The sequence below is a fragment of the Tachyglossus aculeatus genome, chromosome 21, assembly GCF_015852505.1.
Source record: "Tachyglossus aculeatus isolate mTacAcu1 chromosome 21, mTacAcu1.pri, whole genome shotgun sequence".
In the NCBI taxonomy this organism is placed as follows: Eukaryota; Metazoa; Chordata; class Mammalia; order Monotremata; family Tachyglossidae; genus Tachyglossus; species Tachyglossus aculeatus.
In genome coordinates this window covers 13,854,519-13,907,705 of record NC_052086.1, presented here as the reverse complement: position 1 = coordinate 13,907,705, position 53,187 = coordinate 13,854,519, and the positions used below count along the sequence as shown (strand labels likewise).

The 53,187-nt window shown below is 50.8% G+C and overlaps 3 protein-coding genes across 6 annotated transcripts; 2 read left to right on the top strand and 1 right to left on the bottom strand.

Annotated features, from left to right (window-relative positions):
* The first annotated feature begins 519 nt into the window (after positions 1 to 519).
* On the top strand, positions 520 to 22,671 carry TBC1D10B (TBC1 domain family member 10B). Of its 2 annotated transcripts, XM_038763608.1 has the most exons (10): positions 520 to 942; positions 982 to 1,613; positions 3,924 to 4,023; positions 7,361 to 7,468; positions 7,669 to 7,775; positions 18,047 to 18,161; positions 18,393 to 18,458; positions 18,554 to 18,743; positions 20,842 to 20,996; positions 21,110 to 21,730. In XM_038763608.1, the coding sequence occupies exons 1-10, from the start codon at positions 526 to 528 to the stop codon at positions 21,728 to 21,730; spliced, it is 2,511 nt and encodes an 836-aa protein (XP_038619536.1). In that variant the 5' UTR covers positions 520 to 525. The 2 variants fall into 2 exon arrangements, with proteins under 2 accessions (XP_038619536.1, XP_038619535.1); XM_038763607.1 differs by having other exon boundaries at positions 520 to 1,613; positions 21,110 to 22,671.
* Positions 22,672 to 22,844: 173 nt separating this feature from the next.
* Positions 22,845 to 30,753, bottom strand: LOC119942774 (sesquipedalian-1-like). 2 transcript variants are annotated; one of them, XM_038763714.1, is made up of 2 exons: positions 30,696 to 30,753; positions 22,845 to 23,845 (listed from the first exon to the last, which is right to left on the bottom strand). In XM_038763714.1, the coding sequence occupies exon 2, from the start codon at positions 23,828 to 23,830 to the stop codon at positions 23,249 to 23,251; it is 582 nt and encodes a 193-aa protein (XP_038619642.1). In that variant the 5' UTR covers positions 23,831 to 23,845; positions 30,696 to 30,753; the 3' UTR covers positions 22,845 to 23,248. The 2 variants fall into 2 exon arrangements, 1 of the variants encoding a protein (XP_038619642.1); XR_005455399.1 differs by lacking the exon at positions 22,845 to 23,845 and adding an exon at positions 27,112 to 27,193 and having other exon boundaries at positions 30,696 to 30,741.
* Positions 30,754 to 39,810: 9,057 nt separating this feature from the next.
* On the top strand, positions 39,811 to 47,652 carry CD2BP2 (CD2 cytoplasmic tail binding protein 2). Of its 2 annotated transcripts, none has more exons than XM_038763198.1 (7): positions 39,811 to 39,946; positions 45,989 to 46,087; positions 46,186 to 46,321; positions 46,473 to 46,630; positions 46,745 to 47,168; positions 47,292 to 47,389; positions 47,500 to 47,652. In XM_038763198.1, exons 2-7 carry the CDS (start codon positions 46,010 to 46,012, stop codon positions 47,608 to 47,610), a joined length of 1,005 nt encoding a protein of 334 aa, XP_038619126.1. In that variant the 5' UTR covers positions 39,811 to 39,946; positions 45,989 to 46,009; the 3' UTR covers positions 47,611 to 47,652. The 2 variants fall into 2 exon arrangements, with proteins under 2 accessions (XP_038619126.1, XP_038619127.1); XM_038763199.1 differs by having other exon boundaries at positions 45,802 to 46,087.
* Positions 47,653 to 53,187: the final 5,535 nt, after the last annotated feature.

The following is a 53,187-nucleotide window of genomic DNA, read 5'->3' as shown; positions in this document are numbered from 1 at the left end:
GGCGGCGTGCGCCTGCGCGCAAGCGCGCGGACCGGGAAGGGTGTGAGGTGGGGAGGGGAAGGTTGCCCAAATAGCCGCGCGTGCGCGGTGGCGCAAAGACGGCCTTTGATTGACAGGTGGGAGACCTCTCTGATTGGCTCCGGGCCCCACCCTTCGCCGCCACCACCTTCCAGCCCGCCAATTGGTCGGCGGCCGTCACGTCCTCTCTTTTGATTGGCCGTAGCGTCGCGAAGAGGGCGGGGCGGCGTGCGCCTGCGCGCAAGCGCGCGGACCGGGAAGGGTGTGAGGTGGGGAGGGGAAGGTTGCCCAAATAGCCGCGCGTGCGCGGTGGCGCCAAGACGGCCGCTGATTGACAGGGCGGGGGGGGGGGGCGGGTGTGAAAGGGCTTGAGGGAGGCCCGTCGCCCCTCAGGCCAAGGCGGTCGCCCCTTTTGGGGTCCGGGCGACCTCGGCCCCCCAGAGGGTGGCCGTCCCGTCGGGAGGGAGGGGGGGATGTGAGGGGGCTGCTGGCAGGGGGGCCCGCGCCATGGAGACGGGCCTGGTGGCCCCCCCACGCCGCCATGGGGCCTCAGCGGCCCCCTCGCCACCCCCTCGAGGCCCCCGGGCCGGGCCCGTGCTGGTGGTGGCCCCCGGGCCCCCGGTGACCACCGCCACCTCCGCCCCGGTGGCCCTGGTGGCCCCCGGCGAGGCCAGGCCCGCCTGGCCCGCCTCAGCCCCGGCCTTGTCACCTGAGGCGACGCCCGCCAGGACAGGGCCGCCACCAGCCACGGGGACGCCCAGCACAGTGGTGGTCCTCACCCTGGAGTCGGTGACGTCGACCGGCGGCGGCGCCCGCGTGGCGGCCTCGAGGACGGACCAGGCCCCGGGGTCGGGAGACGTCCGGGCCTCCACGAGAACGGTCCTCCCCGGCGGCGAGGCGACGTCAAGCGCGGCCATGGCGGAGGTTGGCGGCGAGGCGACGTCAAGCGCGGCCACGGCGGAGGTTGGCGGCGAGGCGACGTCAAGCGCGGCCATGGCGGAGGTTGGCGGCGAGGCGACGTCAAGCGCGGCCATGGCGGAGGTTGGCGGCGAGGCGACGTCAAGCACGGCCATGGCAGAGGTTGGCGGCGAGGCGACGTCAAGCACGGCCGCGGCGGAGGTTGGCGGCGAGGCGACGTCAAGCGCGGCCACGGCGGAGGTTGGCGTCGCCCCCGCCGCCCGGCCCGGCCTGTCCCCTCAGCCCTCCAGAGCCGTTCCCGGCGTCAAAGTGACCACCAAGCCGCCCGTCGCCCCCAAGCCGGCTTCGGGACCGGCGCTGGGCGGCCTCCGAGGCCCGGAAGAGCCCGGCCCGGCGGCCCCGGTGGCCGTGGTGACGGTGACGCCGGCCCCGGAGCCGGCCGAAGCGGTCCAGGACTTGGGCTCCACGTCCAGCTTGGGGCCCGGGATCCCCGGCCCGCGAGGGCAGGCCCCGGATAGCCTGAGCTACTTGGACTCCGTGAGTCTCATGTCGGGGACCCTGGAGTCTCTGGTGGACGACGCCAGCTCCATGGGTTCCGACTCGGAGATCAACGGGCTAGCCCTCCGCAAGACGGACAAATACGGATTCCTTGGGGGCAGCCAGTATTCGGGCAGCTTGTGAGTACCGGGAGAGAGCCGGGAACGCCCGGATCCCATCGTCGCCCGGCGGGACGCTTGGGCCCGTGTAGCCGAGAGGACGGACGGTGCCTCTGACCGGTTCCGCGACGCCGTTAGATAATAATAATAATAATAATAGTGCCATTTATTAAGCGCTTACTATGTGCAGAGCACTGTTCTAAGCACTGGGGGGATACAAGGTGATCAGGTTGTCCCACGTGGGGCTCACAGTCTTAATCCCATTTTACAGGTGAGGGAACTGAGGCACAGAGAAGTTAAGTGGCTTGCCCAAGGCCCCGCAGCTGACAAGTGGCGGAGCCGGGATTCGAACCTATGACCTCCGACTCCAAAGCCCGGGCTCTTTCCACTGAGCCGCGCTGCTTCTCGTCCTCGCTTGGGAAATAGAGGAGAGGGGGATGCCTGGGTCTGACTGGGAGCAGAGCGAGGAAATAGAACATCCGCTCTGTGTGGGAAGGACCTGGGGTCTTCTCCATCTCCTTGTCCGCCCTCTTTCCCACTTCCCTTTCCCTCCCTTCCCAGGGTCTGAGTCACTCCCGAGGTTTTGGGGGGTGATGGACTCTGACTCCCTCTTTCCTCCAAGCGGAGCGTAGTCCTCCTCCAGCCCCTCTGGAATAATAATGATGGCATTTATTAAGCGCCTACTGTGTGCAAAGCACTGCTCTAAGCGCTGGGGAGGTTACAAGGTGATCAGGTTGTCCCACGTGGGGCTCACAGTCTCCATCCCCGTTTGACAGACGAGGGAACTGAGGCACAGAAAAGTGAAGTGGCGTGCCCGAAGTCACACAGCTGACAAGTGGTGGAGTCGGGATAATAATGGTGGTGTTTATTAAGTGCTTACTCTGTGCAAAGCACTGTTCTAAGCGCTGGGGAGGTTACAAGGTGATCAGGTTGTCCCACATGGGGCTCACGGTCTCCATCCCCGTGTGACAGACGAGGGAACTGAGGCACAGAAAAGTGAAGTGACTTGCCCGAAGTCACACAGCTGACAAGTGGCGGAGTCGGGATAATAATGATGGCGTTTATTAAGCGCTTACTATGTGCAAAGCACTGTTCTAAGCGCTGGGGAGGTTACAGAGTGATCAGGTTGTCCCACGTGGGGCTCACGGTCTCCATCCCCGTTTTACAGATGAGGTCACAGAGGCCCAGAGAAGTGAAGTGACTTGCCCGAAGTCACACAGCTGACAAGTGGCGGAGTCGGGATAATAATGATGGTGTTTATTAAGTGCTTACTATGTGCAAAGCACTGTTCTAAGCGCTGGGGAGGTTACAGGGTGATCAGGTTGTCCCACGTGGGGCTTACGGTCTTCATCCCCATTTTACAGATGAGGTCACTGAGGCCCAGAGAAGTGAAGTGACTTGCCCGAAGTCACACAGCTGACAAGTGGTGGAGTCGGGATAATAATGATGGCGTTTATTAAGCGCTTACTATGTGCAAAGCACTGTTCTAAGCGCTGGGGAGGTTATAGGGCGATCAGGTTGTCCCACGTGGGGCTCACAGTCTTCATCCCCGTTTTACAGATGAGGTAACTGAGGCCCAGAGAAGTGAAGTGACTTGCCCGAAGTCACACAGCTGACAAGTGGTGGAGTCGGGATAATAATGATGGTGTTTAGTAAGCGCTTACTATGTGCAAAGCACTGTTCTAAGCTCTGGGGAGGTTACAAAGTGATCAGGTTGTCCCACGTGGGGCTCACGGTCTTCATCCCCGTTTTACAGACAAGGGAACTGAGGCACAGAAAAGTGAAGTGACTTGCCCGAAGTCACACAGCTGGCAAGTGACGGGGTGGGGATTTGAACCCGTGACCTCTGACTCCAGAGCCCGGGCTCTTTCCACTGAGCCGCGCCGCTTCTCATGTCCTTCAGACCGAGACGATTCCCGGGCCACCCCTCACCTCGGGGACCCGCTGTGCCCTTCTAGATTAGTCAGTCGGTACGAGGACCAAAGGTCCCCGACCATGAAAGTGATGGAGCTTGAAGGGGTCGCGAGGGGAAGGAGGAACCTCGGAGAGAAGATGAGTCAAAACTGTGTAGTGAGCGTGTGCCGTGTGTGCGCAGAGCATCATCATCATCATCAATCGTATTTATTGAGCGCTTACTATGTGCAGAGCACTGCGCTAAGCACTTGGGAGAGGATATTTCTGAGTAATAAAGCCAGTCCTTGCCCTCTGGGAGCTGACGGTACAAGGGAAGTCTGCGGATTTAGGATCCTCAGGGGGAACTAGCATGACTGAGGCGGGAGCGGGAGGAGGGACCGACTGAACCCTTCATTTTTTTCCTTCTTCCTCCCCCAGGGAGAACTCCATCCCCGTCGACGTCGCTCGTCAGCGAGAGCTGAAATGGCTGGAGATGTTCAATAACTGGGATAAGTGGTTGTCTCGGCGCTTCCAGAAGGTACGCGGGGCTGCCGGGAAGGCTTTGCTCTATTTGTGCATAATAATAATAATAATGACGGCATTTATTAAGCGCTTACTATGTGCAAAGCACCGTTCTAAGCGCTGGGGAGGTTACAAGGTGATCAGGTTGTCCCTCGGGGGGCTCACAGTCTTCATCCCCATTTTACAGATGAGGGAACCGAGGCCCGGAGAAGTGAAGTGACTTGCCCAAAGTCACCCAGCTGACAATTGGCGGAGCCGGGATTTGAACCCATGACCTCTGACTCCAAAGCCCATGCTCTTTCCATTGAGCCAGGCTGCTTCTCTATTCTATTTATAGACTAGAGAATGCATATCTATTCTATTTTATTTTGTTAGTATGGTTGGTTTTGGTCTCTGGCTCCCCCTTTTAGACTGTGAGCCCGCTGTCGGGTAGGGACCGTCTCTAGACGTTGCCAACTTGGACTTCCCAAGCGCTTAGTACAGCGCTCTGCACACAGTAAGCGCTCAATAAATACGATTGATTGATTGATTGATTGATTTGCTCCGTCCTCTGAGAGCGGATCACTTGGCCCCGGAGGCCTCGCAGCGCCAAGGATTCAGGGCAGAGGCCAGGGAAAGAACGGGATGACTAGAGAGGCCAGAGGGGAGTCCCATTGGGGTAGGCCTTTGGAGTTGTAGAGTAGAAGGAAAATTCGGAGAGGGACGGCCCCTTACGGGATCAATCAATCAATCAATCAATGGTATTTATTGAGCGCTTACTGTGTGCAGAGCACTGGACTAAGCGCTTGGGAAGTCCAAGGTGGCAACATCTAGAGACGGTCCCTACCCAACAGTGGGCTCACAGTCTAGAAGGGGGAGATAGAACAAAACCAAACATGTTAACAAAATAAAACAAATAGAATAGATATGTTCAAGTAAAATAAATAAATAAATAGAGTAATAAATATGTACAAACGTATATACATATATACAGGTGCTGTGGGGAAGGGAAGGAGGGATCATTCTAGGGTGGGTCAGTCCGTCGTACTTATCGCTTACTGTGCGCGAAACACCGTACTGAGTGCTCAGGGGAGGACAGGCTAACGTTATTATTCTATAATAATACTAACATAATATAATAATACAAACATTATTGGATATATGTTTGTATGTATTTATTACTCTATTTGTACATATTCTATTTATTTTACTTTGTTAATATGTTTTGTTTTGTTGTCTGTCTCCCCCTTCCAGACTGTGAGCCCACTGTTGGGTAGGGACCGTCTCTAGATGCTGCCAACTTGGACTTCCCTAGCGCTTAGTACAGTGCTCTGCACACAGTAAGCGCTCAGTAAATACAGTTGAACGCTTGGGAAGTCCAAGTTGGCAACATCTAGAGACGGTCCCTACCCAATAGCGGGCTCACAGTCTAGAAGGGGGAGACAGAGAACAAAACAAAGCATATTAACAAAATAAAATAAATAGAATAGATATGTACAAGTAAAATAAATAAATGCATGAATGAATATTTTATTTTGTTAATACGTTTTATTTTATTTTATTAGTCTATTTTTTTAAATTTATTTTATTTGTGCATATTTATTCTATTTATTTTGTTAATATGTTTTGTTTTCTGTCTCCCCCTTCTAGACTGTGAGTTGGGTAGGGACTGTCTCTATACGTTGCCAACTTGTACTTCCCAAGCGCTTAGTACAGTGCTCTGCACACAGTAAGCGCTCAATAAATACAATTGAATGAATGAGTGAATGAATATTTATTTTATTTTGTTAATATGTTTTGTTTTGTTTTGTCTCCCCCTTCTAGACTGTGAGCCCGCTGTTGGGTAGGGACCGTCTCTATATGTTGCCAACTTGGACTTCCCAAGCGCTTAGTACCGTGCTCTGCACACAGTAAGCGCTCAATAAATACGATTGAATGAATAGTAATAATAATGGTATTTGTTAAGCGCTTACTATCTGCAAAGCACTGCTGAGGAGGTTACAAAGTGATCAGGTTGTCTCACGGGGGGCTCACAGTATTAATCCCCATTTCTACAGATGAGGTAACTGAGGCCCAGAGAAGTTAAGTGACTTGCCCAAAGTCACACAGCTGACAGTTGGCGGAGTCAGGATTTGAACCCATGACCTCTGACTCCAAAGCCCGGGCTCTTTCCATTGAGCCACGCTGCTTCGTTCCCTCATCTGTAAAATATGGATTAAGACTGTGAGCCCCCCCGTGGGACAACCTGATCACCTTGTATCCCCCCAGCGCTTTGAACAGTGTTTTGCACATAGTAAGCGCTTAACAAATACCATCATTATTATTATTATTATTATTATTCTCTGGGCCTCAGTTCCCTCATCCATAGAATGACAATTGAGACTGTGAGCCCCACCGGGGCTGTGTCCAACCTGACTTGGTTGTATCCCCCCCCCAGTGCTAGTATTAGAGAAGCAGCGCGGCTCAGTGGAAAGAGCCCGGGCTTTGGAGTCAGAGGTCATGGGTTCAAATCCCGGCTCCGCCACATGTCAGCTGTGTGACTTCGGGCAAGTCACTTCACTTCTCTGGGCCTCCGTTCCCTCATCTGTAAAACAGGGATGAAGACTTTGAGCCCCCCGTGGGACAACCTGATCACCTTGTATCCCCCCAGCGCTTTGAACAGTACTTTGCACATAGTAAGCGCTTAACAAATACCATCATTATTATTATTACTATTATTATTATTATTATTATTCTCTGGGCCTCAGTTACCTCATCCATAAAATGGCGGTTGAAACTGTGAGCCCCCCTGGGGCTGTATCCAACCTGACGTGGTTGTATCCCCGCCAGCGCCAGTATTAGAGAAGCAGCGTGGCTCAGTGGAAAGAGCCCGGGCTTTGGAGTTGGGGGTCATGGGTTCAAATCCCGGCTCCGCCACTTGTCATCTGGGTGACTTGGGCAAGTCACTTCACTTCTCTGGGCCTCCGTTCCCTCATCTGTAAAACAGGGATGAAGACTGTGAGCTCCCCTTGGGACAACCTGATCACCTTGTAACCTCCCCGGCGCTTAGAACAGTGCTTTGCACATAGTAAGCGCGTAACAAATGCCATCATTGTTATTATTACCGTGCCTGGCACATAGTGAGCGCTTCAGAAATACCACGATCATTATTGTTGTGTGAAGTGACTCGCCCGAGGTCACGCAGCAGGCAGGCGGCCGAGTCGGGATTAGCACCCTCCGCCCCACGGCTTCCCGACCATCCAAGCGGTGGCGGGAATCCGGGGGCCGAGCAGGATCAGCCGAGGGGCCGGCGCTGCGACTGGAGACCGACCCGGGCGGGAGACGGGGTCGTCCCCGTCGCAGCCGAGCTTAACGGACACCGTCCCTCCCCGCAGGTGAAACTGCGTTGCCGGAAGGGGATCCCCTCGTCCCTAAGAGCCAAGGCCTGGCAGCTCCTGTCCAACAGCCAAGAACTTCTGGAACAGAATTTGGGGAAATTTGAGGTACGGACGCCGGCCAACTCCGCGTCAGCGCCGCAGTTTCCCCTCCCCGGGTCACCTCCGTCTCAAGCGCCGTTGGAGCGGATCGAGTCTCCGTGTTCCCGAATCCGTCCCTGGGAAGTGTGGGACGCTCTCGGCAGGAGGGAGGAGAGGTGGACCCCCAAAGGGGTCCCCAAACGTCCCACCCGTCCTCTTTCCCTTAGGAACTAGAGCGAGCCGCCGGGGATCCCAAGTGGCTGGATGTGATTGAGAAGGATCTCCATCGTCAGTTCCCCTTTCACGAAATGTTCGCTGCTCGCGGCGGCCATGGGTGAGTCCGTTAGTGGCCGGAGGCCTGTCCTGTTCATTCATTCATTCAGTCAGTCGTATTTATTGAGCGCTTACTGTGTGCAGAGCACTGGACTAAGCGCTTGGGAAGTCCTGGGGGGGGCGGCTGGCCGGGTGGCGGAAGGAAACTAGATAACTACAGGTAAGGGAAAAGAACCGAGTACGAGGATATGGACGTAATCCCTGCGGGGGGACGGCTTTCCGAAGGAGGTGTGATTTTCATCGGGCTTGGGAAGTGGGGAGAAGGCCGGGCTGTCGGAGATCTGAAGGAGGTGTGATGTTCGTCGGGCTTGGGAAACGGGGAGAAGGCCGGTCTGTCAGAGGTCTGAAGGAGGTGTGATGTTCGTCGGGCTTGGAAAATGGGGAGAAGGCCGGTCCGTTGGAGGGTTAGGGGGATGGAGTTCCGGGAAGGAGCGAGGGTATGGATGAGGGGTCAAGCAGCGTGCTCTTAGAGTGCCAGGAGAGTGTGAATAGGTTGGTATTAATAATAATGATGATGATGATGATGGCATTTATTAAGCGCTTACTATGTGCAGAGCACTGTTCTCAGCGCTGGGGAGGTGACAAGGTCATCAGGTTGCCCCACTGGGGGCTCACAGTCTTCACCCTCATTTTCCAGATGAGGGAACTGAGGCCCAGAGAAGTGAAGCGACTTGCCCAAAGTCACACAGCCGACAATTGGCGGAGCTGGGATTTGAACCCACGGCCTCTGACTCCAAAGCCCGGGCTCTTTCCACTGAGCCACGCTGCTTATTAGAGGAGCAGAGGGTGTGGGCTGGGTTGTAATTGGACAGGAGTGAGGAAAAGTAAGGCGGAGAGATGGAGTGCCTTGAATCTGGCGGTCAGGAGTGTCTGACTGATCAATCAATCGTATTTATTGAGCGCTTACTGTGTGCAGAGCACTGTACTAAGCGCTTGGGAAGAACAAGTTGGCAACATATAGAGACGGTGCCTACCCAGCAGTGGGCTCACAGTCTAGAAGTCTGATGCAGAGGAAGATGGGCAGTCGGTTGATTGATGGGGTTTTTTTTTTGAGCGTTTACTGCGTGCGGAGCACTGTACTAAAGTCCTTGGGAGAGTGTAATAGAGTTGGTAGACATGTTCCCTGCCCGCCCGAGTTTACGGTCTAGAGAAGCCATTGGAGGCCTCTGAGGGGCGGGGAGACGTCCCCGAAGGATGATATTTTGGAAAAGTGATTTGGGCGGCCAAGTCAAGTAGGATCGGGAAAGGGAGAGGCTGGAGGATGGGGGGTCAGTGAGGAGGCTGACGCAGTCGTCGAGGCCGGATGTGTCAGGTGCTTTTAGACTGTGAGCCCACTGTTGGGTAGGGACTGTCTCTATATGTTGCCAACTTGGACTTCCCAAGCGCTTAGTACAGTGCTCTGCACACAGTAAGCGCTCAATAAATACGATTGAACCCGTGTGATGTCTCCCCCTCCCCATCCCCCCCGCCTTACCTCCTTCCCCTCCCCACAGCACCTGTATATATGTTTGTACGGATTTATTACTCTATTTTATCTGGACATATTTATTCTATTCATTTTATTTGGTTAATATGTTTGGTTTTGTTCTCTGTCTCCCCCTTCTAGAGTGTGAGCCCGCTGTTGGGTAGGGACCGTCTCTCTATGTTGCCAACTTGGACTTCCCAAGGGCTTAGTCCAGTGCTCTGCACACAGTAAGCGCTCAATAAATACGATTGAATAAATACGATTGAATGAATGAACAAAACCAAACATACTAACAAAATAAAATAAATAGAATAGATATGTACAAGTAAAATAAATAAATAAGTAGAGTAATAAATATGTACAAACATATATACATATATACAGGTGCTGTGGGGAAGGGAAGGAGGTAAGATGAGGGGATGGAGAGGGGGACGAGGGGGAGAGGAAGGAAGGGGCTCAGTGTGGGAAGGCCTCCTGGAGGAGGGGAGCTCTCAGCAGGGCCTTGAAGGGAGGAAGAGAGCTAGCTTAGTGGATGGGCAGAGGGATTGGGGGCATTCCAGGCCCGGGGGATGACGTGGGCCGGGGGTCGATGGCGGGACGGGCGAGAACGAGGCACGGTGAGGAGATCAGCGGTGGAGGAGCGGAGGGTGTGGACTGGGCTGGAGAAGGACAGAAGGGAGGTGAGGGAGGAGGGGGCGAGGGGATGGATGGACAGCCTGGAAGCCCAGGGGGAGGAGTTTCTGCCTGATGCGCAGATTGATTGGTAGCCACTGGAGATTTTTGAGGAGGGGAGTAACATGCCCAGAGCGTTTCTGGACAAAGACAATCCGGGCAGCGGCGTGAAGTCTGGATTGAAGTGGGGAGAGACATAAGGATGGGAGATCAGAGAGAAGGTTGATGCAGTAGTCCAGACGGGATAGGATGAGAGCTTGAACGAGCAGGGTAGCGGTTGGGATGGAGAGGAAAGGGCGGATCTTGGCGATGTTGCGGAGCTGAGACCGGCAGGTTTTGGTGACGTTTCGGATGTGAGGGGTGAACGAGAGAGCGGAGTCGAGGATGACACCAAGGTTGCGGGCTTGTGAGACGGGAAGGATGGTAGTGCCATCAACAGAGATGGGAAAGTCAGGGAGAGGGCAGGATTTGGGAGGGAAAACAAGGAGTTCAGTCTTGTACATGTTGAGTTTTAGGTGGCGGGCAGACATCCAGATGGAGATGTCCTGAAGGCAGGAGGAGATGCGAGCCTGGAGGGAGGGAGAGAGAGCAGGGGCGGAGATGTAGATCTGGGTGTCACCAGCGTAGAGATGAGAGTTGAAGCTGTGGGAGCAAATGAGGTCACCGAGGGAGTGAGTGTAGATCGAGAACAGAAGGGGACCAAGCACTGAACCTTGGAGCGCTTACTGTGTGCAGAGCACTGTACTAAGCGCTTGGGAAGTCCAAGTTGGCAACATAGAGAGACGGTCCCTACCCAACAGCGGCTGTATATCTACTTTTCTTGTTCTCTGCTTACTCTCAAGGACCTGATCTGCTTTTGTGGGCTTAGTTCCCATCTCTCGCTGGATGACCTCCCCTCATTCATTCATTCAATCGTATTTATTGAGCGCTGACTGTGTGCAGAGCACTGTACTAAGCGCTTGGGAAGTCCAAGTTGGCAACATATAGAGACGGTCCCTACCCAACAGCGGCTGTATATCTACTTTTCTTGTTCTCTACTTACTCTCAAGGACCTAATCTGCTTTTGTGGGCTTAGTTCCCATCTCTCTCTGGATGACCTCCCCTCATTCATTCATTCAGTCGTATTTATTGAGCACTGACTGTGTGCAGAGCACTGGATTAAGCTCTTGGGAAGTCCAAGTTGGCTTCAATCCTAGTATGGATTGAAGTGGGGAGAGACAGGAGGATGGGAGATCGGAGAGGAGGCTGATACAGTAATCCAGATGGGATAGGATGAGAGCTTGAACGAGCAGCAACCGCCTCCGTCCGCGCTTTGGTCACATCGTGGTCCGGCTGTTGAAGTTGGCCCCGTCCTGTGGTTGCCCTGCTCCCGCCCCTCATTCATTCAGTCGTATTTATTGAGCGCTTACTGTGTGCAGAGCACTGGACTAAGCGCTTGGGAAGTCCAAGTCGGCAACATCTAGAGCCGGTCCCTACCCAACAGCGGGCTCACGGTCTAGAAGGGGGAGACAGAGAACAAAACAAAACATATTAACAGAATAAAATGAATAAAATAAATATGTACCGCGGGGATCATCTGTTTGATCCCCGCCGACTTCCCTCTTGCCTCCCCCTCAAAGCTGTCCACCAACTCTCCCCGTCTTGTACATCAGCGTGGCTCAGTGGAAAGAGCCCGGGCTTTGGAGTCAGAGGTCATGGGTTCAAATGGCGGCTCCGCCGATTGTCAGCTGAGTGACTTTGAGCAAGTCACTTCACTTCTCTGGGCCTCAGTTCCCTCATCTGTAAAATGTAGATTCATTCATTCATTCATTCATTCATTCAATCGTATTTATTGAGCGCTTACTGTGTGCAGAGCACTGGACTAAGCGCTTGGGAAGTACAAGGTGGCAACATATAGAGACGGTCCCTACCCAACAGTGGGCTCACAGTCTAGAAGATAGATGAAGACTGTGAGCCCCCCGTGGGACAACCTGATCACCTTGTAACCTCCCCAGCGCTTAGAACAGTGCTTTGCACATAGTAGGTGCTTAATAAATGCCATCATCATCATCATCATCATTTCTCCCTGCGGCTACGGAGCTGGTAGACCTCATTCCTCCCGAGATGATGATCTCGTGAGAAGCAGCGTGGCTCAGTGGAAAGGGCATGGGCTTTGGAGTCGGAGGTCATGGGTTCAAATCCCGGCCCTGCCAATTGTCAGCTGTGTGACCTTGGGCAAGTCACTTCACTTCTCTGGGCCTCAATTCCCTCATCTGTAAAATGGGGAGGAAGACTGTGAGCCCCCCGTGGGGCAACCTGATCACCTTGTATCCTCCCCAGCGCTTAGAATGGTGCTTTGCACATAGTAAGCGCTTAATAAATGCCATCATCATTATTATTATTATTATTATTGTTATGATCATAACTATGGTATTTGTGCAGTGCTTACTGTGTTAGCAGGCACCGTTCTAAGCCCTGGAGTAGATAATAATAATAATAATAATGATGGTATTTGTTAAGCACTTACTATGTGCAAAGCACTGTTCTAAGCGCTGGGGAGGTTACAAGGTGATCAGGTTGTCCCACGGGGGGCTCACAGTTTCAATCCCCCTTTTTACAGATGAGGGAACTGTGATGGTATTTGTTAAGCGCTTACTATGTGCAAAGCCCTGTTCTAAGCGCTGGGGAGGTTACAAGGTGATCAGGTTGTCCCACGGGGGGGCTCACAGTTTCAATCCCCCTTTTTACAGATGAGGGAACTGTGATGGTATTTGTTAAGCGCTTACTATGTGCAAAGCACTGTTCTAAGTGCTGGGGAGGTTACAAGGTGATCAGGTTGTCCCACGGCGGGCTCACAGTTTTAATCCCCATCTTACAGATGAGGGAACTGAGGCACAGAGAAGTGAAGTGGCTTGCCCAAAGTCACTGCAAGGTGATTGAGTTGGACGCAATCCGTGTTCCACGTAGGCCTCCCGATCTTAACCCCCATTTTACCTGTGAGGGAACTGAGGCCCAGAGAAGTGGAGCGACTCGCCCAAGGTCCCACAGCAGACGAGTCTAGAAGTCCATATACAGCACCTGTATATATGTTCGTACAGATTGATCACTCTATCGATTTTACTCGTAGGTATTGACTATTCTGTTTCTTTTATTTTGTTAATATGTTTTGTTTTGTTGTCCGTCTCCCCCTTCTAGACTGTGAGCCCACTGTTGGGTAGGGACCGTCTCTAGATGTTGCCAACTTGGACTTCCCAAGCGCTTGGTGCAGTACTCTGCACACAGTAAGCGCTCAGTAAATACGATTTAATGAATGAATGAATCCCACCCTGCCCTACCTCCTTCCCCTCCCCACAGCACCTGTATATACGTATATATGTTTGTACGTACTTATTACTCTATTTTATTTGTCCATATTTATTCTATTTATTTCATTTTGTTAATATGTTTTGTTTTGTTGTCCGTCTCCCCCTTCTAGACTGTGAGCCCGGTGCTGGGTAGGGACCGTCGCTAGATGTTGCCAACTTGGACTTCCCAAGCGCTTAGTCCAGTGCTCTGCACACAGTAAGCGCTCAATAAATACGATTGAATGAATGAATGAATCCCCCCCGCCCTACCTCCTTCCCCTCCCCTCAGCACCTGTATATATGTGTATATGTTTGTACATACTTATTACTCGGTTTACTTATTTTATTTGTACATATTTATTCCATTTATTTTATTTTGTTAATATGTTTTGTTTTGTCGTCCGTCTCCCCCTTCTAGACTGTGAGCCCGCTGTTGGGTTGGGACCGTCTCCAGATGTTGCCAACTTATACTTCCCAAGCGCTTAGTACAGTGCTCTGCAATCAATCAATCGTATTTATTGAGCGCTTACTGTGTGCAGAGCACTGGACTAAGCGCTTGGGAAGTACAAGTTGGCAACAGATAGAGACGGTCCCTACTCAGCAGTGGGCTCACAGTCTAGAAGAGTGGGCTCTGAACATAGTAAGCGCTCAATAAATACGATTGAATGAATGAATGAGCTCTGCACATAGTAAGCGCTCAATAAATACGATTGAATGAATGAATGAATGAAGTGACTTGCCCAAAGTCACTGCAAGGTGATTGAGTTGAACGCAATCCCTGTTCCACATAGGCCTCCCGATCTTAACCCCCATTTTACCTGTGAGGGAACTGAGGGCCAGAGAAGTGGAGCGACTCGCCCAAGGCCCCACAGCAGACGAGCGGTGGAGCCGGGACTAGAACCCAGAAGCAGCGTGGCTCCGTGGAAAGAGCCCGGGCTTTGGAGTCAAAGGTCATGGGTTCAAATCCCGGCTCCGCCGACTGTCAGCTGGGTGACTTCGGGCAAGTGGCTTCACTTCCCTGGGCCTCAGTTCCCCCATCTGGAAAATAGGGACGAAGACTGTGAGCCTCACGTGGGACAACTTGATCACCTTGTAACCTCCCCAGCGCTTAGAACAGTGCTTTGCACATCATAAGCGCTTAATAAATGCCTTCATTAATTAATTAATTAATTGATTGATTAGCCCAGGTCCCTTCTCCCTCTCCGGCCTGGGCTCTATCCTGTAGGCTGCACTGCTTCTATTAGGGCAGGCCGGCCCTAAACTGACAGTCTCCCTAATCTTCACTCTGACTTTCCCCGCGTCTGTCGTACCTCCTCCCCCACCACAGATCCCCCAAACCCCAATCCTCCCCATCTCCAAAGCCCTTCTAAACAAAAATCGCACCTTCCTGTCAATTTCCCGAGACCATCCCCAATCCTCCCCATCTCCAAAGCCCTTCTAAAAAAAAATCGCACCTCCCTTTCGATTTTCCGAGACCGTGACTTTCATCAAGAGCCCCTTTTAGACCGTGAGCCCACTGTTGGGTAGGGACTGTCTCTATATGTTGCCAATTTGTACTTCCCAAGAGCTTAGTACAGTGCTCTGCACACAGTAAGCGCTCAATAAATACGATTGATGATGATGATGGTCAACTCGCCAGCCCCTTCGAGCGCTCCCCAGTGTGTTTGGCTCCATCCTCTAGCACCTTGGGGGTACGTAGGGGAAGCAGCGTGGTTCAGTGGGCTTTGGAGTCCGAGGTCATGGGTTCGAATGCCAGCCCCGCCACTTGTCAGCGGGGTGGCTTTGGGCCAGTCACTTCACTTGTCTGGGCCTCAGTCACCTCACCTGTCAAATGGGGATGAAGACTGGGAGCCCCCCGTGGGGCAAGCTGATCACCTCGTAACCTCCGCAGTGTTTAGAACAGTGTATCAATCAATCGTATTGATTGGGCGCTGACTGTGTGCAGAGCACTGGACTAAGCGCTGGGGAAGTCCAAGTTGGCAACATCCAGAGACGGTCCCTAATCAATCAGTCAATCAATCGTATTTATTGAGCGCTTACTGTGTGCAGAGCGCTGTACTAAGCGCTTGGGAAGTCCAAGTTGGCAACATCTAGAGACGGTCCCTACCCAGCAGTGGGCTCACAGTCTAAAAGGGGGAGACAGAGAACGAAACCAAACATACTAACAAAATAAAATAAATAGAATAGATATGTACAAGTAAAATAAATGAATAGAGTAATAAATATGTACAAACATGTATACAGGTGCTGTGGGGAAGGGAAGGAGGTAAGATGAGGGGGAAGCGCTTAATAAATGCCATCATCATCATTATTATTATTATCATTATTATCCACTCCAAGGCTTAGAGTGGTGCCTGCCAACTCAGTAAGCGCTGCACAAATACCATAGTTATGATAATAATAATAGCATTTATTATTTATTTATTTATTTATTATTACATATGGATATCCAGGTAACAATAATAGTAGTAACTGTGGTGTCTGTTAAGCTCTTACCCTGTGCTCTGCACACAGTAAGCGCTCAATAAATACGATTGAATGAATGAATATGTGCCAAGCTCTAGTCTAAGCGCTGGGGTACGTACAGGATAATCGGGCTGGACACAGTCCCTGTCCCACGCGGGGCTCCCAGTCGTCATCCCCATTTTCCAGGTGAGGGAACTAAGGGAAGTGGAGTGACTTGCCCAAGGTCACACAGCAGACGGGATCAGGACCCAGAGCCTGATGACTTGATACCTGTCCACATTCATTCATTCATTCAGTTGTATCGAGCGCTTACTGTGTGCAGAGCACCGTGCTAAGCGCTTGGGAAGTCCAAGTTGGCAACATGTAGAGACTGTGCTAAGCGCTTGGGAAGGCCAAGTTGGCAACGTGTAGAGACTGTGCTGAGCGCTTGGGAAGGCCAAGTTGGCAATCAATCAATCAATCACATATTTATTGAGCGCTTACTATGTGCAGAGCACTGTGCTAAGCGCTTGGGAAGTCCAAGTCGGTAACATCTAGAGTTGGTCCCTGCCCAACAGTGGGCTCACAGTCTCGAGGGGGGAGACAGACGACAAAACAAAACATATTAACAAAATAAAATAAATAGAATAGTAAATATGTACAAGTAAAATAAATAGAGTAATAAATCTGTACAAACATTCATTCATTCTATCGTATTTATTAAGCGCTTACTGTGTGCAGAGCACTGTGCTAAGCGCTTGGGAAGTCCAAGTTGGCAACATGTAGAGGCTGTGCTGAGCGCTTGGGAAGCCCAAGTTGGCAACATGTAGAGGCTGTGCTAAGCGCTTGGGAAGTCCAAGTTGGCAACATGTAGAGACTGTGCTAAGCGCTTGGGAAGTCCAAGTTGGCAACATGTAGAGGCTGTGCTAAGCGCTTGGGAAGTCCAAGTTGGCAACATGTAGAGACTGTGCTAAGCGCTTGGGAAGTCCAAGTTGGCAACATGTAGAGGCTGTGCTAAGCGCTTGGGAAGTCCGAGTCGGCAACATATAGAGATGGTCCCTGCCCAATAGTGGGCTCACAGTCTAGATGGGGGAGACAGATGACAAAACAAAACATATTAACAAAGTAAAATAAATAGAATAGTAAATATGTACAAGTAAAATAGAGTAATAACTCTGTACAAACATTCATCCATTCAATCGTATTTATTAAGCGCTTACTGTGTGCAGAGGACTGTGCTAAGCTCTTGGGAAGTCCAAGTTGGCAACATGTAGAGACTGTGCTAAGCGCTTGGGAAGTCCAAGTTGGCAACATGTAGAGACTGTGCTGAGCGCTTGGGAAGTCCAAGTTGGCAACATGTAGAGACTGTACTAAGCGCCTGGGAAGTCCAAGTTGGCAACATGTAGAGACTGTGCTAAGCGCTTGGGAAGTCCAAGTTGGCAACATGTAGAGACTGTGCTAAGCGCTTGGGAAGTCCAAGTTGGCAACATGTAGAGACTGTGCTAAGCGCTTGGGAAGTCCAAGTTGGCAACATGTAGAGACTGTACTAAGCGCTTGGGAAGTCCAAGTTGGCAACATGTAGAGACTGTACTAAGCGCCTGGGAAGTCCAAGTTGGCAACATATAGAGACGGTCCCTACCCGACAACGGGCTCACAGTCCACATGTTTTGTTTCGTCGTCTGTCTCCCCCTTCTAGACTGTGAGCCCACTGTTGGGTAGGGACCGTCTCTATATGTTGCCGACTTGGACTTCCCAAGCGCTTAGTGCAGTGCTCTGCACACAGTCAGCGCCCAATCAATACAACTGAATGAATAAATACGATTGAATGAATGAATGAATGAATGAATGAGCCCGCTGTTGGGTAGGGCTCCTATCTATTCTATTTATACATATCTGTTCTATTTATTTTATTTTGTTAATATGCTTTTTGTTATTTTGTTACTTTGTTAGTATGTTTGGTTTTGTTCTCTGTCTCCCCCTTTTAGACTGTGAGCCCACTGTTGGGTAGGGACCGTCTCTCTATGTTGCCAACTTGGACTTCCCAAGGGCTCAGTCCAGTGCTCCGCACACAGTAAGCGCTCAATCAATACGATTGATTGACTGATTGATCAGGGACCGTCTCTAGATGTTGCCAACTTGGACTTCCCAAGCGCTCAGTCCACCGTCGGCGCCCACTCAATACGATTGAACGAAGGATTGGGTGAGATCCGCTCGGCCGACACTTTGCTCGTACATCTCGGGACCGCCCTCCCCGTCGTCGACCGTCTGCATCATCATCATCATCAATCGTATTTATTGAGCGCTTACTGTACTAAGCGCTTGGGAAGTCCAAGTTGGCCCTGATTGTCTTCCCGCCTTGGAATTCAGGCAGCAGGACCTGTACCGCATCCTGAAGGCCTACACGATCTACCGCCCGGACGAGGGCTACTGCCAGGCGCAAGCCCCCGTGGCCGCCGTCCTGCTCATGCACATGCCGGCCGAGGTCAGCGGGGGACCCCCGGGGGGGCGGCCGGGGCGGTTGGGGAGGGGGCCGCGGCTCCATCGTCATCAGTCGTATTTATTGAGCGCTTACTGTGTGCAGAGCACTGTACTAAGCGCTTGGGAAGTACAAATTGGCAACGTATAGAGACGGTCCCTACCCAACAGTGGGCTCACAGTCTAAAAAAGCCCCACTCCTCACCCGTCCGCTTCTCGCCCTCCCCGGCGCCTCCAGCAAGCCTTCTGGTGCCTGGTGCAGATCTGCGACAAGTATCTTCCCGGCTACTACAGCGCCGGGCTGGTGAGTCGGGGGCCGGGGGCCGGGGGCGGCGGCGGGGCGGGGGGCGAGGCGGTGGGCGCCGGGCGGCTGGGGACGCGGCGGCGTGTGTCGCGCAGGAGGCCATCCAGCTGGACGGCGAGATCTTCTTCGCCCTGCTGCGCCGGGCCTCGCCCCTGGCCCACCGCCACCTCCGGCGCCAGTGCATCGATCCCGTCCTCTACATGACCGAGTGGTTCATGTGCATCTTCGCCCGCACCCTGCCCTGGGCCTCCGTGCTGCGCGTCTGGGACATGTTCTTCTGCGAGGGTACGGCTGGGGCCTCGCCCGCCCTTCTCAGTAATAATGATAGGGAGAAGCAGCGGGGCTCAGTGGCAAGAGCCCGGGGTCGTGGGTTCCCATCCGGGCTCCGCTGTGTGGCCCTAGGCGAGTTGCTTGACTTCTCGGAGCCTCGGTTACCTCATCTGTCAAATGAGGATTAAGACCGTGAGCCCGCTGTTGGGGAGGGACCGTCTCTATACGTTGCCAGCTTGGACTTCCCAGGCGCTTAGTCCAGTGCTCTGCACACAGTAAGTGCTCAAGAAATATGATTGATTGATTGATGTCTGCTGTGTGACCTTGGGCAAGTTACTTAACTTTTCTGAGTCTGTTACCTCATCTGTAAAATGGGGATTAAGACCGTGAGCCCCACATGCGAGCCAGCTGTTGGGGAGGGACTGTCTCTATATGTTGCCAGCTTGGACTTCCCAAGCGCTTAGCACAGTGCTCTGCACACAGTAAGTGCTCAGTAAATATGATTGATTGATTATGTCTGCTCTGTGACCTTGGGCAAGTTACTTCTCTGAGCCTCAGTTACCTCATCTGTAAAATGGGGATTAAGACCATGAGCCCCACATGTGAGCCCACTGTTGGGTAGGGACCGTCTCTATATGTTGCCAACTTGGGCTTCCCAGGCGCTTAGCACAGTGCTCTGCACACAGTAAGCACTCAATAAATACAATTGATTGATTCTCTGAGCCTGTTACCTCATCTGTAAAATGGAGATTAAGACTGTGAGCCCCACATGTGAGCCCACTGTTGGGTAGGGACTGTCTCTATATGTTGCTAACTTGGACTTCCCAAGCGCTTAGTACAGTGCTCTGCACACAGTAAGCGCTCAATAAATACGATTGATTGATTGATTTCTGCTGTGTGACCTTGGGCAAGTTACTTAACTTCTCTGAGCCTCAGTTACCTCGTCTGTAAAATGGGGATTAAGACTGTGAGCCCCACATGTGAGCCCACTGTTGGGTAGGGACCGTCCCTATATGTTGCCAACTTGGACTTCCCAAGCGCTTAGTCCAGTGCTCTGCACACAGTAAGCGCTCGATAAATACAATTGATTGTTATATGTTGCCAACTTGTACTTCCCAAGCGCTTAGTACAGTGCTCTGCACACAGTAAGCACTCAATAAATACGATTGATTGACAGCCTGATCACTTTGTATCCCCCCCAGCGCTTAGAACAGTGCTTTGCACATAGTAAGCACTTAATAAATGCCAACATTAATAATAATTAATAATGATGATGGCATTTAAGCGCTTACTATGTGCAAAGCATTCATTCATTGGATCGTATTTATTGAGCGCTTACTGTGTGCCGAGCACTGTACCAAGCGCTTGGGAAGTCCAAGTTGGCAACATATAGAGACGGCCCCTACCCAACAGCGGGCTCACAGGCTAGAAGCCCTGTTCTAAGCACTGGGGGGGCTACAAGGTGATCAGGTTGTCCCCCGTGGGGCTCCCAGTCTTCATCCCCATTTGACTGATGAGGTCACTGAGGCCCAGAGAAGTGAAGTGACCTGCCCGCAGTCACACAGCCGACAAGTGGCGGAGCCGGGATTAGAACCCATGACCTCTGACTCGCAAGCCCGGGCTCCGCTTCTTCCCCAAACCCTCCCCGCCTCCCTCCGTCCCTGATTTCCTCTCTCCCTCCTTCCCTCCTCTCCATCGGCTCCTCTTCTCATCACTTCTGTCAGATCCCCTCCATTCCCTCCCCGCCACCCCCAGAGCAAGTTCCCACGTCAGAAAGAGTCTGCCGTCATCCTCATCATCATCATCACGGAGAAGCAGCGTGGCTCGGTGGAAAGAGCCCGGGCTTTGGAGTCCGAGGGCATGGGTTCGAATCCCGGCTCTGCCAATTGTGTGACTTTGGGCAAGTCAACTTCTGTGGGCTTCGGTTCCCTCATCGGTAAAACGGGGATGAAGACTGTGAGCCCCCCGTGGGACATCCTGGTCACCTTGTAACCTCCCCAGCGCGTAGGGCGGTGCTTTGCACATAGTAAGCGCTTAATAAATGTTATTACGACTAGTCGGGCCCCCTCCCCGCCGCACGCCTCCCGGTGACCTCCGACCCCTCTCCCCCCAGGTGTCAAGATCATCTTCCGGGTGGCACTGGTGCTTCTGCGCCATACCCTGGGCTCGGTGGAGAAGCTGCGCGCCTGCCAGGGGATGTACGAGACCATGGAGCAGCTGAGGAACCTGCCGCAGCAGTGCATGCAGGAGGACTTCTTGGTTCACGAGGTAAGCGGGGCGCCGGGACCCCGGAGGGCTCGGCCGCCCCGTTGGGTCGCCCAGAGATGCCGCCGCCGAGGGCCGCGGTTCCCCTCAGCGCGGCCCCCTTTGCCGCCCGTCAGGTGGTGACCCTCCCCGTGTCGGAAGCCCTGATCGAGCGGGAGAACGCGACCCAGCTGAAGAAATGGCAGGAGACCCGGGGGCAGCTGCAGTACCGGCCCTCCCGCCGCCTGCACGGCTCCCGGGCCATCCACGAGGAGCGGCGCCGGCGGCAGCCCCCGCTCGGCCCTTCCTCCAGCCTCCTCAGCCTCCCGGGGCTCAAGAGCCGGGCCGCCCGCGGCGGGGCCGCCCCCTCGCCGCCCCCGCCCGCCCGCCGGGCCAGCGCCGGCCCCTTCCCGGGCCCCGTGGTCACCACCGCCGAGGGCCTGCGGCCCTCCCTCCCCTCCCCGACCGGGAAGAGTGTCCCCCTGGGCCAGGGAAAGGAGGCCAGGAAGCAGGAGAAGGAGCGGCAGAGGCAGGAGAAGGAGCGGCTGAGGCAGGAGAAGGAGCGGGAGAGGCTGGAGAAGGAGCGGGAGAAGCAGGAGAAGGAGCGGGAGAAGAAGCGGGAGAAGGAGCGGCAGAAGCAGGAGAAGAAGGCTCAGGGCCGGAAGGCGTCGCTCCGCCAGAAGCCCGATGGGCCGCCGCCTCAGGAAGCGGGCGACGGGCCTTCCCCCGTCGGGGGCCAGCAGGACAGTTATTTCTAGCCCCTTCCCCCTCTCCCTGACGGACTTCACCGCCCCTTCTCCCCCCGTTTCCCGCCCGCCCTCCTCCCCGGCTCCCCCTTCCCCACCGTTTCCCGCAGCCAACTACATCCCAGACGTCCCTCAGCCGGGTGGGCCCGGTCGTATTCCCCCCCCCCGCCGCCCCCATCCCTCGCTCCAGTATTTCCCCGTTGTCGGTGGCCATCGCTGCTTCCTCTCCCCCCCCCCAACCCGCCGCACGGCTCCCGTTCGGCCCGGCTGCCCCGTCTCCGTGCCGTTTTCACGTCTTCGCTCCTGGCGGTGCGGGGCCGGGGGGAAGGGCCCCTTTAGGGGAGGTTTGGCTCTCCGGATTCACACTCCTAGGAGCGACTCGGTCGTTCCCCTTCGGTGGAAGAATGGCTCAACACTCCTTTTCTCCTGGCCTTAACCAGCTCCTCAGCTCCCCGTCCTCAAGCCAGACTCGGGGAGGGGGCCACGTGGGTACCCCCCTCTCTATTTTTTATATATATATATATATCTCTCTGATGTCTCTATATGTAATTATGTACACAGGACTCTGGGGACATTGGGAAACAGATCTCGGATCTTTCTTCTTTGCTTCCCTCTCCCTCGTTTTGCTTGCAGGTTTATTTAAGGGGACTGGCACTGGATCGGAAGTGTCCCCAAACTCCGGCTTTACCGTTTTCTCGTCTCCCTGACCTCCTCTATCCTGTTCCCCCCCCCACTTCCCTTTCTGGCCACCCTCGCTCGGTCGCCGCCGTGCGCGTCTCTTTCCCGTCGGAGTCGGATTTCCCCTCCCTCCTCCCCGGGAGGGAAAGGTTGTTTACAGTCCGCCGCCCGTCTCGCCCTCCCCGCGCCTCTTCTACCTCCACCCGCCCAGGCCGCTCGCCCCCAGCCCACGTCGCGCTCTGTGGAACCGGGAAAGAACAAAACTGCTGTCGTGCCCCGTGCCTGCCTCTTGCCTGCTTATTGTGGGACGGGCCGGGGCGGGGGAAAGGGGAGGGCGAGGAGCCGGCGGGGGAGAGGTCATCATCAGTCGTATTTATTGAGCGCTTACTGTGTGCAGAGCGCTTGGGAAGTACAAATGGGCAACATAGAGAGACAGTCCCTACCCCACAGTGGGCTCACAGTCTAAAAGAGGTCATTGGACTTGATTGAAAAGGGGGGCTTCGCCGAAACCGTTTCGCGGACTGCCCGCCGAGGTCCCCGGCGTCTCCCCGATCTGACCGTCCGCCTCTTGCCTGCTTATTGTGGGACGGTCCGGGGCGGGGGAAAGGGGAGGGCGAGGAGCCGGCGGGGGAGAGGTCATCATCAGTCGTATTTATTGCGCACTTACTGTGTGGAGAGCGCTGTACAAATGGGCAACATAGAGAGACAGTCCCTACCCCACAGTGGGCTCACAGTCTAAAAGAGGTCGTTGGACTTGATTGAAAAGGGGGGCTTCGCCGAAACCGTTTCACGGACTGCCCGCCGAGGTCCCCGGCGTCTCCCCGATCTGACCGTCCGGGGGAGGCCCGTCCCTTATCCGAAGTCCAAGAGGTGGCCCTGTCCCCGGGCCGGCCTTCCCCTCAGCGCCCGGATCTCCTCTCCGAACCGCCGGTGCAGCTCCTGGAAGCCCGAAGGGACCGCGGGACGGGGGGAGAAGGAGCCGCTCGCTTGGTCCGGGGGCAAGGCCCGGGCTTCCAGCCCGGCCTGCTCACAGACGCGGCGGTACTGGGCCTCCAGGGGCCCCAGGAGCCGGAGCAGGACCCCCCAGCCGGCCCCGCTCAGGGCCCGCAGCCAGCCCCCCAGTTCCGCCTCGCTCTCGGCCGCCAGCCTGTAGGCCCGGCCGTCCTCGGCGGCCGGGAAGGAGATGGCGAAGGCGAAGGGCACGCTGGCCTCCGGCCGAGGCTCCACCTGGCAGTTCTCCAGCAGGATCAGGCCCAGAGGCGACTGGTCTCCCTGCCGCTCCAGGTAGTAGAGGATGTTCCCCCACAGGACAAACCAGCGGCGCTGATAGGTGGGGTTGCGGTAGCCCTTCTTCAGGAGCATCCCCTCCCGGTCCGGCCTGCGGCCCCCGCTCCCGCGGAGGTAGCCCAGCAGCGGCTTTCGGTGCAGCTTCATGGCTGGCCGAGGGGCCTGGGACGGGGAGGAGAGGAGAGCGGCGCTGGAGGACGGGGCCGGGACGGAGGACGCTGGCCTCGCCGGCAGCGTGGGCGACGCCGAAGAGCCCTCCCGGGCTCCGGCTACCCAGCGCCCACCCGAGCGGCCGATTATAATAATAATAATAATAATAACAAGGATGGCATTTGTTAAGCGCTTACTATGTGCAAAGCAATCAATCAATCACCAGAGCGGCCGATTATAATAATAATAATAATAATAAGGATGGCATTTGTTAAGCGCTTACTATGTGCAAAGCAATCAATCAATCACCAGAGCGGCCGATTATAATAATAATAATAATAATAAGGATGGCATTTATTAAGCGCTTACTATGTGCAAAGCAATCAATCACCAGAGCGGCCGATTATAATAATAATAATAATAAGGATGGCATTTGTTAAGCGCTTACTATGTGCAAAGCAATCAATCAATCACCACAGCGGCCGATAATAATAATAAGGATGGCATTGTGCTCTGCACATAGTAAGCGCTCAATAAATACGATTGATGATGATGATTTGTTAAGCGCTTACTATGTGCAAAGCAATCAATCAATCAATCCTATTTATTGAGCGCTGACTGTGTGCAGAGCACTGTACCGAGCGCTTGGGAAGTCCAAGTCGGCGACACATAGAGACGGTCCCTACCCGACAGCGGGCTCACAGACTAGAAGGGGGAGACAGAGAACAAAACCAAACATGCTAACAAAATTAAATAGAATAGATATGTACAAGTAAGATGGAGTAATAAATACGCACAAACATATATACATATAAAGCACTGTTCTAAGCGCTGGGGAGGATACGAGGTGATCAGGTTGTCCCACGGGGGGCTCACAGTCTTCATCCCCGTTTGACAGATGAGGGAACCGAGGTACAGAATAATAATAATGATGATGATGGCATTTGTTAAGCGCTTACTATGTGCAAAGCACCGTTCTAAGCGCTGGGGAGGATACGAGGTGATCAGGTTGTCCCACGGGGGGCTCACAGTCTTCACCCCCGTTTGACAGATGAGGGAACCGAGGTACAGAATAATAATAATAATGGTGATGGCATTTGTTAAGGGCTTACTATGTGCAAAGCACTATTCTAAGCGCTGGGGAGGATACGAGGTGATCAGGTTGTCCCACGGGGGGCTCACAGTCTTCATCCCCATTTTACAGATGAGGGAACCGAGGTACAGAATAATAATAATAATGGTGATGGCATTTGTTAAGCGCTTACTATGTGCAAAGCACCGTTCTAAGCGCTGGGGAGGATACGAGGTGATCAGGTTGTCCCACGTGGGGCTCACAGTCTTCATCCCCGTTTAACAGATGAGGGAACTGAGGCCCAGAGAATAATAATAATAATAATGATAGCATTTATTAAGCGCTTACTATGTGCAAAGCACTGTTCTAAGCGCTGGGAGGCTTAACGCATCCCAGAATAACAATAATAATCAGATTCATAATAATAATGATGGCATTTATTAAGCACTTACTATGTGCAAAGCACTGTTCCAAGCACTGGGAGGCTTAACGCATCCCAGAATAACAATAATAATCAGATTCATAATAATAATGATGGCGTTTATTAAGCGCTTACTATGTGCAAAGCACTGTTCTAAGCGCTGGGAGGCTTAACGCATCCCAGAATAACAATAATAATCAGATTCATAATAATAATGATGGCATTTATTAAGCGCTTACTATGTGCAAAGCACTGTTCTAAGCGCTGGGAGGCTTAACGCATCCCAGAATAACAATAATAATCAGATTCATAATAATAATGATGGCGTTTATTAAGCGCTTACTATGTGCAAAGCACTGTTCTAAGCACTGGGAGGCCTAACATCCCAGAATAACAATAATAATCAGATTCATAATAATAATGATGGTATTAATTAAACGCTTACTATGTACAAAGTGCTGTTCTAAGCGCTGGGAGTCTTAACACATCCCAGAATAACAATAAAAATCAAATTCATAATAATAATGATGGCTTTTAGACTGTGAGCCCACTGTTGGGTAGGGACTGTCTCTTTGTGTTGCCAATTTGTACTTCCCAAGCGCTTAGTACAGTGCTCTGCACATAGTAAGCGCTCAATAAATACGATTGATTGATTGATTGATTGATTTACAAGTTTATAAGCTGGAAGCTGAGAGGGAGACAATAAATTTAGGCCCCGGGGATAGTCATTCATTCATTCATTCATTCAGTCGTATTTATTGAGCGCTTACTGCGTGCAGAGCACTGTACTAAGCGCTTGGGAAGTCCAAGTCGGCAACGTATAGAGACGGTCCCAACCCAACAGCGGGCTCACAGTCTAGAAGGGGTAAGGTGCATCCTCGTATAAGTCTGTGGGTAAAGATATTAGGTATCGCCTTTATCATTTTTTTTGAGGTGAATTTCATATATGAAGTGAGAAAGTTTTAATATATTGTATCAGGGAAGCGTAAAACATACCCGGTGCAATCACTTCTGTCCTCAGGAAACCCACTGTAACGTGAGAAGTTCTCAGTACAGTGCTCTTCGCACAGAAAGTGCTCAATAAATACCATTGATGATGAAATTGGGCAACTTTGTTGGGTAGGGACCATCTCTATATGTTGCCAATTTGTAATAATAATAATAAGAATAATAATAAGGCATTTATTAAGCGCTTACTATGTGCAAAACACTGTTCTAAGCGCTGGGGAGGATACAAGGTAATCAGGTTGTCCCACGGGGGGCTCACAGTCTTCAGGAGACAGCGTAGCTCAGCGGAAAGAGCCCGGGCTTTGGAGTCAGAGGTCATGGGTTCAAATCCTGGCTCTACCACTTCTCAGCTGTGTGACTTTGGGCAAGTCGCTTAACTTCTCTGGGCCTCAGTTCCCTCATCTGTAAACAGGGGATGAAGACTGTGAGCCCCCCGTGGGACAACCTGATCACCTTGTTAACCTCCCCAGCGCTTAGAACAATGCTTTGCACGTAGTAAGCGCTTAATAAATGCTAACATTATTATCCCCATTTTACAGATGAGGTAACTGAGGCACAGAGAAGTGAAGTGACTTGCCCAAAGTCACACAGCTGACAGTTGGCGGAGCTTGTACTTCCCAAGCGCTTAGTCCAGTGCTCTGCACACAGTAAGCACTCAATAAATACGATTGAATGAATGAATGGCAGATAACAAGGAGAAGGAGCAGCAGTGTGGCCCAGTGGAAAGAGCCCTGGTTTTGGAGTCAGAGGTTATGGGTTCAAATCTCACCTCTGCCAATTGTCAGCTGTAGTCCTCGGTGCCTTCACAAGTTGGAGCCAAGCAGACCTTGGCAAGTGGGGAGAATGCCACCTAAGCAGCCTGGGTAAGGATAAAATAATAATAATAATAATTGGCATTTGTTAAGCGCTTACTATGTGCAAAGCACTGTTCTAAGTGCTGGGGAGGATACAGGGTGATCAGGTTGTCCCACGTGGGGCTCACAGTCTTAATCCCCATTTTCCAGATGAGGGAACTGAGGCCCAGAGAAGTTAAGTAATAATAATAATGATAATAATAATGGCATTTATTAAGTGCTTACTATGTGCAAAGCACTGTTCTAAGCGCTGGGAAGGTTACAAGATAATCAGGTTGTCCCACGTGGGGCTCACAGTCTCCATCCCCATTTTACAGATGAGGTAACTGAGGCACAGAGATGTTAAGCGACTTGCCCAAAGTCACACAGCTGAGAAGTGGTAGAGCCAGGATTTGAACCCATGACCTCTGACTCCAAAGCCCGTGCTCTTTTCCACTGAGCCGCGGTGATTTGCCCAAGATCACACAGCAAGACACGTGGCGGAGTCGGAATTCGAACCCATGATCTCTGACTCCAGGGGTTTAACTTTTGAAGCGAGGCGTGATTCACCTTGTAAGCGTGCCTAGCTTTAAGTTCTCTCCTTGGTTTTGAGCAGAGAATAGTAATGATGGCGTGTTAAGCGCTTTACTATGTGCAGAGCACTGTTCTAAGCGCCCGGTGACAATGCTGGAGATTTATAAGCTATGGAGAGCGGGCGTTTTAGACACCTCAGAGGACACCTCCCCTCTCCATCCGCCCCGCCTTACCTCCTTCCCTTCCCCACAGCACCTGTATATATGCTTGTACGGATTTATTACTCTATTTATTTTACTTGTACATATCTATTCTATTTATTTTCTTTTGTTAATATGTTTTGTTTTGTTGTCTGTCTCCCCCTTCTAGACCGTGAGCCCGCACCTGTATATATGTTTGTACGTATTTATTACCCTATTTATTTATTTGTTTTACTTGCACCTATCTATTCTATTCGTTTTATTTTGTTAATATGTTTTGTTTTGTTCTCTGTCTCCCCCTCCTAGACTGTGAGCCCGCTGTTGGGTAGGGACCGTCTCTAGATGTTGCCAACTTGGACTTCCCAAGCGCTTAGTACAGTGCTCTGCACACAGTAAGCGCTCAATAAATACGATTGATTGATTGATTGACACCTCCCCTCTCCAACCCCCCCGCCTTACCTCCTTCCCTTCCCCACAGCACCTGTATATATGTTTGTACAGATTTATTACTCTATTTACTTATTGATTTTATTTGTATATATTTATTCTATTTATTTTATTTTGTTAATATGTTTTGTTTTGTTGTCTGTCTCCCCCTCCTAGACTGTGAGCCCGCTGTTGGGGAGGGGCCGTCTCTCTACGTTGCCAACTTGGCCTTCGCAAGCGCTTAGTACAGTGCTCTGCGCACAGTAAGCGCTGAATAAATACGATTGATTGATTGATTGATTGACACCTCCCCTCTCCGTCCCCCCCATCTTACCTCCTTCCCTTCCCCACAGCACCTGTATATATGTATATATGTTTGTACGGATTTATTACTGTATTTATTTTACTTGTACATATTTATTCTATTTATTTTATTTTGTTAATATGCTTTGTTTTGTTCTCTATCTCCCCCTTCTAGACCGTGAGCCCGCTGTTAGATAGGGACCGTCTCTAGATGTTGCCAACTTGGACTTAGTCCAGTGCTCTGCACACAGTGAGCGCTCAACAAATACGATTGATTGATTGATTGACAATGGAGCGGGTCATTCATTCATTCATTCATTCATTCAATCGTATTTATTGAGCGCTTACTGTGTGCAGAGCACTGGACTAAGCGCTTGGAAAGTCCAATTCAGCAACAGATAGAGACAATCCCTACCCAACAACGGGCTCACAGTCTAGAAGGGGGAGACAGACAAAACAAAATAATAATACAATATCAAAATAGATTAGAGTTATATAGACACATCATTAATAAAATAAATAGAATAATAAATGTGTACAAATATACACAAATCTGTGGGGTGGAGAAGGGGGTAGAGCAGAGGAAGGGAGTAGGGGCGATGGGGAGGGGAGGAGGAGCAGAGGTAAAGGGGCTCAATCTGGGAAGGCATCTGCTGTGTGACCTTAGGCAAGTCACCTCACCTCTCTGGGCCTCAATTCCCTCATCTGTAACTTGATACTGCTACTACTACTAATAATAATAATGTCGGTATTTGTTAAGCGCTTACTATGTGCAAAGCACTGTTCTAAGCGCTGGGGGGAATACAAGGAGATGAGGTTGCCCCACGTGGGGCTCACAGTCTTAATCCCCATTTTACAGATGAGGAAACTGAGGCACAGAGAAGTGACTTGCCCAAGGTCACACAGCAGACATGGGGGAGGCAGAATTTGAACCCATGACCTGTGACTCCCAAGCCTGTGCTCTTTCCACTGAGCCACGCTGCTTCTCTAATACTGTGTCCATCCTGATTAAACTGTACCTACCCCTGCATTTAGAACAGTGATTGGCACATAGTAGGCGCTTAAGTACCACTATTATTACTATTATTGTCATTATTATTATTATTATATTCATTTAGTGATTTGTGAATCATTGGTATCTATCTCACATTCCAAAATCTATTTCAAATTCCGGCCCCGCCACTTGTCAGCTGTGTGACCTTGGGCCAGTCCCTTCACTTCTCTGTGCCTCAGTCCCCTCATCTGTAAAATGGGGATGAAGATCGTGAGCCCCCCGTGGGACAACCTGATCACCTTGTAACCTCCCCAGCGCTTAGAACAGTGCTTTGCACATAGTGAGCGCTTAATAAATGGTCAGTGCCAAACCCCGGCTCCTCCAACTGTCAGCTGGGTGACTCTGGGCCGGTCACTTCACTTCTCTGGGCCTCAGTTCCCTCATCTGGAAAATGGGGATGAAGACTGTAAGCCACCCTGTGGGACAACCTGATCACCTTGTAACCTCCTCAGCGCTTAGAACAGTGCTTTGCACATAGTGAGCGCTTAATAAATGGTCAGTGCCAAACCCCTGCTCTGCCAACTGTCAGCTGGGTGACTCTGGGCCGGTCACTTCACTTCTCTGGGCCTCAGTTCCCTCATCTGTCAAATGGGGACGAAGACCGTGAGCCCCCGTGCGATAACCTGATCACCTTGTAACCTCCCCAGCGCTTAGAACAGTGCTTTGCACATAGTGAGCGCTTAATAAATGGTCAGTGCCAAACCCCGGCTCCGCCAACCGTCAGATGGGTGACTCTGGGCCGGTCACTTCACTTCTCTGGGCCTCAGTCCCCTCATCTGGAAAATGGGGATGAAGACTGTAAGCCACCCTGATCACCTTGTAACCTCCCCAGCGCTTAGAACGGCGCTTGGCACATAGTAAGCGCTTAATAAATGCCATCATTATTATTATTATTAAGGAAGCTGGCACCACCCTGTTGCCAACCAGGTGGCTCCTTTCTTGGACTGGAGGGTTGCTCGTGTTTTGGACTTTCCTGGTTTCCCTCCTCTCTTGTCCCTGCTTCCCGCCTACCTGAGAGGAAGGTCAAAGGTCAGCTTCTTGGCTGGATTGGGAAGGGGACAAGGAAACTCGTCCCTTCCTCGGCCGGTCCCCGTCCCCACCGAAAGTGACTTGAGCACCCAGGAACCAGGAAATCACTCGAGGGCTGGGCCCAAGGGCACATGACAGCTTCTCCCTGGGTCCTAGTGAGACCTTTGTTCATTCCTATTTATTGAGCGCTTATTATGTGCAGAGCACTGGACTAAGCGTTCACGGAGGACGCTGGGGACAGAGAAGACCCAAGACACATGACAGCTTCTCCCTGGTTTATTCATTCGTATTTATTGAGTGCTTATTATGTGCAGAGCACTGGACTGAGCGTTCACAGAGGACACTGGAGACAGAGAAGACCCAAGACAAATGACAGCTTCTCCCTGGTTTGTTCAGTCGTATTTATTGAGTGCTTATTATGTGCAGAGCACTGGACTAAGCGTTCACGGAGGACGCTGGAGACAGAGAAGACCCAAGACACATGACAGCTTCTCCCTGGTTTGTTCATTCGTATTTATTGAGCGTTTATAATGTGCAGAGCACTGTACTAAGCGTTCACCGAGGATGCTGGAGACAGAAAAGACCCAAGACACATGACAGCTTCTCCCTGGGTCCTAGTGAGACCTTTGTTCATTCCTATTTATTGAGCGCTTATTATGTGCAGAGCACTGGACTAAGCGTTCACGGAGGACGCTGGGGACAGAGAAGACCCAAGACACATGACAGCTTCTCCCTGGTTTATTCATTCGTATTTATTGAGTGCTTATTATGTGCAGAGCACTGGACTGAGCGTTCACAGAGGACACTGGAGACAGAGAAGACCCAAGACAAATGACAGCTTCTCCCTGGTTTGTTCAGTCGTATTTATTGAGTGCTTATTATGTGCAGAGCACTGGACTAAGCGTTCACGGAGGACGCTGGAGACAGAGAAGACCCAAGACACATGACAGCTTCTCCCTGGTTTGTTCATTCGTATTTATTGAGCGTTTATAATGTGCAGAGCACTGTACTAAGCGTTCACCGAGGATGCTGGAGACAGAAAAGACCCAAGACACATGACAGCTTCTCCCTGGGTCCTAGTGAGACCTTTGTTCATTTGTATTGAGCGCTTATTATGTGCAGAGCACTGGACTAAGCGTTCACGGAGGATGCTGGAGACAGAGAAGACCCAAGGCACATGACAGCTTCTCCCTGGTTTGTTCATTCGTATTTATTGAGCGCTTATTATGTGCAGAGCACTGAACTAAGCATTCACAGATGAAGCTGGAGACAGAGAAGACCCAATACACATGACAGCTTCTCCCTGGTTTGTTCATTTGTATTTATTGAGCGCTTATTACGTGAAGAGCACTGGACTAAGCGTTCACGGAGGACGCTGGAGACAGAGAATCAATCAATCAATCAATTGTATTTATTGAGTGCTTACTGTGTGCAGAGCACTGTACTAAGTGCTTGGGAAGTACAAGTTGGCAACATACAGAGACGGTCCCTACCCAACAGTGGGCTCACAGTCTAGAAGGGGGAGACAAAGAACAAAACCAAACATATTAACAAAATAAAATAAATAGAATAGATATGTACAAGTAAAATAAATAGAGTAATAAATATGTACAAGCATATATACAGGTGGAGTTTCTGCCTCAAGACACATGACAGCGTCTCCTTCGGTCCTAGTGAGAGCTTTGTTCATTCGTATTTATTGAGCGCTTAGCAGAGCACTGGACTAAGCGTTCACGGAGGACGCTGGGGACAGAGAAGACCCAAGACACATGACAGCTTCTCCCTGGTTTATTCATTCGTATTTATTGAGTGCTTATTATGTGCAGAGCACTGGACTAAGCGTTCACAGAGGACGCTGGAGACAGAGAAGACCCAAGACAAATGACAGCTTCTCCCTGGTTTGTTCATTCCTATTTATTGAGCACTTATGTGCAGAGCACTGGACTAAGTGTTCACGGAGGACGCTGCAGACTGAGAAGACCCAAGACACATGACAGCTTCTCCCTGGTTTGTTCAGTCGTATTTATTGAGCGCTTATTATGTGCAGAGCACTGGACTAAGCGTTCATGGAGGACGCTGGAGACAGAGAATCAATCAATCAATCATATTTATTGAGCACTTACTGTGTGCAGAGCACTGGACTAAGCGCTTGGGAAGCCCAAGCTGACAACATCTAGAGACGGTCCCTACCCAACAGTGGGCTCACAGTCTAGAAGGGGGAGACAGACAACAAAACCAAACATAGTAACAAAATAAAATAAATAGAATAGATAAGTACAAGTAAAATAACTAAATAGAGTAATAAATATGTACAAACATATATACAGGTGGAGTTTCTGCCTCAAGACACATGACAGCTTCTCCTTGGGTCCTAGTGAGAGCTTTGTTCATTCATATTTATTGAGCGCTTACCAGAGCACTGGACTAAGCGTTCACAGAGGACGCTGGGGACAGAGAAGACCCAAGACACATGACAGCTTCTCCCTGGTTTGTTCATTCGTATTTATTGAGCGCTTATTATGTGCAGAGCACTGGACTAAGCGTTCACGGAGGACGCTGGAGACAGAGAAGACCCAAGACACATGACAGCTTCTCCCTGGTTTGTTCATTCGTATTTATTGAGTGTTTATAATGTGCAGAGCACTGTACTAAGCGTTCACCGAAAAGACCCAAGACGCATGACAGCTTCTCCCTGGGTCCTAGTGAGACCTTTGTTCATTCGTATTTATTGAGCGCTTATTATGTGCAGAACACTGGACTAAGCATTCACGGAGGATGCTGGAGACAGAGAAGACCCAAGGCACGTGAGACCTTTGTTCATTCCTATTTACTGAGCACTTATTATGTGCAGAGCACTGGACTAAGCGTTCACGGAGGACGCTGGGGACAGAGAAGACCCAAGACACATGACAGCTTCTCCCTGGTTTGTTCATTCATATTTATTGAGCACTTATTAAGTGCAGAGCACTGGACTAAGCATTCACGGAGGACGCTGGGGACAGAGAAGACCCAAGACACATGACAGCTTCTCCCTGGTTTGTTCATTCGTATTTATTGAGCACTTATTATGCGCAGAGCACTGGACTGAGCGTTCACGGAGGACGCTGGAGACAGAGAAGACCCAAGACACATGACAGCTTCTCCCTGGGCCCTAGTGAGACCTTTGTTCATTCGTATTTATTGAGCGCTTATTATGTGCAGAGCACTGGACCAAGCGTTCACGGAGGACGCTGGAGACAGAGAAGACCCAAGACACATAATAATAATAATAGTGGCATTTATTAAGCGCTTACTATGTGCAAAGCACTGTTCTAAGCGCTAGGGAGGTTACAAGGTGATCAGGTTGTCCCTCGGGGGGCTCATAATAATGATGGCATTTATTAAGCGGTTACTGTGTGCAAAGCACTGTTCTACGCGCTGGGAAGGTTACAAGGTGATCAGGTTGTCCCTCGGGGGGCTCACAGTCTTCATCCCCATTTTACAGAAGAGGCCCAGGGAAGTGAAGTGACTTGCCCAAAGTCACCCAGCTGCCAATTGGCAGAGTCGGGATTCGAACCCATGACCTCTGACTCCAAAGCCAGGGCTCTTTCCACTGAGCCACGCTGCTTCTCTCCCTGGGTCCTAGTGAGAGCTTTTTTCATTCGTATTTATTGAGCGCTTATTGGGTGCAGAGCACTGGACTAAGCGTTCACGGAGGACGCTGGAGACAGAGAAGACCCAAGGTACATGACAGCTTCTCCCTGGGTCCTAGTGAGAGCTTTGTTCATTCCTATTTATTGAGCGCTTATTATGTGCAGAGCACTGTACTGAGCATTCACGGAGGATGCTGGAGACAGAAGACCCAAGAGCCCTCCCAATCAACCAATCAATCAATCAGCGCTCTGCCAATTGCCAGCTGTGTGACTTTGGGCCAGTCACTTCACTTCTCTGGGCCTCAGTTCCCTCATCTGAAAAACGGGGATGAAGACTGTGAGCCCCCCGTGGGACCACCTGATCACCTTGTAACCTCCCCAGCGCTTAGAACAGTGCTTTGCACAGAGTAAGCGCTTAACAAATGCCATCATTATTATTATGGGAAGCAGCGTGGCTCAGTGGAAAGAGCCTGGGCTTTGGAGTCAGGGGTCATGGGTTCAAATTCCAGTTCTGCCAACTGTCAGCTGTGTGACTTTGGGCAAATCACTTCACTTCTCTGGGCCTCAGTTCCCTCATCTTTAAAATGGCGATTAAAACTGTGAGCCCCCATGGGACAACCTGATCACCTTGTAACCTCCCCAGTACTTAGAACAGTGCTTTGCACATAGTAAGCACTTAACAAATACCATCATTATTATCAACTTGTACTGCCCAAGCGCTTACTACAGTGCTCTGCACACAGTAAGCGCTCAATGAATACGATTGAATGAATGAATTATTATTAATTCCCTCTATTTATTTTACTTGTACATATTTATTCTATTTATTTTATTTTGTTAATGAGTTTGATTTTGTTGTCTGTCTCCCCCTTCTAGACTGCGAGCCCACTGTCGGGTAGGGACCGTCTCTATATGTTGCCAACTTGGACTTCCCAAGCGCTTAGTACAGTGCTCTGCACACAGTAAATGCTCAATAAATACGATTGAATGAATGAACAGTGCACATAGTAAGCGCTTAACAAATACCATCATTATCAACTTGTACCTCCCAAGCGCTTAGTACAGTGCTCTGCACACGCTAAGTGCTCAATAAATACGATTGAATGAATGAATTATTATTAATTCCCTTTATTTATTTTACTTGTACATATTTATTCTATTTATTTTATTTTTTTAATATGTTTGGTTTTGTTGTCTGTCTCCCCCTTCTAGACTGTGAGCCCACTGTTGCGTAGGGACCGTCTCTAGATGTTGCCAACTTGGACTTTCCCAAGCGCTTAGTGCAGTGCTCTGCACACCGTAAGCGCTCAATAAATACGATTGATTGATTGATAGACTGTGAGCCCACTGTTGGGCAGGGACCGTCTCTCTATGTTGCCAACTTGGACTCCCCAAGCGCTTAGTCCAGTGCTCTGCACACAGTAAGCGCTCAATAAATACGATTGAGTGAATGAATGAATAGGGACCATCTCTATGTTTTGTTTTGCTCTCTGTCTCCCCCTTCTGGACTGTGAGGCCACTGTTGGGTAGGGACCGTCTCTCTGTGTTGCCAACTTGTACTTCCCAAGCGCTTAGTCCAGTGCTCTGCACACAGTAAGCGCTCAATAAATACGATTGAATGAATGAATGAATGAATGAATGTCTGCCCCTGCGTGTCTTTGTCTCTCTGTCCGCCTCTGTCTCTCTTTGGGTCTTTGTCTCTGCGTCTTCATCTCCCTGTGTTTCTGTCTCTGCCTCTGCGTCTCTCAGTGTCTCTGGCTTTGTCTCTCTGTCTGCCTCTGTGTCTTTGTCTTTGTCTCTCTCCGCCTGCCTCTGTGTTTCTCTGTGTCTCCATTGATTGACTTATAGCTTTACTTCTATTTATTCTGATGGCTTGACGCCTGTGTACGTGTTTTGTTTTGTTGTCTTCATCATCATCATCATCATCAATCGTATTTATTGAGCGCTTACTATGTGCAGAGCACTGTACTAAGCGCTTGGGAAGTACAAGTTGGCAACATACAGAGACAGTCCCTACCCAACAGTGGGCTCACAGTCTAAAAGGGGGAGACAGAGAACAGAACCAAACATACCAACAAAATAAAATAAATAGGATAGAAATGTACAAGTAAAATAAATAAATAAATAGAGTAACAAATATGTACAACCATATATACATATATACAGGTGCTGTGGGGAAGGGAAGGAGATAAGACAAAACTAAACATACTAACAAAATAAAATAAATAGAACAGATATGTACAAATAAGTCTTCTAGACTGTGAGCCCACTGTTGGGTAGGGACTGTCTATGTTGCCAGGTTGTACTTCCCAAGCGCTTAGTCCAGTGCTCTGCACACAGTAAGCGCTCAATAAATATGATTGAATGAATAGGGACCGTCTCTATCTGTTGCCAACTTGGACTTCCCAAGCGCTGAGTCCAGTGCTCTGCACACAGTAAGCGCTCAATAAATACGACTGAATGAATGAATAGGGACCATCTCTATATGTTGCCAACTTGTCCTTCTAGTCCAGTGCTCTGCACACAGTAATCGCTCAATAAATACGACTGAATGAATGAATGAATAGGAACCATCTCTATCTGTTGCCAACTTGGACTTCCCAAGTGCTTAGTCCAGTGCTTTGCACACAGTAAGCGCTCAATAAATATGAATGAATGAATAGGGACCATCTCTAGATGTTGCCAACTTGGCCTTCCCAAGCGCTTAGTGCAGTGCTCTGCACACAGTAAGCGCTCAATAAATACGACTGAATGAATGAATTACTATGAATTCCCTCACTGCCAGCCCTCGCTAGGCCCCATCAAGCTTCTCCTTTCTACGCACGCACGACGCACGCACGCCTTGAAGAGCAGCTATTTCCGGCTGCCCCACGCAGAACGCGTGACGTCACTTCCTGTCCACGCTCCCTGACTTCCGCCCTCACTGGGCACCGGGCGACGCCATTACCCCTCGGCCTGGTTTTGAGTCGGTGTTTGCTTTTTTTTTTTATTTGTGGGGATCTTCTTTGTTTTTCTTTTCCCGCTAGCGTTTCAAATTTCCGCCCTCTTTGCATAAATCATCCCGGGGATGCGGCCGGGCGGCTTCGGGGTTTACTTCCGGGTGAGGGGGGCTGACCCGGAAGTGGTTCCCTGGCTTGGCATGGTTGGCCTGCCCTGCTTGGCATCTTGGCCTTCCCTTTTGGGGGGGTCCCAAGCCAGGGCTGGGGGGGTCCCCATCCTCCCCCCAGGGGGTTCCCACTCTCAGGTGAACGTTCATCCAGTGGAGAAGGGGGTGGGGGGCTGGACCCTTCCTTAATCATAATAATAATGGCATTTGTTAAGCGCTTACTACGTGCACAGCACTGTTCTAAGCGCTAGGGAGGTTATAAGGTATAATAATAATGGCATTTGTTAAGCGCTTACTACGTGCACAGCACTGTTCTAAGCGCTAGGGAGGTTATAAGGTGTAATAATAATAATGGCATTTGTTAAGCGCTTACTACGTGCACAGCACTGTTTTAAGTGCTAGGGAGGTTATAAGGTTTAATAATAATGGCATTTGTTAAGCGCTTACTACGTGCACAGCACTGTTCTAAGCGCTAGGGAGGTTATAAGGTATAATAATAATAATGGCATTTGTTAAGCGCTTACTACGTGCACAGCACTGTTCTAAGCGCTAGGGAGGTTATAAGGTATAATAATAATAATGGCATTTGTTAAGCGCTTACTACGTGCACAGCACTGTTCTAAGCGCTAGGGAGGTTACAAGGTATAATAATGGCATTTGTTAAGCGCTTACTACGTGCACAGCACTGTTCTAAGCGCTAGGGAGGTTAGAAGGTTTAATAATAATAATAATGGCATTTGTTAAGCGCTTACTACGTGCAAAGCACTGTTCTAAGCGCTAGGGAGGTTATAAGGTATAATAATAGTAATAATAATGGTATTTGTTAAGCGCTTACTACGTGCACAGCACTGTTCTAAGCGCTAGGGAGGTTACAAGGTATAATAATAGTGGCATTTGTTAAGCGCTTACTACGTGCACAGCACTGTTCTAAGCGCTAGGGAGGTTATAAGGTTTAATAATAATAATGGCATTTGTTAAGCGCTTACTACGCGCCCAGCACTGTTCTAAGCGCTAGGGAGGTTATAAGGTATAATAATAATGGCATTTGTTAAGCGCTTACTACGTGCACAGCACTGTTCTAAGCGCTAGGGAGGTTATAAGGTATAATAATAATAATAATGGCATTTGTTAAGCGCTTACTACGTGCACAGCACTGTTCTAAGCGCTAGGGAGGTTATATGGTATAATAGTAATAATAATGGCATTTGTTAAGCGCTTACTACGTGCAAAGCACTGTTCTAAGCGCTAGGGAGGTTATAAGGTATAATAATAATAATGGCATTTGTTAAGCGCTTACTACGTGCACAGCACTGTTCTAAGCGCTAGGGAGGTTATAAGGTATAATAATAATAATGGCATTTGTTAAGCGCTTACTACGTGCACAGCACTGTTCTAAGCGCTAGGGAGGTTACAAGGTATAATAATGGCATTTGTTAAGCGCTTACTACGTGCACAGCACTGTTCTAAGCGCTAGGGAGGTTAGAAGGTTTAATAATAATAATAATGGCATTTGTTAAGCGCTTACTACGTGCAAAGCACTGTTCTAAGCGCTAGGGAGGTTATAAGGTATAATAATAGTAATAATAATGGTATTTGTTAAGCGCTTACTACGTGCACAGCACTGTTCTAAGCGCTAGGGAGGTTACAAGGTATAATAATAGTGGCATTTGTTAAGCGCTTACTACGTGCACAGCACTGTTCTAAGCGCTAGGGAGGTTATAAGGTTTAATAATAATAATGGCATTTGTTAAGCGCTTACTACGCGCCCAGCACTGTTCTAAGCGCTAGGGAGGTTATAAGGTATAATAATAATGGCATTTGTTAAGCGCTTACTACATGCACAGCACTGTTCTAAGCGCTAGGGAGGTTATAAGGTATAATAATAATAATAATGGCATTTGTTAAGCGCTTACTACGTGCACAGCACTGTTCTAAGCGCTAGGGAGGTTATAAGGTATAATAATAATAATAATGGCATTTGTTAAGCGCTTACTACGTGCACAGGACTGTTCTAAGCGCTAGGGAGGTTATAAGGTATAATAATAATGGCATTTGTTAAGCGCTTACTACGTGCAAAGCGCTGTTCTAAGCGCTAGGGAGGTTAGAAGGTGATCAGGTTGTCCCACGGAGGGCTCACAGTCTTCATCCCCTTTTTACAGATGAGGGAACTGAGGCCCAGAGAATATAATAATGGCATTTATTGAGCGCTTACTATGTGCAAGTACTGTTCTAAGCGCCGGGGAGGTTTGAAGGTGATCAGGTTGTCCCACGGGGGGCTCACAGTCTTCATCTTCATTTTCCAGATGAGGGAACTGAGGCCCAGAGACGTGAAGTGACTTGCCCAGAGTCACCCAGCTGGCAAGTGGCGGTGCTGGGATTCGAACCCACGACCTCTGACTCCCAAACCCGGGGTCTTTCCACTGAGCCACGCTCCCCTGGCCCAGTCGACCAGGACTGGTCGTGGGGGGGGCCCAAGGCCCAACGGACAACTACGGGTAAGGCGGCAGAAGCCGGGGGGCCGGGGTCCTCATCTAATAAGAAACTTTGCTACGTTTTGCATTTAATAATAACAATCATAATGGCATCTATACTCTATTTCTCTATACTCTATTACTGTATTTATTTATTACTCTATTTTACTTGTACATATCTATCCTATTTATTTTATTTTGTTAGTATGTTTGGTTTTGTTCTCTGTCTCCCCCTTTTAGACTGTGAGCCCGTTGTTGGGTCCGTTCCCTTCCCCACAGCACCTGTACATATGTATATATGTTTGCACATGTTTATTACTCTATTTATTTATCTTGTACATATCTATTCTATTTATTTTATTTTGTTAGTATGTTTGGTTTTGTTCTCTGTGTCCCCCTTCTAGACTGTGAGCCCGCTGTTGGGTAGGGACTGTCTCTATGTGTTACCGACTTGTACTTCCCAAGCGCCTAGTACAGTGCTCTGCACACAGTAAGCGCTCAATAAATACGATTGATTGACCGTATCTATATGTTGCTGACTTGTACTTCCCAAGCGCTTAGTACAGTGCTCTGCACACAGTAAGTGCTCAATAAATACGATTGATTGATTGATTGATCTATAGAGCCCGGGCTTTGGAGTCAGAGGCCGTGGGTTCCCATCCCGGCCCCGCCACTTGTCAGCTGGGTGACTTTGGGCAAGTCACTTCCCTTCTCTGGGCCTCAGTTCCCTCATCCGTAAAAGGGGGATGAAGACTGTGAGCCTCTCGTGGGACAACCTGATCACCTTGTGTCTGCCCCAGCGCTTAGAACGGTGCTTTGCACATAGTAAGCGCTTAACAAATACCAACATTATTATTATTATTATTATTATTATTATTATTATTATTATCTATTCAGCGCTTACTGTGTGGTAAGCGCTGGGGAGGTTACAAGGTGATTGGGTGGCCCCGCGGGGGGCTCACAGTCTTCATCCCCAATTTACAGAGGTGGTAACTGGGGCACAGAGAATAATAATAATAATAATGGCATTTATTAAATGCTTACTGTGTGCAAAGCACCGTTCTAAACGCTGGGGAGGTTACAAGGTGATCAGGTTGTCCCACCGGAGGCTCAAAGTCTTCACCCCCATTTTCCAGATGAGGGAACTGGGGCACAGAGAATAATAATAATAATGATGGCATTTACTAAGCACTTACTATGTGCAAAACACTGTTCTAAGCGCTGGGGAGGTTACAAGGTGATCAGGATGTCCCACGTGGGGCTCACAGTCTTCATCCCCATTTTACAGATTAAGTCACTGAGGCCCAGCGAATAATAATAATAATGGCATTTATTTAGCGCTTACTCTGTGCAAAGCACCGTTCTAAGCGCTGGGGAGGTTACAAGGTGATCAGGTTGTCCCACGGGGGGGCGCACAGTCTGAATCCCCATTTGACAGATGAGGTAACTGAGGCCCAGAGAAGTGAAGTGACTTGCCCAAAGTCACACAGCTGGCAATGGGCAGAGTCGGCATTTGAACCCGTGCCCTCCGACTCCAAAGCCCGGGCTCTTTCCACGGAGCCACGCTGCTTCTCATTTACTTCTGCTGTTACTTTTAACAGTCCCAAATAAATTAGAATATGCACCAGTGAAGCAGCATGGCTTAATGGATAGAACACAGGCCTAGGAGTTGAAAGGACCTGGGTTCTAATCCGTACTTCTAGACTGTGAGCCCACTGTTGGGTAGGGACCGTTGCTATATGTTGCCGACTTGGACTTCCCAAGCGCTTAGTACAGTGCTCTGCACACAGTAAGCGCTCAATAAATACGATTGAATGAATGAATACTCTGCCGTATGTCTGCTGTGTGACCTTAGACAGGTCACATCACTTCTTTGGGTCTGTTACCTCATCTGTAAAAATGGGGATTCATTCACTCATTCATTCATCCATTCAATCGTATTTATTGAGCGCTTACTGTGTGCAGAGCACTGGACTAAGCGCTTGGGAAGTCTAAGTTGGCAACATTTAGAGATGGTCCCTACCCAACAGCGGGCTCACAGTCTAGAAGGGGGAGATGGACAACAAAGCAAAACAGATTAACAAAATAAAATAAACAGAATAAATATGGACAAGTAAAATAAATAAATAGAGTAATAAATCTGTACAAACACATATACATATATACAGGTGCTGTGGGGAGGGGAAGGAGGTACGGCGGGGGGGGGAGAAGGAGGGGGATAAGAGGGTGAGCCCCATATGTGTCCAACCTGCTTAACTTATATCTTCCCGAGCGCTTAGAACAGTGAGTGAATGAATGAATTGTACGTATTTATTACTCTATTTTACTTGTCCATATTTATTCTATTTATTTTATTTTGTTAGTACGTGTTGTTTTGTTGTCTGTCTCCCCCTTCAAGACCGTGAGCCCGCTGTTGGGTAGGGACCGTCTCTAGATGTTGCCAACTTGGACTTCCCAAGCGCTTAGTCCAGTGCTCTGCACACAGTAAGCGCTCAATAAATACGATTGAATGAATGAATGAATGCTTGGCACATAGTGGGCACTTCACAAGAGCTCACCTCCTCCAGGAAGCCTTCCCAGACCGAGCTCCCACCTTTTTCTCCTCCTCCTCCTCTTCCCATCGCCCCTTCTCCCTCCCTCTGCCCCACCCTTTCCCCTCCCCACAGCACTTGTATATAGTTGTACAGATTTATCACTCTATTTTATTTGTACATATTTACTATATTTATTTTATTAATGATGTGTACACAGCTGTAATTCTATTTATTCTGGTGGTATTGACACCTGCCTACGTGTTTTGTTTTGTTGTCTGTCTCCCCCTTCTAGCCTGTGAGCCTGTTGTTGGGTAGGGACCGTCTCTCTGTGTTGCCGACTTGTCCTTCCTAAGTGCTTAGTACAGTGCTCTGCACACAGTAAGCGCTCAATAAGCTCGATTGAATGAATGAATGAATAGCAATAATAATGATGGCATTTGTTAAGCGCTTATTATGTGCAAAGCACTGTTCTAAGTGCTGGGGAGGTTTCACAGTGATCAGGTTGTCCCCCGGGGGGCTCACAGCCTTTATCCCCATTTTCCAGATGAGGTCACTGAGGCACAGATAAGTGAAGTGACTTGCCCAAAGTCACCCAGCTGACAGTTGGTGGAGTCTGTCTCCCCCTTCTAGACTGTGAGCCCATTAAATAATAATAATGATGGCATTTGTTAAGCGCTTACTACATGCACAGCCCCATTCTAAGCGCCAAGAGCCGGTTGTTAAGTAGGGACCGTCTCTCTGTGTTGCCAACTTGTACTTCCCAAGTGCTCAGTACAGTGCTCTGCACTCAGTAAGCGCTCAATAAATACGATTGAGTGAATGAGTGAATGAGTCGGGATGGAAACCCACGACCTCTGACTCCAAAGCCCGGGCTCTTTCCACTGAGCCACGCTGCTTCAGGAAATAGTAATAATGGCATTTGTTAAGCGCTCACTATGTGCAAAGCACTGTTCTAAGCGCTGGGGGGGGGGGTACAAGGTGATCAGGTTGTCCCACGTGGGGCTCACAGTCTTCATCTCCATTTTCCAGATGAGGGAATTGAGGCTCAGACAAGTGAAGCGACTTGCCCAGAGTCACCCAGCTGACAAGTGGCGGAGCCGGAATTAGAACCCATGACCTCTGGCTCCGAAGCCCGGGCTCTTTCCAATTTTCAAGGCCCTGCTGAGAGCTCACCTCCTCCAGTAGGCCTTCCCACACTGAGCCCCTTCCTTCCTCTCCCCCTCGTCCCCCTCTCCATCCCCCCATCTTACCTCCTTCCCTTCCCCACAGCACCTGGATATATGTATATATGTTTGTACAGATTTATTACTCTATTTATTGATTTTACTTGTACATATCTATTCTATTTATTTTATTTTGTTAGTATGTTTGGTTTTGTTCTCTGTCTCCCCCTTTTAGAGTGTGAGCCCACTGTTGGGTAGGGACTGTCTCTAGATGTTGCCAATTTGTACTTCCCAAGCGCTTAGTACAGTGCTCTGCACATAGTAAGCGCTCAATAAATGCGATTGATGATGATGATGATGATGAGCCATGCTCCTTCAGCGCTAGGTAGGAAATGGGGTCTCCTACCTAAACCAGGAGGAAAACGCAGGCCTCGCCCCCTGCTTTTCTGGGGTAGGGGATGGGCAGGGGGGGCTCCGCCACTTATCAGCTGTATGACTTGGCGCAGGTCACTTAATAATAATAATAATTCATTGGGGCAGGTCACTTAACAATAATAATAATAATAATTCATTGGGGCAAGTCACTTAATAGTTGGGGCAAGTCACTTATTAATAATAATAACAATAATTCATTCATTCAGTCGCATTTATTGAGCGCTTACCGTGTGCAGAGCACCGTACTAAGCACTTGGGAAGCACAAATCAGCAGCATATAGCGATGGTCCCTATCCAACAATGGGCTCACAGTCTGTGATAATGTTGGTATTTGTTAAGCACTTACTACGTGCCAAGCGCTCTGCTAAGCGCTGGGGGAGATACAAGGTGATCAGGTGGTCCCACGTGGGGCTCCCAGTCTTCATCCCCATTTTCCAGGTGAGGTCACTGAGGCCCAGGGAAGTGAAGTGACTTGCCCACAGTCACCCAGCTGAGTAGTGGCGGAGTTGGGATTAGAACCCACGACCTCTGACTCCCAAGCCTGGGCTCTTTCCACTAAGCCACGCTGCTTCTCTGGGCCTCAGATATCTCATCTGGAAAATGGGGATTAATAATAATAATAATAATAATAATGGCATTTGTTGAGCGCTTACTCTGTGCGAAGCACTGTTTTAAGCACTGGGGAGGGGTACAAGGTGATCAGGTTGTCCCACGGGGGGCTCACAGTCTTCATCCCAGGCTGAGCCCCCTCCTTCCTCTCCCCCTCCTCCCCCTCCCCACCCCCCCCACCTTACCTCCTTCCCCTCCCCACAGCACCTGTATATATGTATATATGTTTGTATGAATTTTATTACTCCATTTTTAATTTATTTTATCTGTGCGTATTTATTCTATTTTATTTTGTTAATATGTTTTGTTTCGTTCTCTGTCTCCCCCTTCTAGACCGTGAGCCCACTGTTGGGTAGGGACCATCTCTAGATGTTGCCAACTTGTACTGCCCAAGCGCTTAGTCCAGTGCTCTGCACACAGTAAGCGCTCAATAAATACGATTGAATGAATGAGTGAATGACTCCCCATTTTACAGATGGGGGAACTGAGGCTCAGAGAAGTTAAGTGACTTGCCCAAGGTCACACAGCAGACATGTGGCGGAGCCGGAATTCAAACCCATGACCTCTGTCTCTAAAGCCCGGGCTCTTCCCACTGAGCCACGCTGCTTCTCTTAACGCAGAATAGGGAACGGGACTCGAGGTTTGAGGGGTCTCCACCCCAAGGGAAGGGGGCAGAAACTGCAGCTCCATAGGCGGTGAGCCCATTGTTGGGTAGGGACCGTCTCTGTATGTTGCCAACTTGTACTTCCCAAGCGCTTAGTACAGTGCTCTGCACACAGTAAGCGCTCAGCAAATGCCATTGAATGAATGAATGAATGAATGAGCAGTAGTGGGAGGAGAGAAGTAATATTAATTAGGGGATTTGTTAAGCGCTGTGAGCCCACTGTTGGGTAGGGACTGTCTCTTTATGTTGCCAACTTGTACTTCCCAAGCGCTTAGTCCAGTGCTCTGCTCACAGTAAGCACTCAATAAATACGATTGATGATGATGATGATTCATTCATTCATTCAATTGTATCGAGCGCTGACTGTGTGCAGAGCACTGGACTAAGCGCTTGGGAAGTACAAGTTGGCAACAGATAGGGACGGCCCTTGAACCGTCCCAGGTGGGGCTCACAGTCCCCATCCCCATTTTCCAGACGAGGCAACCGAGGCCCAGAGAAGTGAAGCGACTCGCCCCAGGTCGCGCGACAGACCAGCGACAGAGCGGGGAATCGGAACCCATGATCTTCCGCTTCCAGGGCCGCGCTGCTTTCACCGCCCCCCCCCGTCCCTCCCCGCTCTCCTGCCGCCGTCGGGGTCCTTACCCTCGGCATCTGACCGCAGGTCCCCGCCGCGGCCCCCGCGATGCCCAAGCGGAAAGTGACGTTCCAGGATGCGGGAGCCGAGGACGGGGAGGACGAAGGCGGCCTCCCCAAGAAGAAGGTGAGGGAGTCGGGTTGCCCGGGGGGACGGAAACGGGGTCCGAAGGGAGCACGCCGGGGGTCCGCTGACCTCCCCCCCCCGCCTGCTCCTCCCCTCAGCTGGTGGACCCCGTCCTGGGGGCGGGGGGCCCCGGGAGCCGCTTCAAAGGGAAACACTCTCTGGACAGCGACGAGGAGGATGAGGAGGAGGACGAGTCCAGCAAGTACGACATCTTGGCCTCGGAAGACGTGGAGGGTGAGGCCTCAGGCCCCCGGGCGTGCTCTGCCCTCCCGCCCCTCGGCTTCCCTAGCTTTCCCCCGGCCCCGTTCCCAAAATTCGGAGCGGAGGCCGGCCGCCCTTTCCCCTCGTCCCGGGGCCTGAAGGCGCGGCCTCGGTGTCCGCTCAGGGCAAGAGGAAGCCACGCTGCCCAGTGAGGGCGGGGTACGGATCACCCCCTTCAACCTGCAAGAGGAGATGGAAGAGGGCCACTTCGACTCCGACGGCAACTACTTCCTCCACCGGGAGGCCGAGATCCGCGACAGTTGGCTGGACAACATCGACTGGGTGAGGGGCCCGGGGGGGGGCTGCCCGGATCCCGGGAGGGGAGACCCCCGGGAGCGGCTGCGGGAGGGGCCGCGGGGCTCTCGGAAGTCGAACGCCCCTTCCCTTCTCGTCCAGGTGAAAATCCGAGAGCGGCCTCCCGGCCAGGCCTCGCCCTCCGACTCCGACTCGGACGGGGAGGGTCCCGGGCAGACCCCCCTGGGCCCCCAGGCCCTGCTGGAGGGGCTCCTGGAGCTGCTGTTGCCGGGGGAGACGGTGGCGGGGGCCCTCCGGCGCCTGGGGACCCGCGGCGGCCGGGGTCTCCGCCGGCCGAGCTCCCCTCAGCGCCTGGACCTGCTCTCGGGCCTGGCGGACCAGATGGTGGCCCGCGGCCACCACGGGGTCTACCAGGAGACCCGGGAGCGGCTGGCCGTCCGGCTGAAGAGGTTGAACGCCCCGGCGTCGACCGCGCCGGAGGCGGCCCCGGCCCCCGCCCTGGACATGTTTGCCGAGGAGGTCGGAGACGGGGAGCTGGAGACCCCTACCCCCGCCCGGGGAGGAGGTGAGGCCCGGCGCGGGCGGGAGGGCGCCGGACGTCCGGGGATTTGGACCCGAGGCCCGGGACGATGGCCGGGGCGGGATAGGGAAGCGGAGGCGCTGACGGAGGGGGGGTGTCTTCGCCCAGAGGGGCTGGCCGACCCCGCCGACGTCATGTGGGAGTACAAGTGGGAGAACACCAGCGACGCCGAACTCTACGGGCCCTTCACCAGCGCCCAGATGCAAGTGAGTTGCCCTCCGCCGCTCCCCGCCCCACCACCCTCCCCTCCGCCCCCGCCGTTCCTCGTCTTTTCTCCGGAATTAACCGCCCCTCCGTCCCCGGCTCCCCCGGTCAGGTCTGGGTGGAGGAGGGCTACTTCCCGGACGGAGTTTACTGTCGGAAGCTGGATCCCCCGGAGGGTCAGTTCTACAACTCCAAGCGCATCGACTTCGACCTCTACACTTGAGTCTCGGCGACGGGGAAGCCCGGAGGCGGCCGAGGCGGACGGGGCGGGCCGCGGCGGCGGGGCCCCGGGCCGCCCGGCCCAGGACTGGCGGGGACGGGGCCGCGGCGGGGGAGGCGGGCCGGCGGGCTGGGGCCGACTCCCGCTTCGGTTCCCTTTCCCAATAAAAAAATCTCTAGTTGTGTAACTGGTTCGTCTGGTCGGTGCGGCGAGACCGGAGAGCAGAGGAGCAGCGCGGCTCAGTGGGAAGAGCACGGGCTTTGGAGTCAGAGGTCGTGGGTTCAAATCCCGGCTCCACCAATTGTCGGCTGCGTGACTTTGGGCAACTCATTTAACTTCTCCGTGCCTCAGTTCCCTCATTTGTAAAGTGGGGATTAAGACTGTGAGCCCCGTGTGGGACAACCTGATCACCCTGTATCCCCCCCAGTGCTTAGAACAGTGCTTTGCACATAGTAAGCGCTTAAAAAATACCATCATTATTATTATTATTATAGAGACGAGGGGGACGCTAAACCATTCTTTCATTCAATTGGATTTATTGAGCGCTTACTGTGTGCAGAGCACTGGACTAAGCGCTTGGGAAGTACCAGCGAGCGCCCGCTCCGTTGCAGAGCTTTCTTTTCCGCTCCCCTTGGCCTGCAAAACCCTTCTCCCTGCCCAAAGAGTCCCCGAAGTCCATCAGGGGACAGGAAACACCAATTAAAAAACACCATATATACATAAAAAAAAATACATATATATTTAAAAAAACCATATATACATACATAGAGAAGCAGCGTGGCTCAGTGGAAAAAGCACGGGCTTTGGAGTCAGAGGTCATGGGTTCAAATCCCGGCTCCACTACTTGTCAACTGTGTGACTTTGGGCAAGTCACTTCTCTGGGCCTCAGTTCCCTCATCTGTAAAATGGGGATGAAGACTGGGAGCCCCCCGTGGGACAACCTGATCACCTTGTAAATTCCCCAGCGCTTAGAACAGTGCTCTGCACATAGTAAGTGCTTAATAAATGCCATTATTATTATTATTATTATATACACCTGTATATATGTTTGTACATATTACTCTTTTTATTTTACTTGTACATATCCTATTTATTTTATTTTGTTAGTATGTTTGGTTTTGTTCTGTCTCCCCCTTTTAGACTGTGAGCCCACTGTGGGGTAGGGACCGCCTCTATATGTTGCCAACTTGGACTTCCCAAGCGCTTAGTCCAGTGCTCTGCACATAGTAAGCGCTCAATAAATATGATCGATTGATTGATTGATTAAAAGGACGGATTCTTGCCGTCCCCAGGGAGAGGCGATACGGTCGCCGTTTGCCGGATGGCAGCCACGGAGGCCCGGGCTCTCAGCTCCTGGGCCTTTTGCAGCGTGGCCCAGTGGAAAGAGCCCTGTGAGCCCGCCGTCGGGTAGGGACCGTCTCTAGATGTTGCCGACTTGGACTTCCCAAGCGCTTAGTACAGTGCTCTGCACACAGTAAGCGCTCAATAAATACGATGGAACGAATGAGGGAGGTGGTGGTTGGGGGCTAAGAGAATGGGGGCCGGGGAGTGTTTGTGAGAGAAGACGATTCTGTCATCTCCCTACCCTACAGGCTTTTCTGCTTTAGTTGGCTGGGCAGATGTTATTTCCAGAAGTTGCATAGGGGCAGGGGTTCATTTCATTCACGCAGCCAATCGACCAGTGCTATATATTGAACGCCTATTATCATCATCAATCGTATTTATTGAGCGCTTACTGCGTGCAGAGCACTGGACTAAGCGCTGGGGAAGTACAAATTGGCAACATATCGAGACAGTCCCTGCCCAACAGTGGGCTCACAGGCTAGAAGGGGGAGGCAGAGAACAAAACCAAACATACTAACAAAATAAATAGAATAGATATGTACAAGTAAAATAAATAAATAGAGTAATAAATATGTACAAACATATATACAGGTGCTGTGGGTAAGGGAAGGAGGTAAGATGGGGGGGATGGAGAGGGGGACGAGGGGGAGAGGAGGGAAGGGGCTGAGTGTGGGAAGGCCTCCTGGAGGAGGTGAGCTCTCAGTAGGGCCTTGAGGGAGGAAGAGAGCGAGCTTGGCGGAGGGGCAGAGGGAGGCCATTCCAGGCCCGGGGGAGGACGTGGGCCGGGGGTCGATGGCGGGACAGGCGAGAGCGAGGTACGGTGAGGAGATTAGCGGCAGAGGAGGTATTATGTACAGAGCGCTGTACTAAATAATAATAATGGCATTTATTAAGTGCTTTGCGCAAATCACTAATCGCTGGGGGGGGGGATACAAGGTGCTCAGGCTGTCCCACGGGGGGGCTCACAGTCTTCATCCCCATTTTCCAGATGAGGGACCTTTTACTGTCCATATTTATTCTATTTATTTTATTTTGTCAATATGTTTTGTTGTCTGTCTCCCCCTTCTAGACTGTGAGCCCGCTGTTGGGGAGGGACCGTCTCTAGATGTGGCCGACTTGGACTTCCCAAGCGCTAAGGACGGTGCTCTGCACACAGTCAGCGCTCAATAAATACGATTGAATGAATGAATGAACTGAGGCACAGAGAAGTTGAGTGACTTGCCCAAAGTCACACAGCGGACGCTTGGCGGACCCTGGATTTGAACCTGTGACCTCTCACTCCACAGCCTGGGCTCTTTCCACTGAGCCACACTGCTTCTCTAAATGCATGGGGAAAGCATGGCTCAGTGGAAAGAGCCCGGGCTTTGGAGTCAGAAGTCATGGGTTCGAATCCCTACTCCGCCACCTGACTGCTGTGTGACCTTGGGCAAGTCACTTAACTTCTCTGAGCCTCAGTTACCTCATCTGTAAAATGGGGATTAAGATTGTGAGCCCCATGTGGGGCAACTTGATCACCTCGTATCCCCCCAGCGCTTAGAACAGTGCTGTGCACATAGTAAGTGCTTAACAAATGCCATCATTATTATTATTATGGGAAAGTACAAGAGAGTTAATAGGATTAAGACTGTGAGCCCCCTTGGGACAACCTGTTCACCTGTGTAACCTCCCCAGCGCTTAGAACAGTGCTTTGCACAGAGTAAGCGCTTAATAAATGCCATTATTATTATTATTATTATTATTATTATTAGACATCACCCCTGCCCTGTAAGCAGGGATGTTGGGCAGTCTACCATGGGAGAAAGATGTTAAAATAAATTACAGGTTGGGGAAGCAACAGAATATACAGATGTGTGCCGGCTGGAGTGGAGAGATGTGAGAGTACGTAGGAGGGAGAGAGCTGATCGGGTAGAAGCAGAAATCAATCAATCAACCAATCAATCGTATTTATTGAGTGCTTACTGTGTGCAGAGCACTGGACTAAGCGCTTGGGAAGTACAAGTTGGCAACACCTAGAGACGGTCCCTACCCAACAGTGGGCTCACAGTCTAGAAAGAGCCTGGGCTTTGGAGTCAGAGGTCATAGGTTCAAATCCCGGCTCTGCCAATTGTCCGCTGTGTGACTTTGGGCAAGTCTCTTCACTTCTCTGGGCCTCAGTGATCTCATCTGTAAAATGGGGATTAAGACTGTGAGCCCCGTGGGACAACCTGATCACCTGGTAACCTCCCCAGCGCTTAGAACAGTGCTTTGCACATAGTAAGCACTTAACAAATACCATTATTATTATTATTAGAGTAGCAGCGTGGCTCAGTGGAAAGAGCCCGGGCTTTGGAGTCAGAGGTCATGGGTTCAAGCCCCAGCTCTGCCAATTGTGAGCTGTGTGACTTTGGGCAAGTCACTTCACTTCTCTGGGCCTCAGTTACCTCATCTGTAAAATGGGGATTAAGACTGTGAGCCCCCCGTGGGACAACCTGATCACGTTGTATCCTCCCCAGCGCTTAGAACAGTGCTTTGCACATAGTAAGTGCTTAACAAATACCATTATCATTATTATTAATATTTAGTTGGTGGTGTTTGCGTGTTTGAGTGTGAGCTAGTTGTGGGCAGGGAATGTGTCTGTTTATTGTTGTATTCTCCCAAGCGCTTAGTACAGTGCTCTGCACGCAGTAGGCGCTCAAATAATAGGACTGTGTGAATGAATGCCTCCTACGCACAAAGCATGGCACATGGTGATTGAGAGCAAAGTATTCCTGCTCTCAAGGGTCTTCCAATCGACTGAGGTAGACAGGTAGACAAATGCACCTGATAATAATAATAATAATAATAATTACAGTATTTGTTAAGCCCTCACTATGTGCCAGGCACTGAGATGGGACAAGCAAATCGGGTTGGATGCCGTCCCTGTCCCGCTTGGGCCTCACAGTCTTAATCCCCATTTTACAGTTGAGGAAACTGAGGCACAGAGGAAGTGAAGCGACTTGCCAAGGTCACACAGCAGACAAGTGGCAGAGTTGGGATTAGAACCCAGATTCATTCATTTATTCAGTCATTTATTGAGCGCTTACTGTGTGCAGAGCACTGGACTAAGCGCTTGGGAAGTATATATGTATATATGTATATCCTGTATATATGTATATATGTTTGTACATATTTATTACTCTATTTTACTTGCACGTATCTATTCTATTTATTTTATTTTGTTACTATGTTTGGTTTTGTTGTCCGTCTCCCCCTTTTAGACTGTGAGCCCACTGTTGGGTAGGGACTGTCTCTAGATGTTGCCAACTTGTACTTCCCAAGCGCTTAGTACAGTGCTCTGCACACAGTAAGCACTCAATAAATACGATTGATTGATTGGGAAGGACAAATCGGCAACATATAGAGACGGTCCCTACCCAACAGTGGGCTCACAGTCTAGAAGGGGGAGACGGACAACAAAGCAAAACATGTGGACAGGTGTCAATACCATCAGAATAAATAGAATTATAGCTATGAACACATGATTAATAAAATTAATTTGAGTCATGAATTTGTACAAATATATACAAGTGCTGTGGGGAGGGGAAGGGGGTAGGGCGGGGGGATGGGGAGGGAGAGAGGAAAGAGGGGGCTCAGTGTGGGAAGGCCTCCTGGAGGAGGTGAGCTCTCAGTAGGGCTTTGAAGGGAGGAAGAGAGTTAGTTTGGCGGTTGTGCGGAGGGAGGCCATTCCAGGGCAGGGGAAGGATGTGGGCCGGGGGTCGACAGCGGGACGGGCGAGAACGAGGCCCAGTGAGGAGGTGAGCGGCGGCCGAGGAGCGGAGGGTGCGGGCTGGGCTGGAGAAGGACACAAGGGAGGTGAGGGAGGAGGGGGCGAGGGGATGGATGGACAGCCTGGAAGCCCAGAGTGAGGAGTTTTTGCTTGATGTGTAGGTTGACAGGCAGCCACTGGAGATTTTTGAGGAGGGGAGTAACATGCCCAGAGCGTTTCTGTACAAAGATAATCCGGGCAGCAGAGTGAAGTATAGACTGAAGCGGGGAGAGACAGGAGGATGGGAGATCGGAGAGGAGGCCGATGCAGTCATCCAGTTGGGAGAGGAGGAGAGATTGAACCAGTGAGGTAGCGGTTTGGATGGAGAGGAAAGGACGGATCTTGGCGATGTTGCGGAGCTGAGACAGGCAGGTTTTGGTGACGGATCGGATGTGTGGGGTGAACGAGAGAGCGGAGTCGAGGATGACACCGAGTTTGCGGGCTCGTGAGAC

Bases quoted from the DNA above. Each gene is read 5' to 3' on its own strand.
- CD2BP2 (XM_038763198.1), top strand. From the start codon at position 46,010: ATGCCCAAGCGGAAAGTGACGTTCCAGGATGCGGGAGCCGAGGACGGG. The intron at 46,088-46,185 runs GTGAGGGAGTCG...TCCTCCCCTCAG, and splicing joins GCGGCCTCCCCAAGAAGAAG to CTGGTGGACCCCGTCCTGGG. The intron at 47,169-47,291 runs GTGAGGCCCGGC...GTCTTCGCCCAG, and splicing joins TACCCCCGCCCGGGGAGGAG to AGGGGCTGGCCGACCCCGCC.
- TBC1D10B (XM_038763607.1), top strand. From the start codon at position 526: ATGGAGACGGGCCTGGTGGCCCCCCCACGCCGCCATGGGGCCTCAGCG. The intron at 1,614-3,923 runs GTGAGTACCGGG...TTCCTCCCCCAG, and splicing joins AGCCAGTATTCGGGCAGCTT to GGAGAACTCCATCCCCGTCG. The intron at 7,469-7,668 runs GTACGGACGCCG...TCTTTCCCTTAG, and splicing joins AGAATTTGGGGAAATTTGAG to GAACTAGAGCGAGCCGCCGG.
- LOC119942774 (XM_038763714.1), bottom strand. From the start codon at position 23,830: ATGAAGCTGCACCGAAAGCCGCTGCTGGGCTACCTCCGCGGGAGCGGG.